Source organism: Lepidochelys olivacea (genome assembly GCF_965140295.1).
Source record: "Lepidochelys olivacea isolate rLepOli2 genome assembly, chromosome: 1".
In the NCBI taxonomy this organism is placed as follows: domain Eukaryota; kingdom Metazoa; phylum Chordata; order Testudines; family Cheloniidae; genus Lepidochelys; species Lepidochelys olivacea.
In genome coordinates, this window is record NC_140411.1 from 188339112 (window position 1) to 188411200 (window position 72089).

At 45.8% G+C, this 72089-nt stretch overlaps 1 protein-coding gene across 1 annotated transcript; it reads right to left on the bottom strand.

Annotated features, from left to right (window-relative positions):
• Positions 1-37225: 37225 nt before the first annotated feature.
• Positions 37226-56212, bottom strand: CD2 (CD2 molecule; the record flags this gene model as incomplete). Its single annotated transcript, XM_084617308.1, has 6 exons — positions 37226-37434; positions 39742-39861; positions 42168-42245; positions 46646-46900; positions 51803-52111; positions 56152-56212. 6 exons carry the CDS (start codon positions 56210-56212, stop codon positions 37226-37228), a joined length of 1032 nt encoding a protein of 343 aa, XP_084473434.1.
• Positions 56213-72089: the final 15877 nt, after the last annotated feature.

The window sequence follows — 72089 nt, forward strand, 5'->3', positions numbered from 1 at the left end:
TTCTGTGAGCAGATTGGGGAGTCAAAGCCAGTTCACCTACATGTGTGTGAATAAAACAGATCCCAATCACCAGTGAAGTCCATGGGCAGACATTAGTCACAAGAACATTCATGACTACTTTGTTCTATTTGCCCAGCTCAAGTAAGGATGGGCACAACCTTGTTTTCAACCAGATTTGTCTCTGACCCTCCAGGATGTGCTCTTATCTCAGCCCATATTTATTAACCGCTGACATCAGGAATAGTGAACTGGAGAAAAATGAGGCTCCAGAAAACTTCTGTGAGAAAGCAAGCAAGCTTTTCCCTCATGCTCACTCACTCGCCTCTCTCCCAGCCATGGCAGCCTGAAGGCTAAGTACATAATCAATAGTAAACACAAGGAGGACAACATGCCACACTGGACAGCACAGCTGGAGTCCAATAAAATCTCAGGCATTTTGGTGGGGAGCAGAGTCTGCCAGTCTCCCAGCAGGGAGTGGAGCCAGCTACCATGCCCCCTAAAAAACAAACCTTGGGAGCAGGAGGTGGAAAGAGTGAGGAAGGAAAGAGAACCCCGGGGCTCCCCATTGCCATACCAAGAGCGTCCACCTGAGTGGACTGCTTTCCAAAGTCAGGGGGAGATGACAATCCAGAGCCTCCCCCAAAAAGATGGAAGGGGAGGGGTCGAACTAGGGAAAAAGTCCATCAAATAAACAACAAATACAGCTCCCATTGAGGGCAACAGCAACAGAAAAAAAATATTCCTTCAGATAAAGATAGTCCCTTCGCTTGCACACACCACCATCTCAGCCACGAATCTTACCTTTGTTGGAATCCTTTATTGCTACTGCTCAGGGAGTCACTCAATATTTGTGATAGAGTGGGTGTGTCTGTCATGGGAAACATAGGTGTACACTGGTTTTCCACTGTGAGTCAGAGAAAGGCTACAGACAACTACACATGCAGGGTATGGCAGGGCCAGGGAAACAGCCCATTATCACCAGAATAGAACTGATCTCACATGCCTGCTGCTGTAGCTGCGAAAAGCACAGGGCTCCATTCACAAGCAAAGACGCAAACACGTGTCAGTCTGTCGCTGTGGTCCAGTGACAGACAATCCCCGACAGGAACAGGCCACTTAAGTCAGAAATAGGAACCCTTACACAAATCTGATAGGAGCCCTTGGAGGCTGCTGCATTGTTATGGACAGATGAAAACATGTCTCTCTGGGGCTTGTTGAAGCTGATACAGAGTGAAAAACATCATGCAAATTACAACCTGTTTCTGCAAGGAGTAATAGCATTTCCTTTTTACTACTTGTGACGGGTTCGGTCACAGAGACCCCCTTGGGACTGTCACCTGATGTGCAGAGACTACCTCTGAGCCCATTTTCCCTGCCAGTTTGGGCCTTCGGAACCATGCCCTGTTGAGTCAGACACGCTAGCCTGCTGCGACACAGACCCAGGGTCTGACCCATGCCCCAAAAGCTACAGATTTAACTGAAAATGGCTTAGCAAGTGCTCCTGTCTCTAGCACCCAGACATCCACCTCCCAATGGGATCCAAACCCCAAATAAATCTGTTTTACTGTGTATAAAGCTTATACAGGGTAAACTCAAATTGTCCGCCCCCTATAACACTGATAGAGAGATATACACAGCTGTTTGCTCCCCCAGGTATTACTTACTTACTCTGGGTTAATTAATAAGCAAAAGTGATTTTATTAAATATAAAAAGTAGGATTTAAGTGGTTCCAGGTAATAACAGACAGAACAAAGTAAGTTACCAAACAAAATAAAACAAAACACGCAAGTCTAAGCCTAATACAGTAGGAAACTGAATACAGGTAAATCTCACCCTCAGAGATGTCCCAATAAGCTTCTCTCACAGACTAGACTCCTTGCTACTCTGGGCCCAATCCTTTTCAGATCAACATTGTGGCTTATGGTCTGGGTCCAGTAACCACTGACACTCCCGTAGTTACAGACCTTTGTTCCAGTTTCTTTCAGGCATCTCTTTGGGGTGGAGAGGCCATCTCTTGAGCCAGAAGAAGACAAAATGGAGAGGCTTCCAGGGCCTTTTATATTCTCTCTCTTGTGGGTGGAAACCCTTTTGTTTTTCTGTGCAAAGTCACAGCAACAAGATGGAGTTTTTAGCCACCTGGGCAAGTCACATGTCCATGAATGAGTCAGCTTTTTACAAGCTGACGCCATTGTTTACATGTTAGTTTGAATGTTCCCAGCTCAGATGTGGATTGGCATCTCCCAAAGTCCATTGTCAGTTAAATGTTTCTTGATTGGGCACTTACTGAGAATAGTTCTTTCTCAAGAAGCTGTCCAAATGCTTCACTGAGGCTACTTAGGCCATGTCTACACTACGAAAGTACTCCGATTTTACAGAAGTCGATTTTTGGGAACAGATTGTATAAAGCCGAGTGCATGCATCCATGCTAAGCACATTAATTCAGCGGTGTGTCCACAGTACCGTGGCAAGCGTCGACATTCCGAGTGGTGCACTGTGGGTAGCTATCCCACAGTTCCCGCAGTCCCTGCTGCCCATTGGAATTCTGGGCTGAGCTCCCAATGCCTGATGGGGCCAAAAATTTGTCGCGGATGGTTATGGGTAAATGTCATCAGTCAACCCTCCCTCCCTCCGTGAAAGGAACAGCAGACAATCATCTTATGCCCTTTTCCCTGGATTGCCCAAGCAGATGCCATAGCACAGCAAGCATGGAGCCCGTTCAGCTCACCGCAGCAGTTATGACCATTGTAAACACCTCGCGCATTATCGTGCAGTTAATGCAGAACCAGCACCTGAAAAACCAGGCAAGGAGGCAACACAAGCTCGGTGATGAGGACATGAACACAGATTTGTCTAAAACCGCAGTCCTCAGAATTTGGAGATCATGGTGTTACTGGGGCAGGCTCATGCCGTGGAACGCCGATTCTGGGCACGGGAAACAAGCACAGAGTGGTTGGACCGCATAGTGTTGCGGGTTTGGGATGATTCCCTGTGTCTCCGAAATTTTCGCATGCGTAAGGGCACTTTCATGGATCTTTGTGACTTGCTTTCCCCTGCCCTGAAGCGCAAGAATACCAAGATGAGAGCAGCCCTCACAGTTCACAAGCGAGTAATAGCCCTGCAGAAGCTTGCAATGCCAGACAGCTACCGGTCAGTCGGGAATCAATTTGGAGTGGGCAAATCTACTGTGGGGGTTGCTGTGATTCAAGTAGCCAACGCAATCATTGAGCTGCTGCTATCAAAGGTAGTGAGTCTGGGAAATGTGCAAGTTATAGTGGATGGCTTTGCTGCAATGGGATTCCCTAACTGTGGTGGGGCTATAGACAGAACACATATCCCTATCTTGGGACCGGACCACCAGGGCAGCCAGTACATAAACCGCAAGGGGTACTTTTCAATGTTGCTGCAAGCACTGGTCAATCACAAGGGGCGTTTCACCAACATCAACATGGGTTGACAGGGAAAGGTTCATGACTCTCACGTCTTCAGGAACTCTGGTCTGTTCCAACGGCTGCAGGAAGGGATTTACTTCCCAGACCAGAAAATAACTGTTGGGGATATTGAAATGCCTATAGTTATCCTTGGGGACCCAGCCTACCCCTTAATGCCCTGGCTCATGAAGCCGTACACAGGAACCCTGGACAGTAGTAAGGAGCTGTTCAACTACAGGCTGAGCAAGTGCAGAATGGTGGTAGAGTGTGCATTTGGACGTTTAAAGGGTCGCTGGCGCAGTTTACTGACTCACTCAGACCTCAGTGAAACCCATATTCCCATTGTTATTGCTGCTTGCTGCGTGCTCCACAATCTCTGTGAGAGTAAGGGGGAGATGTTTATGATGGGGTGGGAGGTTGGGGCAAATCGCCTGGCCGCTGAATACACGCAGCCAGACACCAGCGCGGTTAGAAGAGCACAGCAGGAAGTGCTGCGCATCAGAGAAGCTTTGAAAACCAGTTTCATGACTGGCCGGAGTACTGTGTGACACTTCTGTTTGTTTCTCCTTGATTAAAACCTGCTCCCTTGGTTGCCTCTAAATTCCCTGTAAGCCACTCACCCTCCCCCTTTGATCACAACTTGCTTGCAAAGGAAATAAAGTCACTATCATTTAAAAAACATGTATTCTTTATTAATTGGTTATAAAAATAGGGAGATAACTCACAAGGTAGCCTGGGTGGGGTGTGGGAGGAGGGTAGGAGGGAAGGAAAAGGCCACTTCAAAACTTGTTGAATGACAGCCTTCTGTTGCTTGGGCTGTCCACTGGGGTGGAGTGGTTGGGTGTCTGGAGCCTCCGCCCCCGCGTTCTTGGGCATCTGGGTTAGGAGACTATGGAACTTGGGGAGGAGGGAGGGCAGTTAAACAGGGGCTGCAGCAGCAGTCTGTGATCCTGCTGTAGTTCATGAACCTTCACCAGATGCCAGAGCATGTCCATTTGATCCCGCAGTCGCCCCAGCATTGCCTCATGCCTCCTCTGATCTTCCTGCTGCCACCTCTCCTAACGTTCATTGGCCACTTTCCTGTACATTTCATCACGCGTGCGTTTTATTCGCCGCCTTATCTGAGATAGCCTTTGGGACGGAGGAGGGAGGCTTGAAACATTTGCAGCTGCAGGAGGAAAAAAAGGGAGTGAAGTATTTTAAAAGATACATTTTACAGAACAATGGCTATACTCTTTCACGGTGAACAACACTATTCACATTACATAGCACATGTGATTTCAGTACAAGGTCGTATTTTGCATCTTATATTGAGTGCCTGTGGCTTTGGTGCAGTGCCGGGCAACAGACTTCGGCTTGCAGGCGGCCACGGTAAACCATAGTCTTTCGGCTTCTGCAACCTTCATAACAGCAGCGCCCTCCTCTCCCATACCAAGCAAAGCATGTTGAGTTGGCCATTTATTGCTGCAGTTTTCATGTTAATGTGCAGCAGCAGAAACCAAACTAAACCCCCTACCCATCCAATTCTCTGGGATGATCACTTTACCCCTCCCCCCACCGCGTGGCTGGTATCAGGGAAGATCACTGCTAGCGAAACGCAAACAGCTCAGCACCAAAGCCCCCCCCTCACTGTTTGGCTAACTGAGGGGAGGATTTCTTTTCAGCTACAGGCAAACAGCCCAGTAGGAATGGCCACCTCTGAATGTCCCCTTAATTAAATTCCAGTATTTCAACCAGGTTACTATGAACGATATCACTCTCCTGAGGATAACACAGAGAGATAAAGAACGGATATTGCTTGAATGCCAGCAAACACTGGGACCATACGCTGCCAGACTTTGTCATGCAATGATACCAGATTACTTGCTACTAGCATGGCGTGGTAAAGTGTCCTACCATGGAGGACGGAATAAGGCTGCTTTCCCCAGAAACCTTCCACAAAGGCTTTTAGAGTACCTCCTGGAGAGCTTCATGGAGATGTCCCTGAGGATTTTCACTCCATCCCCAGACACGTTAACAGACTTTTCCAGTAGCTGTACTGGCCACGAATGCATCCCAAGTCCTCAGGGATATTTAATCATTAAAAAAATGCTTGCTTTTATAACATGTATTATATTTAAAAAGGCACACTCACCAGAGGTCCCTTCTCCGGCTTCGTTGCATTGGGAAGGTATTTCAGTCAGGGTGATAAAAAGATCCTGGCTGTCGGGGAGAATGGTGTGCTGTGTGCTCTTTTCAAGCTTGTCCTCCTCCTCATCTTCCCCGTCCTCAAAATCCTCAGGCATGGCGGAGAGTTCCCCATCATCGGAGTCCACGGACAGGGGTGGGGTAGTGGTGGTGGCTCCCCCTAGAATTGCATGCAGCTCAGTGTAGAAGTGGCATGTCTGGGGCTCTGTCCCGGAGCATCTGTTTGATTCTTTGGTTTTCCGGTACGCTTGTCTGAGCTCCTTAAGTTTCAAGCGGCACTGTGTTGCGTCCCTGCTGTAGCCTCTGTCCCTGATGGCCTGAAGATTTTTTGAAATGTTTTGGCATTTCGTCTTTTGGAACGTAGTTCTGATAGCATGGATTTCTCTCCCCATACAGCGATCAGATCCAGTACCTCCCGTTTGGTCCATGCTGGAGCTCTTTTTCAATTCTGGAACTGCATGGTCACCTGTGCTGATTAGCTCTGCATGGTCACCTTTGCTGATGAGCTCGCCTGGCCAAACAGGAAATGAGATTCAAAAGTTCCCAGGGCTTTTCCTGTACACCTGGCCAGTGCATCCGAGTTCAGAGTGCTGTTCAGAGCGGTCACAATGGTGCACTGTGGGATAGCTCCCAGAGGCCAATACCTTCAAATTGCTTCCACACAAACCCTAATTTGAAACGGTGATGTCAATTTCAGCGCTAATCCCCTCATTGGGGAGGAGTACAGAAATCAGTTTTAAGAGCCCTTTATGTTGGAAAAAATGGCTTAGTTGTGTGGATGGGTGCAGGGTTAATTCGACTTAACACTGCTAAATCCGACAAACTCGTAGTATAGACCAGGCCTTAGAATCAAACACACTGAGATACAAGTACATAGCCAATATTCATAACTTCAAATACAAAAATGATACACACATACAGACAGCATAATCATAACCAGCAAATTACAACCTTTCTATAGACACCTTACTTGACCTCCTTTGTACAAGCTTTGGTGCAACTATAGGACCTTGGTTGCAACAATGATCTATTCGGTCACAGTTCATGTCAATAAAGTCACACTACTGTTACTGAAAAGGCAGATTTACTAGATATATGAAATTAAAGATCCATTACCCTCCTATAGCACCTTCCATCTGAGGTTCTTAGAGCACTTGACAAATGTTAACGAATTAAGCCTTACAACCCCAGTGCAAGGTAAATAAGTATTATACCCATTTTACAGACAGGGAAACTGAGGCAGTGTGCGAGTAAGTTATTTGCTCAAGATTACACATTCACTGTCATGAACCTCTGCATTTCCTGGTTCTGGCCTGAGCTGAGGCAGAAGTGCTGACATGCCATCCAATGTTTGTTCTCATGATACTTCCAGGCCAGCCAGAAGCAGGCAACACAGGGAACTCTCTCAAGGAGCTTATATGTAAATGTGGGAGGTCTGATAAATGAGCTGAATCAAAACAATTGAACATTGAGGCTTGGGCCAGCACTAATTCTAGGCCAGAAATATTCACTTCTGGTGGACACTGTGGCATGGACAAGAAAAACCTCCTTCAGAAGGACATGGCATGATACTGTACTGATTCTGGTGAGAAATAAGACCCTCTTTAAGGAAGCAGAGTTCCAAGTAATGTAGATCCTCTCTCTTCCCTCCCTCTATCTGCTTACAAAATGGGGGGGGCGGAGGGTGTGGGGGGAAGGAAAGATCAGAAAGCAAGCAAAAAGACATAGGAAGAAGCCAGCAGCAAGGGAAAGGCCACCGCCCAATCCAGGCTGCTGGATGTCCCTCCGGAGCCTCTCTCCAACTACTTCAGCTTGTCTCTGCGTGTATGCACATTCCATGTAAGCTACATCAGCAACTTCATGATAACGATTTACATTCCTCTAGTCTCTTTTGTTTGGAAGGATCATAAAGCACTTCACAAACTTTATGTAACAGTCACTTCAACTTCTACTCAAATGTAGCCACCTCTGAGGAGGAAAGGGGCAGTTATTTACCAGTGCAGAGCATCACTGAGTAACTACTTTGGACAGGAAGCGAAGAGTACTGTAGCCAGTTGACAGGGGAATTGAGGGAGACAGAATATAAGTACCTGTGATGGAAGTGGGAGATGATGCTTGGATTAACACTGTTACTCTTAAGAGAAGTGGCATAGGAATTTTAAAGATCACAGGGTAGTCAGAGTCTGGTGTGAAATCCTGGACTCTCTGATGTCAATGGAAAAACTCCCATTGTCTTTAATGAGACCTGGATTTCACCCCAGGCTTCGCTCCTCATGCATAACATGATCTCTCCTACAACAGTGCCCCTCTCATGTCATCCTGGTATGTTCATTCTGTATGGATTCAGAGGAGTCAGCTTAGCCTGGTTTATCCTTAAGAAGCTGTGTCCTGATGGTGTCTGAGCAGCAGCCACATTAACATGATTGGCCACCCAGAAATCCATAGACACACCAAATGGAGGCTTCCATTTCACTTTGAGATGAGGACCCACGAGGTGCTGTATCTCTCTGCACTTAGTCTCAGCCTGGAAGCCAAGGTTGTGGTAGGACAGGGAAGGTCGTTAGATGAAAGTTTAGATCTCCCCAAGAAAAACCCTACCTTTGTAATGGATTTTTAAAACTGAATCTCCTCCAGGATTAATGGAGTGATGAGGGAGAGTTTTTCCCCCCTAGGCCAACATACTGGAAACAGTGTGAATGACTGCCCTTGTTTTCAAAGAGGTCTCAAAAATCTGCTTCCAAAGCAAGGATAAGACTAAAGAGTAACTTAGTATGATGGTCCAACACGTGTTTAGGAATTTAAATACATCCACCCCACTGCTCTTGGGGAGGTTTCAAGGAACTCTCCTCTAGGAGTTCTATGTGTTTGTCTCAGTGTTACTGAGACCAATCCTGAAAATATGGCCAAATGCCATTTACCTTCATCCAGTTTGACTCATTCATCTTTGCAGCCTTGGAACAGGTTAACGTGCTACAGCTCTCACTCATCTTGCGCCTCCATCATCTGTGTTAACCCCCTCTCCTCTCTATACAGTCCTGTCCTGACTCACAGGAAGCAAATCACCAGGTCCTGAAGTGATTGCAGAGAACTTGTCAGTAAGGGAGAGAGGGCTGCATCAGTTCTCCATGAATGTGATCATACTTAATTTATGCACAGAGCTCTCTAGTTACGTTAGCCTCAGTGACTGAGGATTTGAGTCATTACTCTACTATATGTGAGATGCTTTCAGCTATTATCTTTGGTTTGGCTGGAAATCCGTTGGAAGAAGTGAATGGAGCACTGGGATGAAGGGGACTGGAGATGCCCCTCTCAAACAGGAACAGATGAGAAAGCTCATTACAAATAAAGTTATTCGCTAAATGCTAGCTATAAAACTTAAACGTGGGCCTATTCTGACCTAACACAAAGCAGTACACAGGTACGAATGCCTTTATGGGACACTACAGTTAGGGTGAAGAGGTCATCTGGGGATGAGGGAGTAATCCTGACTTGAATAACGCAGGGCAAAGAACCTCACTGTTATGAACCGGGGTATAGACCATCTGGCCCAGTGGTCAGAGCAGGCGGCCAGGCTGGGGAACAAAGCTGAGGGTCAGCACCAGAATAAATTGCAGATTACTAGAGCCAGGTGCCAGAGCTTGTGCAGAAACCTCAGTCAGGCACTTCCCGTAACTCAGGAAGCAACCAGCTCAGAGAAACGTCTCATGCCATTGCTCGATACCAGTGCCTGCCTAGCACAGAAAGAGCAGGTGAGTTAAGAGTAATTAGCTCAGTAGCAGTTGGGCTCAGGGAACAGAGGGCAAGCAAGCCTGACCATTAATCCTTAGAGCACTGAGAAGTGACTGCTCAGCCTTAGCTTTCAAGGCCCTAACCCTTCCCCGCACCTAGCTCCCTTACCCTTAAAAGCCCTCACCCCAATATCATCCCTATGCTGCCATTCCTCTCCCACTTTCTACTCCCTGCCCCACTGCTTTCACCGACACATGATGCTAGCCAAATCACATACACACCCCCAGCACTGCCTTCCCACCGAATGGTCACAAGAACAGCTGGCAACAGGGAGGCACATCACACAGGCAGAGGGTTTCCAACAGGAGAAAGATGAGCCATGCTAGGAATCAACGCAGGGAAGAATTCTGCCCTGCCCTAACTTCCCACTGCTGGAAATCTTTGCTGATCCTAGCAGGCCTCTGCAGAACTCTTACATGCAATCTATTGGCAGGTGTCGTTCACTGTAATTTGCTGCACCCCCACACAGCAACACCTCATGCAAATAGGGGGTAGGGAGGAAAGAAACTTACATGACATCACACTCAATCCGTCATGCCTTAGTAACGCACAGTCTACTGCTAGTGTGTCATTAAACGCAGACCCAGAATGCTCAGGCAGGCCTGGGCAAGCTGGCGGTAGTAATGCAGCCACCCAGTGTTTGTAAGGGAGAGTTTGCTAGAGCTTTTCAGGAAATTCCAATAGTTCCTCATAGGTTTTTCATCGCAAACTGTCAAAAAGAGGCAAAATATTTTTCTTGGCCAAACAAACTGTTCTGAAAAGAATTCTGATTCAGAAATGTCCAAAGGAAAAGGTTCAACATTTTCCAAACAAAAACAGTCTGGGTGGATTTCCACCCCCTCCAGCTAAAAATTGGAAATTTTCATTGAATGTATTTTCTTGCAAGAAAAAAAATAAGGGAGTGGAGGAGGGAGTTCAGCTGAAAAGCTTTTTTGGTCAAAAACATTCAGCCAGCTCTGTTGTTCATGAAGAATCAGTTGTGATTAACAACCTGAATGAGAGGGAGGGGCAAGGAACAGGGAAGTAGGGAGAAAAAAATAGAACAGGTCAAAGAACAGAGCATAGCCACAAAGGCTTGTCTGCTCAGGAGAAGGTGTGTGTGCATGCTATAGGTACAGGGCATGTGCACCTGTAGGAGAAGTGCTGTGTGTACAGGGTTCATGGTGTAATTTATGCTAGAGCAGTGGGGGAGTAGGGAGGGAGAAAAGGTGCACGAGCATGGGGAAAGTGTTAATGGGTGTATTTATGGTGTACAGGCAGGCGAGTGTGGTTTATGTAGTGTATTATACATATGGTGCAAGGGCAGCTGTATACAAGATGGAAGTGTGCCTGTGAGATGCATGTGTGCATACTGGGCAATGGAAAGGTGTGTTTGCCTGTATGGAGGGAGATGTATGCACGCATTAACTGTGGATGCATGGGGAAGTGCCTAGGGGAGTGTGTGTTGGTCCATGCGTGCATGTAGGGGAGAGTGCATGGGCACACAGCAGTATGGGGACAAGGGCATGAGGCAGTGCATATAAACGTGAGTGGTACGTGCATGAGGCGTACAGGTGAGTGCATGAATTAAGGAAAGAAACAAGGGAGGTTCAAGTATGGGGGAAGTGCATTGTGTGACAGTTGTATGTATGTGTATGTTGAGTGGCTGCCTCTATGCTATGAATGTCACTAGTGGTAGTGGACAAAGCCCCACAATTTCAGAGTCTGAATTAGATTTGAAATTGCACTATGTGAGCTTCCTGTGCCTGCTAGTTTAGCTTTGAAAGCTCATGTGCACAGCCTCTTCCCCAGCATTGTAGCTCTTTCAGGTCCAGTCTGGGCCAGAACTCAGGAGTAAACGCAAGCTTTTCCAAACAGGTCATCAATTCTGTTTGAACGCAAGTCTAGGAAGCCTGAGGTGGTGCCTAGCAGAGGCGGCCAAAACCAGGGCTACTGGTGGATTGAAAATACTGGCCAGCTGGAGCTGTGCTTTTGTGAAACCAGAAGCTGTTTGAATCCAGATCCCGTGTTATTCAAATTGCAGGGAGCATTTCAGCTAAACGGTTTTTGATTGGGGCCATATCTAGCTCTGCTCACAATTGCCACCAGCCATGGTTGTTTCGGCTGCACTGGGGTGTTTTTATACCAGGTGTATATTTGTAGATGAAATGTTAGTCCCTGCAGGTATAAGTGCACGTGTGTTTAGACAGTATGTGTGTGAGTCTCCCAGTTGTGCACGTGGGATAAAAGTGAGTGGAGAGGACAAGGAGAGCTGCATGTATATGTCTGATGGAAGGAGATGAGAGAGTGTAAAACGGGGGGTTTTAGCGGCACAGTAAGTACACGTCAGTATTTTCCTTTTCAAAAGTGTCAAAGCAGTTCATTCCCAGGCTAGACAGAAACTGCTCAGAATTTGACTCCAGGCTGCTCAATGGCCCATGGTAGTTGTTTTCAGAAAGAACAGTTGTTACACGCCCTCTTCTGGCCTCATGGCTGCACCACTTCTGAGAGCAAGCCTCCCAGCCCCCAGCCACAGACAGACTCATGGTAGCAGGGCTTGTGCTGGGGCAGTGGTTCTCAACCGGGGTACGTGTACCGCTGAGGGTACTCAGAGGTCTTCCGGGGCTACATCAACTCATCTAGATATTTGCCTAGTTTTACAACAAAGCTACATGAAAAGCACTAGCGAAGTTGGTACAAACTAAAATTTCATACAATGACTTGTTTATACTGCTCTATATACTGTACACTGAAATGTAAGTACAATATTTATATTCCAAGTGAGTTATCTTATAGTTAGATGGTAAAAATGAGAAAGTAAACAATTTTTCAGTAATAGTCACTCTGACACTTTTGTATTTTTGTCTGATTTTGTAAGCAAGTAGTTTTTAAGTGAGGTGTAACTTGGGAGTACGCAAGACAAATCAGGCTCCTGAAAGGGGCACAGTCATCTGGAAAGGTTGAGAGCCACTGTGCTAGGGCACTAAAAATATCTGTATAGACATAGGGGCTCGGGCTAGTTCTCAGACTCTGAAGCCTGGGGGTGGGGGAAGCCCAAGCACCATCTTGAGCCGCAACAGCAACGCCCTGTCTACACAGCTATTTATAGTGCTCTAGCTTGAGGCCCACCAACACAAGCCTGTGGACTGGGCGGAGGGGCTTGCTTCCAGAGGCAGTGTAGACGCACCGAAGGAAGTTTAATCTTCAGGCTGCTTTAAACTTCACAAGAGCAGCTATGGAAAGGGAACACCACATGTTGCCTTCTGCCCGTAAACAGGCCTGGGATGACAGGGCTGCTGCCACTAGTTATACAGCGCTATAAGGAACACCAGACCCCAGTGCCTGCAACACCTTCACCTCACTGTTTCTTTCTTGGCTCTGTGCTAGCCAAGTTGCCTGGCTTTTTTAACCCCACCCTCCAGGTTTCCACTGCAGCATGGTACTTGGAGCATAACCAAAAAGCTCTCCCCAAGGCAGCTGGGATGTAGACTTCCCCTGGGCACAATTGGGCCACATATTGTGCATATGGGCATTCAGTACTGGCAATTTCATTCTGCCTCAGCTCACAGCTAGCCTTCATAGCTCCCCCCCTCATCCTCTGGTGGGTGTTGACTGAGTCCCTTCTTGGAGCACTGCTTTGTGAGCACCCTTGTGCTCGAGGGGAGAGACTAGCACAGCTGCTTTATCTGAGTCAGGTCCGGGTCACTCGCCTGCTCATGGTGCACCTTCCATATGTGCTGCCGAAAAGGATGCAAGCTGAGACTCTTGAGGGTGTGCATTTCCTCTTTGGCACCAGCTTTTGGGTAGGGACTTTAAATTTAGGAAGCAGAGAAGAGGACAAGGAGGGATTTTGAATTCCCCCTTTCCTGTCCCATTTTTAACAGGAGTCTAACACAGAAGTGCTGTTAAGAAACTTGAGTTTATTACCTGTCCCCACCCACATGATCTAGGTCAGGGTGACAAATTACAAAACCCCCCGTCACATGAACGGGCTGCATCCACTATCTATTGGCCAATGTTTCACCCACAACGCTTGACCGCAATTTGCGGCTCCATTGCCCTCTGCTGCTGCACCTAACACTGGATAAGTGTATTAGCTCAACATTTTTGCTCAAACAACGGGCAGTGAAATAGTTAATTTTGGCACATTGCTCCAGAGTTAACATCCTACTGAGATTATGCCGTTTTCCCTTCTCAGAGCTATTGAGTTTAGGCTCTCTGCAGACATCACTCTTTCTGTTACTTCATTCAGGGTCTAAAGGTTCTTGTCAAAACTGTGAGAGTCTAGAAACCGGTTCTTTTTTGAAAGATAAGCTTAGATTCTGGAGCAAGCTTTCAAAGAGCAATTGCATTGCTGTGATACTTGCTCTGTACACAAAGCCTTGGCTAGGGGGCATTCTTCAGGGCTTTGTCCATTCTAATTGTGAGTGTTCTAGGGGATGAGGACCTAGTAGATTGCATGGTCAAGGAAGGTCCCGTTCCTAATCCCATCACTCCTAGGGTAGTATGGGGGGGAATATGAGAAGGTTTTTTCTCCCTCCTGTTATATCCTGCCTGACCCACACACCCACTCAGCACACAGATTGGGTGCCTCACACAGGGGTTTCTCCCGGTCAGCTGTAGATCATTGATTATTTCAGTTTGAAGGACCTACAGCCTGTCTCCAGCATCTGCTGCTGCCTCCCCAAGAGGGGTTGGTATCATTGGCTGGCACCATAGGCTGGCATAGGTGCGGGAACTACGTATGCAGGGGGGGTGCCACCCGCCCCGTGCCCCTGCACCCCCAGCTCTGGCGTGGGGTGGACAGGAGTAAGGGGGCTGGCTTTCAGCACCCCCACTATTAAAAATGTTCCAGCGCCACTGTAGGCTGGCCTGGCTATAGGGATGAATGAGCCTTCTTCACACAACCAAGAACAAAAGGAGAAAGTTAAGTGGGGGTCTGTGACCCAGGGACCCCTGGGGGACAACTGGCAGAGGACACAAGGGGATGCACAGGGTTTTACAGGGATGCCCTGGGTCTGGTATCTACATAACAGTTCTCCAGAGTAGCGTGTGAGGTCTCCACCAAGAACCAGTAGCCCATTGGTCATCGTAATCATTGCAAGAAGTTTGTATGGGCTATAGTTTAAGAGATATGCATAGTGGAAAACATTAGGTTCCAAAACTATTGAAGGCAAAGCGAGCCTCAGGGCTAAGTCAATCAGCATACAAAACAATGGGCATCCATGGATACAGGCTATGTTTACAGTCTGGGCCAGGTGCAGGCCTAAGGATGATTTACAAAGACAAAAGAACCCCAAGATACCCCAGGAGGTCCCCTAGCCAGAACTGAAACTGTAGTCTGTACCTGCATTAAAAGAGGTGGGGGTAAAAAGGAGGGGCCGAGATTTTATCCTTCACTGAGGAGGCGTGCTATGGGTGTGTCACATCTTATGAAAGAGGAATCACAGACAGCCTGGCCATAACGCGCTGGTGAGCAATACTCTACAACAGTGGTGCGCAAACTTTTCCAGTCATGCCCATGACTTGTAATCAAACTGTTTTTCACACCATTTGTTTCCATTACATCTACTTGCTTGAATCTCTATGCTTTGTCAGATAAACGTATACTTGATTTCACTATAGACATTTCTAAGTGCTGTGTGTAAAGTGGAGCGGTGATCTGTGGGGGAACTGGTAAGCTGGAGTGTACTACTTCTTTGGAAGCAGCAAATCTGTGAATACTGTGAGTGTCCAGTGGACCAGGGGCTGGGCACTCCAGGAAGATGCTGGGAGGGCTTGGGGCTCGGAATGGGCCTATTGCGAACCTGGAGCGTGACAGTGGGGTCTGTTCAGGCTGAGAGGGGAGTGCTTGTGGTTGCTCATGCTCAGTGGAACTGGGGAGTTGATCCCCGGGCTGGCAGCCACAGACAAGGCTTCCTCATGCTAAGGGCTGGTGGTAGTGAGGTGCCTCACAGCCCCGTGTACCCTGGGAAGTGTCACAAAGTCCTTTAAGGACCAGAGATTTGCTCTTAAACCACAGACAAAGGTCAGCCTCTGATCCAGGCCCTGGACATCTACACAATAAAGGACAGTGGAATAGAGAGTTCAAAGTTTAAGCAAGCCAGTCAATCTCCCAAGTCAGAGAATCTCTGCAGCCTTAAACAGTACAAATATAGTTACATCAAAACATTGCATTTAATCAGTTCAGTCTACTTGCCAGGGTTTGAGTTTCATAGTCTGTTTCCCCTGCAGGAGCTAATGGCATTAGTGCCTAAGGAAAAACACTTTCTGACACTCCCTGTGCTACTTTAGGATTGAGAGGCAGCATATCTAGTGGTCGGAGGTAGGGACTGGATTTCAGGACTTTTGGGTTCTATTCCCAGCTCCACTTCTGACTTGCCATGCAACCTTGGACCAAATTCACAACTGCTCTTTCTCCATCTGTAAGATGGGGACGACGATACTGACCTACCCTAAAAGGGAGGTGGAGAGGATCAATTGATGGGGGTTTGCAAGGTGCTGTGCAAGAGCAAAGTAACTGCTACAGGAGTTCAGACGCCCGAACCCAGATTCTGGCAGGTGAGTGAAAGAAACTGATGGTCAAATAGCAATTTAAAATGCTGAGTCCAATGTTCTAAAGTAGCTTCTAGCTTTGTAACTATACATTTTTACACCTGCAAAACCTGAATTTGAGCAATTATAGAACTAAATTATGCCTGCAAATCATGTAGGTGAGTTATCTGCTACCTTACCTGTGTGTTCATTTCCTTTTTTTGTGCAAGCAAAAATAGCTTTTGCAGTCAAAAAAAAAGTGTAGGTTCTCGGGACTGCATTTGCTAGTTAATCTGATTTGGCCATTTGTAAATTTGGCTCAGAATATGCTAGTCTTAAATAGTTTATAAAGTGGTATTTACAACAGCTATTCCATCCCCTCTCCTAAGAAAGGGCTCATCATTCAGAGACCCCGAATGATGAGGATGAGAGCTGTAACCAGTTTATAAATAAATCTGAGGGAATAGAAGCAAATGAGAAAAAACAAAAGATCCTGCAATGTGCTAGTTATGAATGAAAAGGGACATCTCTTGCATTTGTTTTGTTCCACTAGATGGCAGCATGAACATTCTTCTGCACCAGTGAATGAGCAGCAGAAAGGTGAAACATGATGTGATTGGAGTGCAAGTCCCTAATTAGTCACAGTGAGCTCAGAACTATGCAATACCATCATGTAGAAAATACAGTTGTTGCCAGCAAGGTCTTGGCACTGTTAAATGAACTATTTGGTCAAACTCTTACTACGGAAGACCCCATAAATAGTCCAGAGCATGGCGGTATCAAATGGCCCTTAGACTAAGTGTCCCGGGACAGAGACCACACTGGGCCTGGAACCCTGCTAACAGTGTTTAAACAAGGCTGTAGAGAGACTGGTTCAGATTACAATCACAGCTTGGTGAGGGCTCAAAAGCTTACCCAGGCAGAAGGATAATCAATGATCAGCTAAGGCACTGAACAGCACCAGGCAGAACAGTTGCTTGTTAATTGCGTTCCAGTCTTAATTCTTAGTTCCTTCTGCAGTTCACCACGGCTGTTCACAAAAGCATGGTAGCAGCTTTCTAGAGGACAGTGCTGCTTGAACGGTGAGTAGAGCCAGCCTTAGAGGTTAGCAACCAAGCTACCAAAAACTAGGGGCTATTTCTATAGCTAAGTGTCTCCAGTGGGGACCATTATAAGGGCAAGCAGTACATTAGGGCTCCCGCTCTAGGGGATGTTTGACCAAAGACCAGCCCTGAAGGTGGCTGCTGACTAATATCAAGTCTTATTGTGCCTGCCAGCAGATTATCAGGCACTAAAGTAGAGATATCCCATTAGCCAGATCCCAGTTGTGGCACAGTTATTGGCTACCAATCTGTAAGCTAAGAGTCTCCTTCCAGGGCACACTGGCATTGGAATGGCATAGCTTTCTATTGCCCTTCATATAACTACATACCTGGCAGCAGGGAATGAGAAGCTTTGAGGTGGGAGAAGATGCAGAACAGTCAGCAAGGAGCTCTGGGCAAGGAGAAGGCATTGAAGCAGACCTCATTATGGATGTTTAAGTCCCATCCAGACCATGTCCATCGTTCAGCCAATAAAGGATTTTTGTCTACAGTGCATTCTCCAGTGCTCTGCTCAGCCTAGTTTTTAAAGTCCCAAGTGAAAGGGTCACTTCCAGTTCTCTCAATTGCATCCCAGCCCGCTTGGTTATACCAAACCGCCTTGTGCCAGTCAACAATCCCCCTCTCGCATTTACACCCTTGCAGACAGTTCTCTTGTCCTCCCTTAGTTCCTTCTTACCCAAGTGAGACCTATGTAGCTCTGTAAATGGTTCCTCTTGAATCAATTCCTTTAGAAACTTCCTAGGTTTTGTAGGACAAACAAGTCTTACAACTATTTCACATCTAGATGTATGTCAGGGTCAGTATGGACAGCTGCAATGCTCCTCAGTCACACTAATGCAGCAGTCATATGAAGCTAAAACTAGAACATCTGAGGGAAAAAGCAGCCCTATCATTCCTGTCTGCCCACTTCTGGGGGAGATACTCAGGGAGAGAGGACATGCACTGGAAATTCTCTCATTCTCTATTTTAAAGAGACAAACATCCTTTCTGTACAGTCGATTAATGCACCCTCCAGTCCCCCAGTCCTTTGTTATTCTTCTGAATTGAATCTTGTCCTCTTTCTGGAAATGAGGTTTCCAAAATTAAACAATGGTTCCTAATGGGATCTCACCAAAGTAACAGAGCAGGATAATCACCTCCCCACTTTGATATGCTCTCTCAGCATATACAGCCCAAAAAAACCTACATTCGTTTTTCCCTGCAAGTGGCTCTTTTAAAGACAAAGATAAATACTCTTCCAGCTTTCTACCTCTCCCCATCTTTGGCCATCAAGCCCCATACATTTCTTTCCACATAAACCTATATCAAGGGTATCTTTAACACATACATCTCCATCCACAGCTAGGTGTCATTTTTTGATCCTACCCCATACCTGCCTGACTGCTTCTTCTCAGAGATGCTCTCCTCCTCACACATACATCCAACACCCTCTCCCCTCTGTAATAATATGTTCACTTGAAATATATTATCCAGCCACTCCATGTCTGTGTGCAGCATGAAGTTCCAGGCAAGATTCAGTCTCTAGTAAACAGAGACACAAAGCTGAAACTTGAGCTGTGGGGAAGCCTGTATTTTTACTGTTTACCATTGTGCTTGCATAATAAACACCTGCAGTTAAAGACGGGATGGGGGCGTCATGACATGTGGAATCACCTCAAACATGAGGCATTTGGTTTTCACTCAACGTACATCTGATGGTTGCCTCTTAAAGATCCTTTCACCCCCATCCTCCATGCAAAGGCTGTTTCCCTCCTTGTGCTTTTACATTTTTTTTTTTTTTTTTTACTTTGTCCTACTTAATTCCTCTGCTTTTGGTGGTACCTTTCACATTGAGCTCTTCCCCTCTCAAAAGGAAAGAGCACTGAATTGTAAACTCAGCAAAAAAGGAGTTAATAAAAATACCTTCCCCATAGTAGGAATCAACTCCCGTCTATCTGTCACATACCATTGCCTGGTCATCCAACCTCTCCCTCAGAGAGAACAGTACTGAGCACTAGTATCTCCAGTGGGGCCTACATGGTTACCCGAATAACAATGCTGAGCATTGCTGTCATGCTAACATCCCTGATAGTGGATACACCCATCTCTTAGTTCTTAATCACTGTGCCCGTTACTAGTAGTATTGAAATAGCACCTAGAGCTTCAGCCAAGAGGAGGGCTCCATTCTGCATACTAAGATACACTAAAAAGATATACTGGAATTGGAAAAGGTTCAGAAAAGGGCAACAAGATGATTAGGGGTATGGAACAGCTTCCATATGAGGAGAGATTAATAAGACTGGGACTTTGTAGTTTGGAAAAGAGATGACAAAGGGGAGATATGCATGAGGTCTATAAAATCATGACTGGTGTAGAGAAAGTAGATAAGGAAGTGTTATTTACTACTTCTCATAACACAAGAGCTAGTGGTCACCAAATGAAATTAATAGGCAGCAGGTTTAAAACAAATAAAAGGAAGTATTTCTTCACACAACACACAGTCAACCTGTGGAACTCCTTGCCAGAGGATGTTGTGAAGGCCAAGACCATAACGGGATTCAAAAAAGAACCAGATAAATTCATGGCAGATAGGTCCAACAATGGCTGTTAGCCAGGATGGGCAGGGATGGTTTCCCTAGGAACACATGTTTAGGAATTTAAATACATCCACCCCACTGCTCTTGGGGAGGTTTCAAGGAACTCTCCTCTAGGAGTTCTATGTGTTTGTCTCGGTGTTACTGAGACCAATCCTGAAAATATGGCCAAATGCCATTTACCTTCATCCAGTTTGACTCATTCATCTTTGCAGCCTTGGAACAGGTTAACGTGCTACAGCTCTCACTCATCTTGCGCCTCCATCATCTGTGTTAACCCCCTCTCCTCTCTACACAGTCCTGTCGTGACTCACAGGAAGCAAATCACCAGGTCCTGAAGTGATTGCAGAGAACTTGTCAGTAAGGGAGAGAGGGCTGCATCAGTTCTCCATGAACGTGATCATACTTAATTTATGCACAGAGCTCTCTAGTTACGTTAGCCTCAGTGACTGAGGATTTGAGTCATTACTCTACTATATGTGAGATGCTTTCAGCTATTATCTTTGGTTTGGCTGGAAATCCGTTGGAAGAAGTGAATGGAGCACTGGGATGAAGGGGACTGGAGATGCCCCACTCAAACAGGAACAGATGAGAAAGCTCATTACAAATAAAGTTATTCTCTAAATGCTAGCTATAAAACTTAAACGTGGGCCTATTCTGACCTAACACAAAGCAGTACACAGGTACGAATGCCTTTATGGGACACTGCAGTTAGGGTGAAGAGGTCATCTGGGGATGAGGGAGTAATCCTGACTTGAATAACACAGGGCAAAGAACCTCACTGTTATGAACCGGGGTATAGACCATCTGGCCCAGTGGTCAGAGCAGGCGGCCAGGCTGGGGAACAAAAGCTGAGGGTCAGCACCAGAATAAACTGCAGATTACTAGAGCCAGGTGCCAGAGCTTGTGCAGAAACCTCAGTCAGGCACTTCCCGTAACTCAGGAAGCAACCAGCTCAGAGAAACGTCTCATGCCATTGCTCGATGCCAGTGCCTGCCTAGCACAGAAAGAGCAGGTGAGTTAAGAGTAATTAGCTCAGTAGCAGTTGGGCTCAGGGAACAGAGGGCAAGCAAGCCTGACCATTAATCCTTAGAGCACTGAGAAGTGACTGCTCAGCCTTAACTTTCAAGGCCCTAACCCTTCCCCGCACCTAGCTCCCTTACCCTTAAAAGCCCTCACCCCAATATCACCCCTATGCTGCCATTCCTCTCCCACTTTCTACTCCCTGCCCCACTGCTTTCACCGACACATGATGCTAGCCAAATCACATACACACCCCCAGTACTGCCTTCCCACCGAATGGTCACAAAAACAGCTGGCAACAGGGAGGCACATCACACAGGCAGAGGGTTTCCAACAGGAGAAAGACGAGCCATGCTAGGAATAAGAATTCTGCCCTGCCCTAACTTCCCACTGCTGGAAATCTTTGCTGATCCTAGCAGGCCTCTGCAGAACTCTTACATGCAATCTATTGGCAGGTGTCGTTCACTGTAATTTGCTGCACCCCCACACAGCAACACCTCATGCAAATAGGGGGTAGGGAGGAAAGAAACTTACATGACATCACACTCAATCCGTCATGCCTTAGTAACGCACAGTCTACTGCTAGTGTGTCATTAAACGCAGACCCAGAATGCTCAGGCAGGCCTGGGCAAGCTGGCGGTAGTAATGCAGCCACCCAGTGTTTGTAAGGGAGAGTTTGCTAGAGCTTTTCAGGAAATTCCAATAGTTCCTCATAGGTTTTTCATCGCAAACTGTCAAAAAGAGGCAAAATATTTTTCTTGGCCAAACAAACTGTTCTGAAAAAAATTCTGATTCAGAAACGTCCAAAGGAAAAAGGTTCAGCATTTTCCAAACAAAAACAGTCTGGGTGGATTTCCACCCCCTCCAGCTAAAAATTGGAAATTTTCATTGAATGTATTTTCTTGCAAGAAAAGAAGTAAGGGAGTGGAGGAGGGAGTTCAGCTGAAAAGCTTTTTTGGTCAAAAACATTCAGCCAGCTCTGTTGTTCATGAAGAATCAGTTGTGATTAACAACCTGAATGAGAGGGAGGGGCAAGGAACAGGGAAGTAGGGAGAAAAAAATAGAACAGGTCAAAGAACAGAGCATAGCCACAAAGGCTTGTCTGCTCAGGAGAAGGTGTGTGTGCATGCTATAGGTACAGGGCATGTGCACCTGTAGGAGAAGTGCTGTGTGTACAGGGTGCATGGTGTAATTTATGCTAGAGCAGTGGGGGAGTAGGGAGGGAGAAAAGGTGCACGAGCATGGGGAAAGTGTTAATGGGTGTATTTATGGTGTACAGGCAGGCGAGCGTGGTTTATGTAGTGTATTATACATATGGTGCAAGGGCAGCTGTATACAAGATGGAAGTGTGCCTGTGAGATGCATGTGTGCATACTGGGCAATGGAAAGGTGTGTTTGCCTGTATGGAGGGAGATGTATGCACGCATTAACTGTGGATGCATGGGGAAGTGCCTAGGGGAGTGCGTGTTGGTCCATGCGTGCATGTAGGGGAGAGTGCATGGGCACACAGCAGTATGGGGACAAGGGCATGAGGCAGTGCATATAAACGTGAGTGGTACGTGCATGAGGCGTACAGGTGAGTGCATGAATTAAGGAAAGAAACAAGGGAGGTTCAAGTATGGGGGAAGTGCATTGTGTGACAGTTGTATGTATGTGTATGTTGAGGGGCTGCCTCTATGCTATGAATGTCACTAGTGGTAGTGGACAAAGCCCCACAATTTCAGAGTCTGAATTAGATTTGAAATTGCACTATGTGAGCTTCCTGTGCCTGCTAGTTTAGCTTTGAAAGCTCATGTGCACAGTCTCTTCCCCAGCATTGTAGCTCTTTCAGGTCCAGTCTGGGCCAGAACTCAGGAGTAAACGCAAGCTTTTCCAAACAGGTCATCAATTCTGTTTGAACGCAAGTCTAGGAAGCCTGAGGTGGTGCCTAGCAGAGGCGGCCAAAACCAGGGCTACTGGTGGATTGAAAATACTGGCCAGCTGGAGCTGTGCTTCTGTGAAACCAGAAGCTGTTTGAATCCAGATCCCGTGTTATTCAAATTGCAGGGAGCATTTCAGCTAAACGGTTTTTGATTGGGGCCATATCTAGCTCTGCTCACAATTGCCACCAGCCATGGTTGTTTCGGCTGTACTGGGGTGTTTTTATACCAGGTGTAAAGCTGGGAATGAGCAACAGGGGATGGATCACTTGATGATTACCTGTTCTGTTCATTCCCTCTGGGGCATCTGGCATTGGCCACTGTCCGGAGGCAGGATACTGGGCTAGATGGATCTTTGGTCTGACCCAGTAGGGCTATTCTTATGTTCCTCCACTGAAGAACTTCCCAGCTAAACAAACAGAAGTGTTAGAGGGAGAAAAAGAGAACCACATGTGGTGAAGGGACTTAGAGCAAGGCACAGAGCTCAGGTCTCCAGACCCAAAATCTATTGCTCTATCTACTAGACCAAAGTGTGGCAGAGCTAAGATTTCATCCAGTACAGAGTACAGCAGTCTAGCTTTCCTGATGTCTAAAGCTTGCTCCTGAATGAGAGCAAGTTGGCTGAAGTTCATTCCAGAGTCAATCCTGATGAGTTGGATGGACACATGAAGGAGTCAACAGCAGACATCTTTCTAAGGAGTTCATTCATGTTAGTGTTGTTTGTCATATAGGCGTCCTTTTAGTTTCTCTTTGGAAAACTCAGCTAGTTAAAAGTGCAGTTATCTGCTTCATAAATAACAATACCTCTCACATGGAGCAGGTGGCTGCTCCATGGACAGAACAGCCCTGACTTCCTGACTACCCTGTAGATGGTCATAGCTTCGTGTTTGTTTATTATACAACCAGTGCATTGAGTCAAATCATGTATAGTTTGGCTTTAATTGCCTTTCTCCTGAAACTTGCTATCAGGCAAGAAGACCAGCTAGGACAATCTTTCTGACAGTCCTGTAAGCACATCCCTACTTCCCCCTCACTAACAGAGGCACCAACCCTCTTGGGTAATAAATACCTCAGGTGCTTCTTTTAGATTAAGGCTCTTAACAGAACAGACTAAATCATAGACCCACCTTGGCTGTTAGGCACACTTCTTCTTTTACATTCTAACAGCAGCAAGGTTAGCTATGTCATCTGATAGCAGATACCCTCCCTTTCTAAACTGGAGCTAGCCCCTAGGGCCGCTGAGCAGCCTAGATCATGCCTAGCAATTGGCAGGTTAACAAGGCCCACCTGCCAAACAAACCCTGTTGTTTAGCCCCTGCTGCTCCTGGATTAAGGGAGACAGCTGTAATGGGGTTTGTTTTACAGATGGGGTATTGTTGATCCAGAAGGTTTCCTCCTCTAAATCCCAGAAAGTGAGTTCAGCCCATCACTAGTATCCAGATGTGAACTCTGGGGACTGAGAAAGGGCATCGTACTGTTTGCAGGACCCTCAGCTCTGGAGTTCCTGTCCACCATTAGTCAGACAGGGCCCAAGTTTGTTATCTTTCCAGGCACATTGCAAGCCCTATCTGTCTCAAAGCTTTATGCTGCTACCCAAAACCATAGTTTCTGAGGGCCAGATCCTCAAAGGGTTTAGGTGCCTGACTCCCATTGACTTAAATGGGAGTTAGATGCCTGCCTGCCTTCCACTTATAAGTGTAAGCAGAGTCAGGATGAGCTCCACCCTGACATCTGGTGGTGAGTTGTGGCAAGTTGTGGAAAAGAACTTCAGGGGCTGATCTCATTTGCATAGGCACACCCACCCCACCTAGCATGAGCCCATAGCTGCCCAAATGGTCACTTTGGCTGCTGTGGGATCCCCAGTTTCTCAGTTATTGGGGCAGGAAAAATAAATTGTTATTATCCTGATTATGTGAATCAAGGACAGTGGAACTGCACTTGGCCTTTTGTTATGATGGAGGGACTCGCCATCAACTAAGTAGCACTTGCTAGGCAAGGGACATGGGTTCCAAAACTCAGTGAATTGAAAGAGGCTGGGGACAAGTGTTAGTATCTGGTGGTATGGACTCTGCAGTGAGAGCCCTGCATGTTAATTGCGGTTTCTCCATTGTGGAATGTCAGAGCTAATTTTGATTTTATGAGGAGTCTAGTTACAGGTTGCTGAGCTGGATTCACTTTGGGCTGAAGGTGTATTGGCACTGGGGCTCTGCTATTACAAGCTAAAATTACAAAAGAGCTGCCATTACTGAGTGTTGTGTTAAGTAGTGGGGGAGCCTGAAGATATATTGTGGAGCAGCTTGTGGGATGGCTGGTGGAGTGGAGCAGTTTGCAGGATGGCTGAAGCAGCTTGGGGAGGAAGGCTGGCAGAGCAGAGTGATTCATGGAAAGTCTGGTGGAGCAGAGCCCTGTGGAGAGATGGGGCAATTGGCTTTGGACCACCTAAGATGCCCCTTAACCCTCCACCCAGGTTGGGAGGTAAAACTCTGCAGATAAATTTTCAAACTCTGGGGCTGCACTGACCAGGGGCAGAGACTTTTGGGTTGTTGGACTTTTGGGACTTTGGGTGACTTTTGGGTTGCTGGACTCAAGAACCAAAGGGAAAGGACATGGCCCAATTTGCTTGGGATGGGTTTTTGCTCATGGGTTGTGTTATGAATCCTGTTGGTGGTGTTCCCCCAACATAATGACACATTGTTTCTCTCTGTTATTAAAAGGCTTTTGCTACACTCAGACTCAGTGCTTGTGAGAGGGGAAGTATTACCTCTTAGAGGCGTCCAGAGGGGGTGGTACATATCTGTCCCAGATCACTAGGTGGGGGCTCGAGCCGGTTTTGCGTTGTGTTATTGGAATGGAACCCCTAGATACTGAACCCGGCCCTTGTTGCTGCCAACTCTGACGGGCAGAAGGGTTACATAAGCAATAGCAAAGGCACTAGTGGATTTCACGGAGTCTCTGGCACGTCTCCCTTTTTGGGGTCAAAACTGTGCTTAGGGTAGGTTTTGGGGAGGGGCTTTGGGGAGGAGTTGGGAGGGGATTCGGAATAGATGTGGAAGGTCGTGTTGTCAGCATCACATATGGTGGAAAGGCTCTCTCAAAGTGGAAGGTTTTGTAATGATGGTCAGGCTCTGGGTTCACCTGATCTCCTCTGGCAGTTTGTGCCATAGCTAGAGCCCCTTGACTGAGAATGCTCTGTCCCCAGCTCTCACCAGCTTCAGTCAGGGCTTTGTGATCTGCGCTGCCCCAGAGGAGTGCAGCTGTTAAGTGGTTCATAGATTGAAATACAGGCTTTGATATAGCTGGGAACTGATCCATTAATTGCTTTGAAGATTAGGACCAAAGCCTTAAACTGGCATCAGAAACTGCCTGGGAGTCAGTGGAGAGACGTAAACACTGGCCTGGTATGCTCACAGCAGCCTGAGCCATGGAGAAGATGAACAAATGCATTCTGTACCAGCTGGAGCCTGTGCATTTTCTCTGGGTTTTCTTTGAGGGAATGGTTACAATAAGAGCACCCTCTTTTGTAGGAATTTTCACTGTATTCACTTTTTGCCAGATTGTTTATTTTTTCATTGATGATGCTTAAAAACTGATTCAAGTAATCCAGCTTATGCAACTCTGATAAATCACGCAATCAACTATACTACGGTTAGAGAATGTGCCTTTGCAGTTTGGTTCCACTGCCAGTACCAACCTACTCATTGGCAAAGGAGAGAGCAGTGTCCAGAAGTTATGCATTCTTCATTCCTCTTCCTCTTTTTCATTTCAAGCTCCATTTGGACATGGTGCTATTGATCTAAGCAACACCTAGCAGTACAGAGGGTATAGAACCAAATCGAATCAGGTGACTAACCAAATCACACTTTGAGAACAAAATAAAGCTACATTTCATTACGCTCATCACTCCAGACTGCTGGGAAACAAAGACAGGAAGCAAGTCTACTGAAGGACACGCAGGTGTTGTGGTGTGTCACTAGCAACTTGTCATGTGGTTGATTGGTTGGCAAGTGCCCACCAGATGTTTACATGAGCTAGTTTCCATGGGAAGGCCAGAAGCAGTTGTATCACATGTTATGATCTTTAGTAGCAGTGCACAATGTGAACAGATGTCTTTTAGTTCAAGTTCCATAGTATTTCATTCAAAAGCCTCCCCAAACCACTAAAGGGCTTGGGAGCCCCAAATACTTGGGACCTTGGTGGACTGGCCCCACTGTGCACCCAATTCCTATTCTATTTGTGTTCTACCAGGAAAGTTTGGGAGTAGAAAAGCACCATCTGCTCCAATAGGGTTCAGCATCTCAATCTTTGCCCCAGTTGCTAGAGAATCTTCTCCATAGTATCCATCCTATCCCCTGACAAGGCCCACAGCTCTCACTGGGCTTTCTCGCTGAACTGGCCAGTCCAAATCCCAAACTTCTGTCACTTGTGGGGGCTGTTCAGATCAACCCTGGTCCCAAGCATCTCTTGAAGCATGTCTTTCAGCCTGTGTCTGCTTTTTGGGAATACAGGACCACAGTCTATTTCAGATTGAAATATATTTTAAATATAATATATTAAATTAAAAATTTAAAATTTAAATATAAATAAAAATATTTTAAAGCCAGCTAGGCTGGTACCCTGGTTCTGGCAGTGGTCTATGCATGGTGCTTCCAGAGAAAGTTTAAAAAATCCCCATAATGCACCTAGCAGTTGTACAATGTTGTACATAGAGGGAGGGGAGAATTCCCTCCTGAGTCTTTCACATGTCCTAAAGCATTCCTTTCTGTCTGTAGTTACCGATCAGAGATGGGATAAGACAGAAAGTTCATATCCATATCCAAATTTTTCTTAATTTTAGGGTGCTCCTGAGGATCCAGGCTTCATCCCATTGTAGCATTAAGGACTGTTTGAAAAGTGTGGATCCAGATCTGAAAGTTCCCAAATTTCAGGGGTGTTTTCAAAGGGGTTTTGCCTCAGGCCCATCTGTACTCTAGTTATTACATTATGGTCATCACATTATCCAGCCCTTTACTTGCTCTTAATGATAGCATTTGAATCTCTAATCTACTCCAGCCTTTTGGAGAAGACCAGAAAGTAAAAGCTAGAACTAGAAATAGGCAGCTCGGTGTTGGGGTCTCCACCCCCATACAAGGTAGAGCAGATTAAATTAGGATAATTAATTTAATGGACTTCACCTGGGGAAGAGCCAGAGCTTGAAGGCCTGGTTGAAAGTAGAGCCCAGCTGGGGAGAAACAGGAGGGGCTGGTATGAAGCCAGGAAGTTGGCAGCAGAAAGGGGCTGTAGTCAGTCCTTAGGAGTAGGAAGTGTGTTTGGGGCTATGAAGTTCAGTTGTCTTGAAGGAGGGAGTTTGAGCTGATGAACTCAGAGAATGGGGTGCTGGAAGCTGTAGGAAGGAGTCCAGGGAAAGCAACCTGCAGTTGCCAGTTATAGGGTCCCAGGATTGGAACCTGGAGTAGTGGGAGGGCCTGGGTTCCCCTGTCAGCTGCTGGGAAAGCAGCACTGGATCTGGGCTTGGACTGGAAGGCTGACTGGAAATGACAAATTGGCAACTGATCCAGTAGGACTTTGATACCCCGTAAGGGGGAAAACACACAGAGACTTGGCCAGAAGGTCAAGTCATGAAAATACAGAACCGTGTGTTGCTGAGTGAGTGTGTAAGAGAGAGAGAGAGCGAGCATGAGCGATGGTAGGGCATGCAGTGAGCAGCAGATGCCCGGGGCATTGGACCGAAGTAGAGCCAATCCTCAGATGTGGCCCAAGGAGGTACCCTAGCAGTCAGTGGGCTCTGTGACAAGCTCTGATATGAAAGCTGGGAACATCTCCCCTCTGTAGCTCTGTAGGTTGAGAGGCGTGTGGAAAACAGAACCTACAAAAACTGCTGCCTGGAGGTTTTCTTATCTCTTCCTGCCATCTTGAACAACAATGCATTTCAGATAAAGGCAAGAAAGGCTGAGGCCTTAACAACAGCACCCAGAACCAGAGATGCAAAAGCAAAACCAGAGATGATAGGCTTGGTACAGCTGATGAATGAGCAGACAGAAACCCTGAGTTAACCACTTTCCTGACCCAGTTTCTCACTCCCCTGAACCCTCTTGGCAATTTGAACCTCATATTCAAACCGTTGGTTTATCAGTGATTCATGTGACAGGGGAAGTGAGAACAGGCCTGCAGAGCTGTGAGGTGCTAAGAGCCTTTAGCCACACAGATCACACTTAATGCTAACAAGGGCTCAGTATTGGTTGATGAAAGAGAACTTGAAAGAAAAGAGAAGGGCTGAGATGGTGAGAGAAGTGGGCTGGGCTAGGCTGGGCTGGGAGGTGCACACATATACCACAGGAGTGTGTAGAAAGGAAGAAACTAGGCAGAGGAGACACAAAAAGCTTCTAAGACATTAGAGCAGATCCTCAGCTGATGTAATTCATTTGTAGTTCTCCACTGAAGTCAATAGAGCCATACCGACTTTCATCAGCTAGCCCTTTATTTTCAATGCATTCAGGGGCTAAGATGATTGTCTATTGTGGGTACTTATCTGGGCCCCATTACCACAGTATCTGAGCACCTCATAATCTTGAAGGTATTTACCTTCACAGCACCCATGTGAGGTAGGGCAGTGCTGTTATCAGTGCATGTTACACAGGTGGAGCTGAAGTCTAGAGCGACTAAGGGACTTGCCCAGGGTCCCACAGGAAGTCTGTAGCAGAGCAGATAATTGAACCCAAATTCCACACAGCCCAGACTAGTGCCCTAATCACTGGCCTGTCCTTCCTCTGTACAAAAATACACACCCCTCCTCTCAGCTTCAATACCCTTAGGTATGGCTGACTGCATCTTTGACAAAAGCTGATACTGTGGCATCTACGTTCAACAAAGGGATGGGGTGTGGATTTTCTAAAGCACCTAGGTGGGCACTGTCAGTAGGACTTGTGCTTTAGAAATCCCCACCCATGATCGGATTTGTTTGTGTAGGGCCCTGGGGCCTGAGGCCCTGGTTTCAGTCCTGGTGTTCACTTAGGTGGAGGGAAGGGATGTTCCTACCCTAGAGGCATGATTAAAACAACGTTAGACAGAGTTTTGTTTGAAGGGAAAGTTAAAATGGGAAGTGTAGCTCCAAAGAGGACCACTGGGGGTGCTTTTCAGTGTCATTCTCTGACAGTCCTGCAGTGCCGCTCTGGCAAGCAAGAGAGTGGGTGGGAACAGAAAAGGTGACCCAGGAATTAAAAAGAGACCATGAGACATGGGGACTAGTGTGGGGAGATCGGGACATTTTTCCATATGATAGGAGGACTTCCCCCCTTTGGACAAACTGTTGGACAGTCAGTGAACCTCACTCCAAAGGATGTTCAGGGTAAATTGAAGTTCAGAGGAGCTGTGCACCGAAAAGGGGAGGCCCGTCCAAAGGAGTTAAGGAGGCACCAGGGAGAGTAACTGTTTCAGTCTTACTGCACACTGAAGCTCTGCTCAGCTTCTCAAGTGAGTGTTTCTGGGCCTGCACATTCCTCTCAGCGGTCCCTTCTGTTCAGAGTGTAACACTTGCAGGGATGGCTTCGCAGAGCTCTCCCACTGTGCTCTAGTAACCCCTTGTGGCACTGAGTGCGGTAGGATACAGGGCTCCAGCGTCGAACCTGAGGAGAGGTAGTGCCTAGTGCTTTGCCTCTCCTTATTTCCTTCTTCTTGTTCCTTCTCACTCAAGGATTCTGGCTGGAGACCAAGGGAGCCATAACTCCCTGCAGTAGTGCCTTACGGTAATCTGCTTGGGAGAGCTTTTCTAAGCTATTCTTCCTCATTTCTCTCCTGTTGCAAGTCTGATAACCACTCCTCCCCCGTAAGGACGAGGTCTTGGAGGATATTCTGGTGCCTGCATTTGGATTTTTGAGTTTTCTTTGATCCAGGTATTTGGTTCTTGGTCTTTGCCCTACTGAGGGAATCAGTGGCAGATGGTCAGGGTCTTCTCTGCCTCTTGGCTTTATTTTTTTTCACAGCTACTGCCTCTCACCGAGAGGAGTCTTCAGGCCAGACCAAGGAGAATTCAGAGGGGGACAGGAGTGGCTAAGAGCTCGTGGCTGCTGACTACTTCCTGACTCTTTTCGACAGAATTCTGGCAAGGCCAACTTCTTTGGTGTGCTGGATGAGCTGGGACAATGGCACTCAGAGTCAGACTGGGGCACCTTGATCCCAGCTGTCCTCTGGATGCTCTGAGGGTAAATTTGCCTTCTTTTCAAGCACTCTGCCTAGAGAATTCAGAGACCCCAATGAGGAAGTGGGGACCAGTCATGGGTACTTGGCCCAGCTAAGGGGATCCCATGGGAACATTGAGGGTCATGCATACCTAGTTTGCTGGACTACAGGGATAGGCTGCAACGGTAAAGGAAGAAATCCCATCTTAGCTGTTCCTGCTGGCCTGTATAAGTGGGCTGAACCCAAGGGAAGTCTGGGAAGGTGGCCCTAAGGGGGAAAAATAGGTTTCAGAACACCACGCCAGTTACATTCTACCCCACGGATGCATTTGATTGCTTGCTCCTTCCTTAGATAATTGCTAAATACAGTACGTCACAAAAGAAATCTCTCTGAACTTATGTCAGCACTGTAGTCAGAGGTGGGACTGCACCATATAGACGCACTCATGTTAGCTTTGAACTAACTCACTCAACTAACAACAGTGAAGCTGCTGCAGCACGGGCTATCTATTCAAGTACCTACTAGGCATCCTGTGTGGGCTTGTACAGCTCGTGCTGCCGTGGCTTCACTACAATGGTTAGCTAGCTGGGGTATGTCTACACGTGCTGCAGTTATACACTTCCAATTGCAGTGTAGACATAACCTAAGAGATGTAACAAATCATTTAAGTGTGACAGTGATGAGAAAGTGACACAGTGAAAATGCCCCTTTCTTACTCAGCATATGTGCTCCCTGCAGTCACATTGGCTGACTTTACTGACCCAAAACAAGAAACTTCACACAGCCCTAGAGTCTATGCAGCTTGGGCTTTGAGATGGAGTACTCTCTGCCTCCCACACCATCAGGAGAATCCCCAGGGTGATTCTCACTGCTGACTCTTTGCTAGTGCTTGTAGCATCCAAGGCAGGCGGGGCACCACTTGGTGGTGTGGATGCCAGAGCGAGATTGCACTTCTGGCAGTTAGAAGTATTTTTTATGCCACTGTGAGTTCACTGAGGTCAGTGGAGTTACAGTGACATACAATTGGTGTCGCTGAGTGGAGAATCAGACCCATTCTTTTTTGACTTGCAAAGTGAGGCCGTGGAATCCAGAACCACTAGATGGAAATACACCAGGTCACTTCACAGAGTCACTTGCCTGTCTGTAGCCACAGTTTGATGGTTTTCAAGCCATTTGACTATTCAGTTCATGTGGCACGATGCATTTCAGCTGCAGATGCTGCGAGTGTGTGAGGTTCTTCAACATCTGGCCCAAAGAGGTGTAGGTGGAAGGGTAACGCCCACAACAAGGCATGCAGCAGTTCCTGCTCTCAGCGAGAAAGCCCAGCTTCCCTCTGGAAAGTGACTCTACTAGGCAGATTCCTCAATGATACAACATGAATTAGGTGACGGAGTTCACTGGCTCATCCATGGTGAAACCTACAACTTCAACAAACAAATGACTCATTGATAGAGAAGCATGTCTTGTTGCCCCCTAAAGACACTGCAGCAAAAGTGGAACCAAGAAAGGCCCCAGGGACTTTACTCAGATGCGAGGACTTTTTCTTCTCTTTGGCTGGCTTTCAGCCATAACAATAACTCAGATCTGAAATAGCCTTTGCATTTTGAAAGCTAAAGTTCCTCAGGCATTTTGAGGGGTTCATTTCAAACTGCTCAGTTAATTTTTAAAACACGAGTAACACTCAATGTAGAGCTCAGGAATATTCAGATACCCAGGAGTGAACAGAGAGATTTAAGATGAGTCCTGAAAGAACAATCTCCTGTCTGCTCTTCATAGACGTTATAGATGCCAAAGCACTTTTCATAAGAGTGGGATTTGCCCTGATCACCTTGACCAGAATTTCCCCTCCCACTATTGCCACGCAATGTGCTGTAGGACAGTAGCTTTCTGTTCTCCAACCTAGAGATGTCTGCATTTCAATGCTGTCTTATATCTCTAGAACCAAATCCTGCACTCCTTGCTTAGCCCTTACTTGGGCACAAATCCCATTGGAGTCAACTGGAGTTTCACCTTAGTCCAGAGGCCAGCGGGCTGGAGCCCATAGCAAGTGTGAGGCTTTGGAATGAAAGGCACTATAGCAGAAACCTGTTAAACTCTTTGAACATCTTCAGTAGATTGCATTGAGGGACAGAGGAGCCCTTTATCCTCCCCTCCATTGACTTCACTCTCTCCCTGTCCAGTGCATTGGGCCTTATTCAGCCTTGCACTACAGCGCCTTTGCAGGTGACGTATCACACTCCGATGCTGGCACCAGGGTAGTGATGGCCCCCCTGTTTGCCCCCATTTTTAGTGCTCTGTGTCATGAAGCTGTATGGATTTTCCTTTCAGCAAGGAGTGTCAGGCCAGGGCTGTTTCTAGGCATGGGGCGAGATGACTTGACATGCAGCAATTTACAGGAAACCTCGGGTACGCATGCAGCCTGTGGTTCTGTGCTTCCTGCCAAGTGTGAGCTGTTCGCAGGTCTCTGCCTTTGCCGCTGGTGACAGGCAGCGCTCGGAGGCTGGGGTGAGAACAGAGGGCTAGCAGACTGCTGGTTTAGAAAAAACAACTGCATCAGAACTTGTGAACTTAATTGGGAAACGTACTTCACCCAGAGGTTGAACACGCTGCCCCAACCCTCGGCAGCTCAGGAGAAGACACTGCAATCAAGCCCAGATCTCCCACGTGGCAGCATGAAGCACTCACTGCTGCTAGGATAGTTGGCCAAACCCAGCAGCACTCCTAGCTCCCGTACAAAGAGACCAGGACTGGGCATCAGACTTAGCTCTCCTGCATGGCCAAGCACTGAGAGCCACAGGGGTGGTTTTGCTTGCACACTTAGCATCATGCAACCCAGGGAGCGAGAGAGTCAGATTGGACTTGAAGCAGGCTCTTCCTCATGGTTGAGCACAGCACACACAGGGCACTTCTATGGCATTCCCAGGTCCCATCTTCCCAGGCAGTAAGTATATTAGTGGGGTCTCCCCCCATGGCAGTGGACAGCCGTCACCAGGCACTGGAGCCATATCAAACCTCACCTTGCAATTATCTTTGTTTTCTGTCAATTGCCCTGAGAGAGAAGTGACAGGAGAGGGGATATTGAGGGATAACATGCTGTCATAAATATAAAGGGAAGGGTAACCACCTTTCTGTATACAGTGCTATAAAATCCCTCCTGGCCAGAGGCAAAACCCTTTCACCTGTAAAGGGTTAAGAAGCTAAGATAACCTCGCTGGCACCTGACCCAAAATGACCAATGAGGGGACAAGATACTTTCAAATCTGGAGGGCGGGGAACAAAGGGTTGGTCTGTCTGCATTAGATTTCCTTTTGTTTAATGGCTGGTAAAATAAGCTGTGCTGGAGGGAAGGTATATTCCTGTTTTTGTGTCTTTTTGTAACTTAAGGTTTTCCCTAGAGGGATTCTCTATGTTTTGAATCTGATTTACCATCCTGATTTTACAGAGGTGATTCTTTAACCTTTTCTTTAATTAAAATTCTTCTTTTAAGAACTTGATTGATTTTTCATTGTTCTTAAGATCCAAGGGTTTGGGTCTGTGTTCACCTGTACAAATAGGTGATGATCCTTATCAAGCCTTCCCCAGGAAAGGGGGTATAGGGCTTGCGGGATATTTTGGGGGAAGACATCTCCAAGTGGGCTCTTTCCCTGTTCTTTGTTTAAAACGCTTGGTGGTGGCAGCATACGGTTCAAGGACAAGGCAAAGTTTGTACCTTGGGAAAGTTTTAAACCTAAGCTGGTAAGAATAAGCTTAGGGGTCTTTCATGCAGGTCCCCACGTCTGTACCCTAGAGTTCAGAATGGGGAAGGAACCTTGAGACATGCTCATAAAGCAAATGCTACAGCTACTTGTCATTTTGACCCCAAAATTGCACTAGGCATCAGGGATGGGCACACAGTCTCCCACCCCCGTCACTGATTCTGGAGATGTGGGATGGGCACAGAATGAACCCTTCCCCCACCTTGTAGCCCAGTTCTCCCCATGCAAGAGCTCCCCACGCTGATGTCACAGGATAAATGGCGATCAAGAATGAACGCAACATGGACCTTTCACTTACACTGGTGAACAGGAATAGGTATAGCTAAACCTCTTGAGCTCCAGGACAGGAACAGCATGCCCCCTCAGGACACAGGCTGGGCCCACAATGGGGAGCTGGGTTGGGCACAAGAGTATCCCACGCTGTCCCTGCTCGCCGTGGATACTCAAGGGAGCATAGAGTTGAGCGTGACAGTGTCATTCTGTGCTGTGGCCACTGGTGATCACACATCTTCTTTTGTCACCTATTGACAAGTAAGTGAAATCCAGGTAGCCAAACACCAGGAGCAGCACAAGCTAAAGCCCCATCATCCACTCTCTAATCTTTATTTATGCTGCTATCTCATATACAAAATGGAGTACAAGCCATTTTAAAAAAATAAACATTAAAATAGTCAAACCATTAGCACACACTGCATAAAGCTGGGCCAGGTGTTCGAGCCATACAGGCCAGCTTCTGAGGACAAAGCAAAGTACAACAACTGGTCCCTTGGCGGGACATGCAGGGCCCTCCTTCCCCACATGTCTCTTCCCTGCACCTGGCAGGCTATAAATGGGCAGAGAAATAAGGATACACCTTTTAACGCCACGGAAATACATTGGAGACGCAGAACCTGAAAGAACTACCCTACATTCATCTACCTTATGTGGCACAAGTGTCAGGCTCCAGCCAATGTGCTACTGAGAATGGCTCTCACTTCTCCGTCCCTGCCCCATGCTCCGTGTGCCGTCACTAACACCAGAGGGGTGGCTTTAGCCAGCCAGACAATACAGTGAATAAAATAGAAACATGGGGCCTCTGCTGACCCAGCTGATCTACCTGCGAATCAGAGAAATCATGAGACTCGCCAAAGGTTAGAGGCACAGACAACTCATGCCTCCTGACGCTGGGGGGGCCGCAATCTAAAGGGGAGGACACATGACAGCCCCACATGTCTCCTCTGCCCAGCGACCCCCCAGCCCCGGCCCTGTGCCCAGCCTGCAGCCGCCATGCTCTCCCTGCCCCACCAGAGTTAGCTGGGGTGGGGCTCTGTCCTTCTCCTGCTGCACCTCCTCCCAGGCACATTTGGCCACTCTCCCTGGGGAGCGGGATGGAGCCACTTCGCAGGTCACCGCTTTGTGTGGCAGCTGCCGGAGAGAGAGCGCCCAGCTGGAGAGATGGTGTCAGTGGCGACAGCCCGCTCCCCGGCTGCCAGGGACAGGGGCCGAGCATGCCGGGGGTCAGACACTTCAGAAGGACAAAGCCCTCTCCCTCCTCCCAGCAATCCAAGCAGAAATCTGCGTGCCCCCCCCACGTGCATTACCTACGAATAAGCAAGAATGTCTTTCCCACTACACCCTGTCTCCCAGAGACACGGGGTGCTGACTGCAGTCCAGACGAGCATGTCCTCCTTTGTCAAAGCAAGAGGTCTTCATGGTTATGTGTAAATACCCCGGTTATACACCTCGCAGTTACTGGAACTGCTGGGTCCCCTGACCTGCGTCAATACAAGGCTATTTGCTTTCAGAATGCTGACGCAGGTCATGTGACTGGGGCACTCCTGTGGGTCAGATGGATTACGTGGCATCAGACCTAAACTAACTCCTTCACAGAAATGGAGCAAATGAGGCCTCCTAAATCCCTCAGTGTGGACGGGCTGTGGGAGAGGAGCAGAAGACACCACTGCAGCATTTCCAGATTTTCCTGAAGGCAAGTAATATCGTAGAAAAAGAGAGAGGGTGAATTCTTCCTCTCAGGTACGTGTGACTGGCTCCAGGTGACACACCAACTATAGTAGCTGAGCAGGCCTCTTTTGAGAGCACAAAGTGGCCATGGGATGAGAGAGTCAACAAGGTTCAGAGAAAGTAGTTATTAATTAGACTACTTGGCTTTGGTTGGTAGTATGTATTACTGTGCTACAGGAACCTCACACACCAATGGATACTGGCTCCTGTCATGTGACAAGCATATCTGCCTTGGGAACCCTGAACCAGGTCATGTCATGGCCAAGAAATAAAGTTGCAGTTTCTTGCCAGCACTCCAGTATGTCAGACAATTAACACACCTGTTTTCCTCTCCATATGATCAAACGACTGGCTGCAGCAACTAGAGGGGTGTTTGGGTGGGAGTTCAGGTATAGGAAGAGAGACGTGATGAAAGTCATCTCAATAGAGTCTTAGGGCCTTCCAAAAAAAAAATAATAATAATTTGACCAGAAGATGGCAAGGAGAGGTACAACTAAATGAAGCAAAAAGGAAGCAGATTTCAGGACTAAATGTCCCACATTAGCATGGAGTTACTTGAAGAAAATGGCCAAGGTTAATGACCTGTGATCACCTCGCGTCTCCATCGTTGAGCCTTTTCCTTAGCCATTAAGTATAGACAGTGATCTCCCACAATGAAAGCAGCCAGTCTGGGGGATTGCTGGCTATTTGCAAGGTTATTTTTGTGGTAGGTCCCACCAGACCAGGTAATGGGACAGGGTCTGTTCCTCCAGGACAAATGCTTACGGTCGCTCTTTCATATGGGTTGGAGACTTCTGCTGAGTGCGTGGCCTGGGCCGGGGGGGCCCTGCCTGGTACTGAGTTTGAGACTGTGGAGGTAGTCTCTGCTGCTGGCGTGGCTGCTTCTGGGGAGCATGAACTGGAGGTTGAGGAAGCTCCCGATATTTCGATTCATCGCCCACTTGTCGAGTTTTCATCGGTGTCTCCTCATCTGCAATTAGAAAACCGTCAAGTAATTCGTTAATGCTTCAGCATGAGTCACGTCACCAGTACAAACAAACAAAAGATAACCCATGCTGGTTACAGAAGGAGTCTGCAGGGTAGCCTGCGCCTGTCTTAGTTAAAGAAGCTGCTGAGATCTTCCCTGGGCCCTGTTCCTCTAATGGGTCAAAGCTTTTCTCTGCGCTGGGGGTTAGTGTTAGCAGAGGTATCACGCAGAAGCTTGTGCCTTTTTATTTCCAAAATATCCAGATAACTAAAACAGAAGGGCAATAAGAAAAAAATTAGTCAAAAAGGAATGTGGCATTGTTATTTATGGTGAACAGCTACTACCAAGGGAAGGAGGCTTGGACGCTGGCAAACTATGCAAGCATTTGACTGCTTAAGTGGTCTGGTTTTGGGGACCCTGTTTATTTCAATGAAATAATAAAACCTGGATTTGCCATCTACTCCCAGACTACCTCTATGGCCTGTCTGTTGGCTTGTAGGGGTCATGGTTCTCAGAGGGTATTTCAGTCAGTTCCATCCCCTCCTATCTCAGTGAGCCTGCTCTTCTGGACAGCTACAACAGCTTACCAGCAAGCAGGAAATATACCAAGGAGACAGAACTCCTCTCTCTTCCTTGGAGGTGATCCCCTTGAAGACAGGGTTGAGACACATTAGTAGGGGGCAGCATAAAAAAAGTTTACCCTGCCGCTGTCTGTGCTGTAATTGTTCTGCAGGTAAATAGAGGACTCCACACACAACAGCAATCAATCTTGTACCTTTTACCCATACAAAATGTACTTCACATAGATGAAGTAGACTAATGGTCTTTGGCCACTTTATTACCATTTTTGAAAGGCCAGTGACCATGTATGGTTTGATTTAGGGACTGAGTGACCCACTGGCTCAGATACTGAACTGACCCTAAACTTCTATTGAACCATTCCAAAGTACCTGGTTACTTTGATGGTAACTAACACAGAGTTAAATGCACCTTAACACTCAGTGAGGACAGGGACAAATCAGTTTGAACATTGTGTCAATGGACCATGGGTAAATCTTTGGTTCCAGTAAGATTACCCATGACCAGCTGGCAAGATGTTAAACACAACAGTCCCTGTCTACACTAACTGCTAAGGTACAAAGTTAATGAAACATGGTAACTGAGACAAACTGTTTGCCAGAAGCTGGAAGTGGGCGACAGGAGATGGATCACTTGATGACTGCCTATTCTGTTCATTCCCTCTCAAGCACCTGGCATTGGCCACTGTCGGAAGACAGGATACTGAGGTAGATACACCATTGGTCTGACCCAGTATGGCCGTTCTTATGTTCATGACTCCTCAAGGACATGTTCTAACATGTCTTAGTTTTCTAGTGAAGACAAGGAGGTCTGGAGTTTGGGTTTGGTTCAGACGAGCAACCAAAAGTTCAGTTGCTGAACTGTCCAAACCTCTTGGGTCTGCAAAGTCAGACTGGATATATTCCAAGGCTATTGGGAGATTTATGGTCCTCCCTGTTGCTGGTCAAGCCAATCACACCATGAAAACATCTCATGAGCATGTAGGACCTAGTTAAACCCTGTTCATCCTAATTATGTGATTTACCTGTAATTATGATTTCATTGTCAATTATTTATAGCCAGTACTTCTGTTGTATTCTTGAATTGGATTTCTCTCATTACATACCTTTTCTTCTTTTTCTGTGACCACCAAAACTAAAACTCAGTCTAAATTTTCAAAAATGATTAGTGATTTTTACATACTTCTATGTTTAGATGCCCAAGTTGAGACACTTTAACAGGGCCTGATTTTTAGAGGATGAATAAATAATAACAAAACCTCTCTCTTATGCTCTGTACTTTCTGAAAATCTGGTCTCTTTACAGTGTCTCAGGCTGCACAGCCAAAAAAAATGGAGGCACCCCAAATCACTCTCTAGGCATGCCTACATTTCACATGCAATTAGTGATGTTGGTTGCCTTTACATATATATAAAAGTTAATGAGAAAGTGTGTTGGTGAGATTCTCAAGCTTATATCTAGATCAAGGATGTTCAAATAATCATGGATGCTTCTCTGAGACAAGCTTTTGGAGGGTCTGTTCTCCCCTCACTGGTAAATAATAGTCTTTGAAAATAGCACTGTCTTGTTAAAAACAACCATCAGAAACCAAGATTAAAACTGGCAATTGAAGTGTAGAATTTCAGTGTGACAAAACTCAGTACTTTCTCTCTCACTATCTCTGAGCAGTTTGTGGAAAGAACTAGGAGATTTTAAGTGGTCATACAGCAACATGAAAATTTCAAGTGCTTACCCTGTTCTTCATATCTTTCTGCTCTCTTCTTCCTGATACAGTAAATCAGCAGAGCCAAAAAGATGACAAAGACAACTGCACCTCCTGCAATGCTCCCAATGAGAACAATGTCCAGCATCCCTAGCTCAGAGAGAAGAAGGAGATATCACAGGGAGAGAAGAAAATGCCAAGGCAAAGTTTGGAATTTGGTCCCAGTGACCTAGAGGATGTACACATGTGAAGCTTATGACATGGATAACAATGATGATATGAAAACCTTGTAGTTTTATAGCGTCTTTCATCCCAGCATCTCAAAGCATTTTCACAAACAATAAATTAAGACTCATAACACCCCTCTGAGATAATGTTAAGTATTATTATCCCCATTTTACAGAGGGGGAAATTGAGGCACAAACAAGGTTAAACCACTAGCTTATGGTCACAGAAAACTTGGCGAGAAACAGAATTCTTTCATGGAACATAGTTAAGAAATGTGTGTATGATGTGCTTTGTTTGATGAGAGTTCTAAGGAAAGTTTGAGGCAGAATTCACAGGAGTGCCAAGGACTTTTACCTAAGAAACAGTAGGTGTCATCTTGCTCCTAGTGATGGTCAAACCTCAAAAGTCTTGTTCTAGATTGACACACAAAGATCTGAATGCCCTTCTGGTCTTTTAAGGACTTTCAAAATGCTTTGACTGGGCGAAAGTAGTGCTCAGAGTCTGACAAAAAACAGACTTTTTCAGGAGCTGGAAATACTGTGAGAAAAGCTCGTCTTGTGGTATTTCAGAGCTTGCTCTTCCTTGGCTGGAACTCAAAACGAGTGCTACACAATAATTAACAATAGTGAAGAGGGGGCTGAAAGGGGCTAAATTCAACACAAGTATAAAGTTGCTCGTTGGGGTAAGTTGGCCACAAATGAGTGTGAAGTACAGTAATATGCACCGATTTTTGTCCTCAGTGGGTGTGCAAATGAGTGCCATTTACATACTGAGCATCAAAACCTGACTCAGTCCTTCCTTGGGCAGAACTTCCATTGAAGTCGACTATGGTTGTATCTGCATAAGGACTTCAGAACTTGTGTCCAGTGGACAAAAAAAAAGTGGGTAGCAGGAAAGGCAACCAAGAGGAGGGTGTAAAACACACAGTCCTCTTCTACCCCTTCAGTGTGTCATTTAGACTTGCTTTGCACCCCCACTGAATACCAAACCAGTGCACATTACAAACCTTTACCACTTACAGCCTGTGTGTGTTGGAGATTTTCGCACCTATACTGATGCGCAAATCCCGAATGTAGAGTAGCTCCCAAATAGAGCGGGTCTGAAATTTTTTTTTCTTCTCACTGAAAATTATGACTTTTCAAAAAATCTATAAATGGAAATATTTTGGCTGACAAGTGAACTAGTTGGGTTCAGAAATGGCACCTCGGAGCCCCATGGGAATTCTAGTTCAGGTGTTTTATGCCTCAATGCTCCTCGGTAGGCTGGGCTCCCAGGTTAAACTGCATCCCCAGAGATGCACCACAGTCTCGCTCCACCCCCAGGTTAGGGAAGGGGATCAGGCTGGAGAATCCCCCCTTGAGCAGCTGTACAGTTGGTCTATTGCCTGGGGAAGAGGATTCCTCCTTACTGGCCCCAGCCTCCTTGGCCATATAGTCAAGATAGATACTTGGCATAGAATTTTCAGAAAGGGAGGTTCAAGTCTGTAAACATACAAAAATGTGTGCACACGTTTATGTTTGCATACACCTCTCCCAAATGTGTGCGCATACAGGGCACTGGATCATATAACAAATAGATATCAGAAAGCCCCATTTAAACTTGCAAATCCAAAGTTTTGCTCACAAAATGGGGTGATTGGGTTATGTGAAAGTGTGCACATGTGTGTGAAAAAAGGTGTACATACTTTGAGTTTTATGTCATGAAATCTGTCTTTAATTATCCCAGGGCTTCCCCTTCTCCTCCTGTAAAATGGATGTAATAATACTTACTTACTTACTTCAGGCTGGTGTGCTGCAAGGCTTAATTTCTTAGTGTCTGTGAAGTGGTTTGTGATCTTCCAAAAAAATATACCCTATACAATTATCATCATCATTATCAATATTATTTGAGTTGCAAAGTGGCACCTGTAAGTAGCCAAATTAAAACAAGAGATTCAAGTAATAATAATACTGAACTCTTATACATTGCTTTTCATCCATAGATCTCAGTATCATTATCCCCATTTTACTGATGGGAAAACTGAGTCACAGGGAGGGGAAGTGACTTGCCCAGGGCCCCCTAGCAGGCCAGTGGCAGAGCTGGGAATAGATCACAAGTCTACAGAGTCCTAGTCCAGTGCACTGTCAAGTAGGCCACACTGCCTCCCATGGCTGGGAAGAAGGATTAACTGAGACCTAAACTGAGGACAGCTGATCCTTCCCCACACCCACATCCCCCGTGTTTCTAACCTGCATAGGAAGAAACTGGTGGTGTGGTTTTTGGACTTTCTTGTGATATGATACCTGTGCTACATATTTCTTCAAGACCTGTGTGATAAATGCTTTTGTTAGCTGTTGATGCTACGGAAAAAAATAACACAGACTTAGTACCCCAAAATACCCAGCCCCTGATATCTGACAGATGGAGTTCAGCAGCCAAGTCACAACGAAGAACACCGAGGGCCAGATCCTCAGCTGATGTAAATCAACATTGCTCCACTGAAGTCAATGAAACTACATAATGACACTGACCTCCTTTGTAAAGTGCTGTGAGATCTATGGATGAAAAGCCCTATACAAGTGCTAGGCATTAATTATTATGTCAATTTACACCCAGTGAGGACTGGCCCTGAGTGATGGGAGAATGAACTTCATGCAGTAAGCTCCAAGTATTTAATATACACAGATGAATGCGACAGTAAGAAACAGCAGCTCTACACTGCCTTGTGGTCTCCCACCCCATGCCTGCGTGTCAATTTAACAGGGTTATCCCTGGCTACCTTGAGAACTGCTTCTTGAGTCTTATATCTGCACTCACACTCCTCTGGCTGTTTCAGGCTGCCATCACGCTGTCCGAGATGGTGGTACAGCTAGGAGTGGCTCCACCTCCAGATCACTGAGGAGGGGCAGGGGCTGGTCAGTGCAGTGCACATCTCCAGCCAGTTGCCCCTGGCTCTGTGCCAGAGGGTGTGCCATCTCGGGCAGCTGGAAGTACTTGGCCTCCCACTGCAGGTGGCTGCACTCAGGAAAGTGCTGGGGCAGCAGCAGGTCCTGCATATAGTCCAGGACGTAGCAGGAGAGGAAACCATTGCAGTTGTGGAAGAAGTAGCCTTGGCTGTCCTCAGGCAGCTTGCCCAGCTGCTGCTGAGAGAACATGCGCCAGAGTAGTGAGTCTTGTACCGACACCGCAGTTCAGTGCCACGTCTTACATACGTCTCCCCGCCAACGTTCAGCTCCCACTCTCCAGGAAGGTGGATGAGCCTTGACCTGCTGTGGCAGTACCCCTGCCCCGGTTCCTGCTGACAGCAACACTCCCCCCCGGTTCAGTAACCTCCCAGCGCTGGCCGCCAGGGCCATCCCAGAGTGAGCCCACTGTGACTGGGGAGAAGCCACCTCCTGCCCTTTCTCCCACAAGTGCCTGGGAGCAGCCTCCTCTCACCGCTTCCGTCGCTCCAGGAGCTGGCAGAGGGTCCACCTCTCATGCTCAGATCGGGCTGGGCCTGGTGCTAAATGGGTGGGCCAACATGGCCCTGCCACTGGTCTGAAGGGGGCAGACAATCACTCTTTCACTGCAGTGAGCTCCACACTGTAGGATCCTTTCCTCTCCCCCTTTGAAAGCTGACTGGTTTTATTTATTTGCAGGCTTTCAGTGGCACTTCTCACTGCAGCGTCCAGGGTAAACGGGGGCGTGACCCTGAAAAGTCTGGGGACCACTGATCTAAATTATAAACTCACTGAGGTATAGTCAATGGGCCAAACTCTCTGCTTGGGTAACTTCGCTGAAGCCAAATGAGTTAATTCTGTAGAGAATTTGACTCCGTATCTTCAACCGTATACCATACAGCATGTAGTGCAGAGTCACTGGTCAACAGATATTAAATAGTGATGATTTAACCTTTGGGATCTCTAATTTAGAATATATGATTTTTTTGTACTAGCGGTAAATGCCCAGTTCTGTTGCTGTGATTCTGGCAAAACTACAGAGGTAAAGCCTGCAGCACTGTTCCCATTGTGAAAAGGATGTAGGTTTCTACCACCTGATTGTCAATTTTACTGATGTTACTGTTAAACTGCTTGGTGTCTGAAGGTGCCAGATGCCCAGATTAACAGGTCAAAGGGAACACGTGAGAGTTAATTGTATAAATGGAGATCCATAGACTATAAAGCCAGAAGGGACCATTGTGATCATCTAGTCTGACTTCCTGAATAACACAGGCCACAGGACTTCACCATAGGTGGGAAGCCATCAAAGCTGTTCAGATATTACTTTTAAAAGACTAAAAATAACACATAGGTAATGAAATTGAGTTTTTAATTTTTCTATTGACGCTTTAGATTATTAAAAGTGAAAGGGTTTTGGAGATCCGATTAATTTTTCCATTTGTTGACTTCTTGCCTTTTGCCCAAGTTGGACAATTAAAGAAAAGACTGGTCAGCTTCAGGGGTGTGTGTCCCTGTCTGCACACTAGCCGAATGCGGCTGGGCTTGGCCTACCCAGCACTGCAGGGCACTGTCTCAGTTCAAACAAACCAACAAAATTTCCAGTTACTTTTTTTCCCCCTAAAGTTGTTGGATCATATTAAAGAAGTTCTGTATTAAAATCACAAATGAGTTTGATTCCCCAGAGTTTAAATTCCAGGGTATTACTAATTAAGAGGTCTCTTGGTTTTTGGTACTGTTTCTCTCCCTCTATGTGTGACACTTGCAAGCTGCTAACTGTGTTAGTACATTCTAAGACAGAGTCTGTTCTCAAAGCAATTCACAGAGAGAGACTCAAAGCAATACTCTAACAACAGAAACAGCACCCAGAGACTCCCCACCCTTTTGTTGTATTAACAATTGTGATTAAAATAGAGATAGAGGATGTATGTGGATGGATGCTTGGTGTGGATAATAACTGAATGATCAGGGAGGTGCCAGCCTAAGAATCCAGTGTCCATCGGCAGAAGGCGGCGTCAAGTGGAAATAACCCCCAGAGGACCCCCGGAGGGCAGATTGGAATCCACCCAACAGCTTCAAGAATGGGAGAACCAAAGAGCAAGATAACATCTGGCAGCACGGAGCCGTCAGGAATGTGCCATCTGCTTATTGATTCAGCAACAGCATGATGAAGCAATTCCCATAGACTGGCATAGGAAGAAACTCCTATAAAAATGGACTCGAGAAAGTGAGAAATTTGGGGTCTGATTCTGCAAACCAACTTCCAGGAGCATCAGATGAGCATCTGACAAGGCCCTGCTCCCTCCTCATGTCCAGGCCACCTGGACAATGGCTTGGCATGAGCAACTCTAAGGCTGGTAACTATGATAACAACCTTGCAGAACCTGTGTGTGTGTGTGTGTGTGTGTGTGTGTGTGTGTGTGTGTGAGAGAGAGAATGAATGAATGAATGGTGTGAATAAATATGAGACTGAATGGAATGTTACAGCTATAACTAACTGCTTACTATGATTCTTTCTGTATTCACAATAAATGTGGTATTTTGCCTTTCCCCCTTTAATAAGATCTTGCTGGTTTTTATTTTATTGGTATAACAAAGTTTCATGAAAATGTTTCTATGAAGAGCAAGTTTTGTAAACCCTTTTCCCTTTAGGAAAATCTAGACCTGGGGCCTAACCTACTTGATTGCCCATTTAAGCCATCTAAAACGTGGCTAATTTCCCAAAAGCTCACTGCAAAGGAAGCCCATGCTTTATATGCACATGTTAAATAGCACCATCAGGACATCCAGCTTTTCTGTCAAAAGAATCCAGCCACCAGTGTGGCACCACTGACTTCGTAGATACAAGGGTGGAAAAGATCAAGACTTCCTTGCATCTAATTCTCCTGTCACTTGGGGCTCGTCTACAGCTGAAACACTACAGCGGCACAGCTGCAGCACTGCAGTAGCGTTTCAGCGTGGACGTTACCTATGCTGACGGGAAAAGTTCTCCCATCGGCATGGGTAGCTAGGTTGATGGAAGAATTCTTCCGTCACCCTAGCACTGTCTAGAGTGAGGGTTAAATCCTCTGAGCGATGTTGCTGAGGCAGCCTAACTTTTAAAAAACGAGATTGACCTAAACATGTTGCTCGGGTTCAGGAAATATGTTGTGCCTTGAGCACCGCAGTTAAGTCGACCTAAGCCCCAGTGTAGACGCGTCTATGTCGATGGAAGAATTCTTTTGTCAACCTCACTGCTGCCTCTCAGAGAGGTGGATTAACTACAGTGATGGAAAAACTCTTCGGTCACTGTAGGAAACATCTACCCTACATTGCCCTACAAAGTTGTAGGCATAGCCTTCCACTGGTGTAAATCAAGAGCAATCCCATTGATGTCAATGAAGCCACATGGGCGTACAGTGGAAATATGGATTAAGAGAGAGGAGACTCAGGCCCATTCTTGGGAAATGTAGGGTGTTAACGGATGTCCTGACCCATTTTCAACTTGGGTAATTTTCTTCTACCCAACTAAAATGACCCCTGACATTGTAATGATCTGGGCAGTGCAATGGATACTGTTGGTGCTGTAGAAATAATAAAGAACAACCGCTGGGGGGAGGGGGGGAGAAAGGGTTTTGTTTTTTGCTTCCTGCTGCATAGCACTGCATAACACCTACTGCATGTCAATTCCCTCGGTTATTTTATTGGGCTGATCCTGGTTTTAGATTCAGCACCCTGGAGACAGCTGTATGTTTGTAACTGTTTGTGGGCAGTGATTAGGAGACCTTTTTGCAATATAGACTTTGTACCTGAACATTTGATTTCCTGATCAGCCGTTTTCTTGCTAACGTGATTTTTTACTTCACATTGGAACTTTGCAGTTCTGCTTTTGGAGCTGTATTCAATCTTCCATATGCCATTTGCATCTATGTGCGGTTTTAAATTCAGTGTTTTGTTATTTCGAATCAAATGAAAAAGAGCTTTGTTTCTCTGATTCACCTCACATGTCACCTTTACGGAATTTTCTGAACATATCCATTTGATTTCTGGTTTAGAGACAATTTCTGAAAGAGAATAGAAGAGGCAATCAGACTGTGAAGATTTCTAATTTTAAAAAGTTCATTATTAGAACAGGCAAGATCCACAGAATGATACAAAGGAACTGGAGGGATTTTAGAGGCATAAGCAGAACATAACAAAATTATTTTGTGAAAGGATGCGGGGCAAATTAATCTGAAACACAGATATTCAGTGAGAGAGAAAGTGGGAAAGTAGCAATGCCTGAAAAAATAAAGGGGAGAGCGAACAGCAAATTAGACCTGACGGGGGATACGATGTGGCAACAACAAAGAAAAGTCCAGCACAACACTGGCCTGCATACTTGTTTTTTTATAAAAAGTTTAACACCTTTATGACTCATTGTCACTTTCCTCTCTGTTCCCTCCTTTCAGATCTATAGAGTGTTTCTTCTTGAGATAACATTTCATTGTTTATTTACAGAGAGAGAATCCCAGTCCATTTGTCCTGTTCAGTTTGGAAACACAATGGGCCAGATCACTCTGGCTCAGACTATGTTTACACTGCACACCTTACAAGGGCGGCCGCTGCAATCATGCTGTTGTAAGGTGCGTTGTGTAGCCACTCTTTATGGCCAGGAGAGAGTTCTCCTGGCGACAAAATAAAACCTCCCCCAGTGAGAGGTGGTAGCTTCCGAGCAGCTCCAGCTGAAGCAGCACTGTCCACACCAGGGCTTTTTGTTGTTAAAACGTTTGCCATTCATGGGGGGGGGGGGATTTCACACCCTTGAGCCACAAAAGTTTTAGCTTTAATGCCAGTATCGACATAGCCACATTAGACTGAGGCTCAGGAGCCACAGATGGCTCTTTAATGTGTCTCCTGCGGCTCTTTGCAGTGCATGGTAGTAAAACACTGTGTGGTTTAACTATTAACCAATCAAGATGCTTTTATTGTGTTATTAACCAGTTAAGTTATCAACTTGCACTACCGTATTTGCTGTGAGAATAAAACATTATATATATATGTATATGATGGGAAATATTGAGAGTATGTGTGTGTGTGTACACACACACACACACATACACACTCAATATTTCCCATCATACTGTTTGAATATGAATAGTACTACAGTAAATGAAACAATGAATTTACACTACCGTGGCTCTTTTGGGTAATGTTGATGGCTAATTTGGCTCCTGAACCACTGAGGTCTGAATATCACTGCTCTAGTTCATGGAGAACCCCCTCAGGCATGGCCGAAGGGAGGAGCAAACTACCAGTTTCCCCCTGCAAAATTTTTGCTTCATCATCCCGTCTGGTAGGAGGAGTTAGGGGATCCTGCAGACTTGGGAGACTGCAAACTCTCCCAGCGACTTTGCTCTCAGGGGTCCATGGATACTGGAACTCTATTCCATCCATACAGAGCCTGGAGTCAACTTGCAGGCTCCACCTCCCTCTCTGTTTCCAGCCACCCCAGCTAGTGCCCAGAGTTGGCTCTAGCTGAGGTGGCTGCTCATTAGCAACCAGGGAGAGGACCCAGAGCTGTAGCTATAGTACCTTGCTCAAAGATGTAACACCTCCCACCTAGATCTGTGTGCGGAAAACTGAACTCAGAGCAGGGGGAAGAGCCAAGGAGAGCAAACCAACAACTGCTGCTCTATCTCCACCCACAAATACCTCAGATGCTACACAGGCTCTCAGACACCAAGGTGGTTGGTTGGCACATAGGGAGACCACAGTACTTCCTCTCTTCCATACAGGAGGCCATCAGTCCAATATAAGCAAACACACATTGCAGTTAATATGGGAGAGAAGCTATGCTATGAAGGGAAGAGTTGGCACACGAGGTATGGGGCAAGGGGGGAAGATTAAAAAGATGAAGGCTTTACATCATAGAGCAAAGAGACAATAGTCTCCTTCTATGCAGCTCTGGCATGACTGCATCTGCAACTTTGCATTCAGCATTGGGCACCAGAAAGACTGGAAAAGCTAGGTCAGTAAAAATAAATAAATAAATAAAATACATCCCTTTCTGCCATAGCTATGATGGTATAAGTGGATAGCCCAGGTCTCCATCACGTTGCTTAATGCACTGCTGGAACGTGTTCAGATACGACAGTGATGAGCGCAGTATAAGAACACAGACTGGACTAGAAAGCGTCTTAGCACTACAGAGGCAATGGAACTATGAATAAGCTGGTTTCTGTTTCCCATTATGCACAGTGAATTGGTTCTGGAGCTCCCCTTGCGGAATCTCTAGTACTGGCAATGGTACACGAGCCAGAAAGAGCTCACCCTGACTCTGAGTTCAGGTTGAAGTTGCAGGCACATCAGTTGCAAGGGGGGTGGGGGATGGAGGAGAAGCCACTTTTTACTTTTCCACTGAGCAAATTCAATCAGTCATTGCAAAAAGCCTGGAAACCCTCAATGCTAATTTACAGTCAGTCAGTCATTTTTCAGAGTACTGCACTTCAATTATAACACTAACTACTGAGCAAACGCTGTAATCCATCTATTGAATACAGTGTATGGCCCTTGTCTTGCTAACACTTAAGCAATTGCTCAGGGCTGGATAAACAATATTCAGAGATTTTAGGACCAGAGGGGACCATAGTGATCATCTAATCTGACCTGTATAACACAGGCCATAGAATTTCACCCAGTAATTTCCGCATCAAGCCAATAAGTTCTGTTTGAGCGAGCATGAGCATATATTTCAGAAAGACATCCAGTCTTGAAACATTCTAGACACTATGGACAGATTCCTAGGCTCCTGATTCCTAGCTTCACAGGATGATGCCAGAAGCTAAGCTTTTACTTTTAAAAATAATTATGCTAGCTATCTGACCATAATGGCCATCATATCACTGCACCTCACATCGCTAATGGATTTTATCCTCCCAACACTCTTAAGAGCTACATCCCCATTTCACAGTTGGGAAACTGAGGCACAGGGTAGATTAAGTCACTTGACCAAGGTTACAAAGGAAGCCAGTGGCTGAGCTAGAAATTCTACCCCAATCCAATGCCTTAACCAGTAAACCTTGAAAAACATGACCCAAGTATAACGGAGATACTGATGCCTCCCTGAGTCAACAGGCAGCCTGTAATAATATCTCAGCAAGTGTTGATTTGAGAGTGGTCACCCCTTCGGGGCTTTGCTAGGGCAGTGGCAGCAGGTGTCCACGCACAATCTGAGAGGGTGGACCTCCCCACCAGCCCAGCAGATAGCTCTTGCGTAGCCAGTTGTCTCTGTGTGGCAAGGCCGCAAGTTGGGAAAGTGGCCACAGGGGGCCACACTTGTGGGAGGGCCGAGGGTGCCAGACTTCCTTAATTAGCTTTTGACTTTAGCCACAGAACACTTTGGGGCTACTCCCAAGAGCAAAGTGATGCATGTGCTTAAGTCTTAAGTTGCAGGATCATGGCCTCTTTTTGCAATTATAATATCCTAACAAGTATTCATACACAAGAACGTCTAGCAGGAGAGTTTGTCATTCATGATGTCAAAGACGTCTGAGTTGTCACGGGTCACCTCCATCTAAATAGCAATTATCAGATAAAGGAAAACTTTTAACACATTAAAGATATCTGCATTTTTTCCCTTCAGCTTATAAGTCAAGTTAGTAGAAAATCAGGAATGAACGTCATAGTAATTTTTTTAAATTCTGCTCACGCTTCTTTTCTTTAAAATTTTTTAAATGTCATCAAAATCTTGACATCCAGAAGATTCCAATCAGCTGTAATAATTGGTCAATACACAAGAAAAAAAATTTCAAACATTTCCCTTTTTTTTTTAAAATTCAAAATGTTGTCAGAATTTCTAAATACAAAAAAATTCAAACCCGCCCTGCTTATAAGGGATGGAACAGGTGAATAGTAAACAGGAGACCCAGTTAATTACAAATAAATAGGGGGCCAGTTACTGAATCGTTTACTAATGGTCAGGCTTCCGATGCAGCAGTTCAACATTAAGGCAGGATGTAAACATGCAAGCAAGCTGGTAGGCTCAAAAGCAAGGCGTGAGAGCAAAGTACTGTAGAAGGAAAATCTTCATGTTACAGAATTTTGTGAAAGATCTCAGGCATTTTTCAGCAGCCTCCTGTTTTAGGAGACTGCCTAAGTCTTCCAAATGTACAGAACACAGTTCTGCTCCACATCCCACTGGTCAAACAACCCAGAGGTATCAGTCCCTTGAATGGCTGCTTAAGAAAGGTTTCACCATCTGTTGTGAAATCAGGGCTTGAACTGGGCAGTAGCACGCGTACCAGCACTCTCCTGAGCGGTCTTTTTGGGCTCCAAAATGTGTTCTCCTCCATAAGACACACAAGCTTAAGGAGCCTAGCGGAGTCCATGGGTATATTTGAACCCCAGTTAGGGGAGCCGAGCCCAGCAGAGCATGCAAACAGTTCAAACATCTCCACAATCCATCATGAGTGGCATCTCAATTTGATGTCTCAAGTGGGTTATTAATTTGTGGGAGGAGCTTGGAAGGGTCCTACCACCATTCCCCCCCGCCGCCCCAAGTTAGACCCCGGCCTTCCATCCCTCCCAAATGTATATATAAACACCTGGATTCCTGGATATTTTAAGTAGCAAAACAAAGGCCCAGTATGACCTGAGCTAACTTCTTCCGTTGTTCATAGATACCGGTGCAGGTCTGTTTGCCTGACAGAGTTCGTGGCTGATGTGAAAGAGAAGAAATCAGACAGCAGAGGGACTGAATAGAGGGAAAGAAGGGAACAGGGAGACTCACCTGGCAAGAGAGGAAAAGGAGGAACCCACCCAGGAACAGAGAAAGGGAATAGAAGCAGAAGAGCTAGCCCTTCAGTGAAAAGGAGCCCACGCAGCAAAATTAGAGACCACAAGGAAACAGGATGAAGACCCATTCAGCAGAAGGAGAGACTGGGACTCATCCAGCTATGGTGGGAAGGATGTGGAAGGTGACTCACCCTCAAAGCTCAGATTTAAGTTCTTCTCCATTTGCAGCTGTCCCTCGTCATCGTACACTCTCACTGTGTAATTTCCCCTGTCCTCTTCCACCAGGCGGTCTATTTGCAGGGTTCCATCATCCAGGGACATCATATACTTTCCCTTTTCGTTTTCCTTTTCCCTGGAATATTTCACTGTAGAATTTTTGATCTTCGCAAGGAATAATGCATTTTTGAGCCATGTTATTTCATGTTGCTTTTCCACTTTGAAGTCAGGAACGTTCAAGAAAACAGAACCACCCAGAACACCGTACACTTCGTTTGCAGAACCTTCAAACAGGGGAAGAACAATACAGCCCGATTAGTGTCTGTCCAAAGCGTCTATGGATGAGAGTTAACAGTAGACACTGCAGCATTAAATAACTTGGTCACAAAGTTAAACGCCCCACTTTTCCCTTATTTCCCAAACCACTCCTCATTGATAAGGGTGGGCATTTATATAGCTGCTTTCATCTCAGGCCCTCAAAGCAGCTCCCAAACATTATTTAGTTAAGCATCCCAAACCCCATTTTAATTCTGAACATAGTGAAGTTAAGGGCCAAATTTTCAGAAGTGCCCTTAGGGGTGCCTTGGTTTTGGAGGTGGTCATTTTAAGACCCCTTGGGCCTGGTTTTCAAAGGCACTGAGCACTTGCCGCGCCAAGTCAATAAGGCTTGTGAGCATGCACTTCCTCTGCAAATCAGGCTGTATTGTATGTGCCTCAAGATGGCACCCACAACAGAGGCAGCCAGAATTACTAAAAACACTTCTGACGACTCAAACCCATGGCCAAAATTTTCAAGTGACCAGTGATTTTGAGTGCCTCAATTTAAACTTGGGACAGGTTAAAGACCAGCTGCTCAGCGATTTCTGAAAAATCAGCCTCCTTTAATGGGTCTTAAGTTGAACACTGAAAATCCTTAGTCACTGTTCAAAATCTTGGCCTAAGCAACTTGCCTGAGGTCACACAGTGAGTGACAGAGGTGGGAGTAAGACCCAGAGGTCCTGCCTCCCGCAAGGCTGTGACTACAGGATACACTCCCTCCCTCCCAGAGCTCTATTTCATGGGTACGATCACCTGATAAACATGGACCCAAGGGCAGGTTTTTCCCTCTTTTCAGGTCACCTTTGTGCAAAACGGATAACACCCAGTTCACAAGGGTGCTACTGCAAGTGGTTGTTCAGCACTTGAAGATGTGAGGTGTCACATAAGGGCTAAATATTGGTATTACTAAGAAAGATAAAGGCTGTTTAGCCTTATTCATGTTGTTACGTATAAAGAAGCATTCATCTTCCCATGGTATGTTCTGTCACAAGAACGCATGCCCATTTATCTCAAACTGAATCTAAATCTAAAAATCACAGCCTGGGCATACTGAATAGTGCAGTAATAGCCGATTGGGTTTTTAGAGCACAGATTTTGCCTGAAGGTGACTTCAGATGAGAAGCTGATGCCACACAAACATTTGTGTAGATCCTTAGTCCGTACTGCAGAAGCAAGTTGATAAATAATATTGAAACTATCAGACGGGTTAAATACATGCTTGTAAGTTTCAAATAAAATAAATTCATTAACAGCAAAACTTTCATTCATAACCAGGGATTATTCAATCTTCCATTTGCTAAATTAATTCCCCTCTAATCTACAAGATAAAGCTATAGTGGTGGGCAGGGTGAGCTACGTTGAATTATTTTTGCACCGTGTGAGTTCTTTTCCCTATAGAGAGAAACTACCGGTAGGTTTATAAATCTTTTATTATAATATATAATCCTTTATTATAAAGTTTTCATTAGATCTAGGATATGATAAAATACATCACAGCGAGGAAAACGGAAAACTAATTGCTGCTTTACATAATAGTAATATTGGAGTCAAATAAAAAAAATTAGACTATCATGCTTGTGCAACAAAATAATTATTCGAGAAATCTGAGAGGAACGGCCCATTAGAGCCTGTGAGAGGATGAAGAGTTTCATGCAATGCATCCGCCAGCCCAAAGGGAAGCTATTACTGAGCTATCAAGTTTCTTAAAAAGCATTCAGCATTTCTAATGGAACATTCTGAAATCACTCACTCTTGGAAGTGTCACTATTTTAATAATATTCATTCTCCCAATAAGTGTTAACAGGAGCACCAAAGCCCTTTGTAAAACCTGCAGAATTTTTGACAAAGAAAAAAAAATGTAATACAAATACTTGCTACTCCTCAGAATTACTCCAAGATATTTAGAGTTATTACTACTCATTATTATTTGTATTGCATATTCTATCATTTATATTTTGCAGGGGTAGATGGCAGAAAAGTTGATCAAAATCCTGAGGAAGGAAAGCTCAATAGTATTCCAGTTGACAGACAATCCTGTTAGGTCTTTAAAAGTTTGCTTGGCCTCCCGAATCAGTGGAACAGAAGTCTGAGCACTCCAAACAAACAACACTAAGTCCTCTGTATAGACAATGGAACATAATTTGTCGATAGTGCCGAGTGAAATACTCTGCAAAGGCCAGAGCGATCAGAATCTAGCAACAAACTGCTCCATTGCCGTCACAAAGAGGATGGGATGATTCATGAGCAGTATAGTACTGTACCCACCAGAGAAAAGAAGTATTCACTTGTAAAGTTCCAAACGTTTTGAACAAATAGAGTCGTTCAAGGAAATCGAGAGTCTGTTTTAAGCCCATAGCAAGAATGTATTCCTTATTTATCTAGTCCTTGTACCTAGAAAACATTAAACCACCATCATAAATGATCTACTGTTGGATTTATTCCTGTCATTCATGAAGGCTGCTTGTGTACCGAGTCCACTACTACTTGTTCTAATCTATAAGCCAAAATGGCAACTACATTTTGAGATCAACGTTTTTAAAAATAATTGCTATAACTATAATAATACCAATATATATGTACCCACTGTAATTTACAACCTAGACCAACCCCGCCCTACCATAGGATAGGGTGATAAATACAAACATTCTGTTAATATTCCTGTGCAAAAAATTCTTGCACTGTCAACAGTTCTGTTTCCCTTTGATACTAGAAAAGAGCAATGGGTCTACATGATGCACAGTGAAGTCTCTCTTGAACAGAGTTACGAAAAAAATGCAGCAGCTTCACGGAGGGCAGTAGGAAAAACTCCATGCTGACCCTTACCTATATTAATACGTGTCAGATAAAGGATTGTTAACTTGAAGCGAGTAGTATAAATATTATAATAGCAAGCTCTGGTCATGGGATCCCCCGGGCTGAAAGCTAAATAAAATAACAATAGCCAAGAGATCTTGCAGCACTTTGCAAAGGAAGGTAGATATCATTGTCTCCATTTTACCAATGGGAAAAGTGAGGCCATGTGCTTAACATTGAGGGCTTGAGCCTACAAGTTGCTGAGCACTCTGCCCCCAACAGCAAAGCATTTGAGTACATGCTTCAATCTAAGCACGTGAATAATTCTTTTGAAGTCAGTGGGGCTAATCGCATGCTTAAAGTGAAGCATGTATTTAAGCGCTTTGCCTGGACTGGGGACAGAGTGCTGACAACTTTTCAGGATCAAGCCCTGAGAGTTTTAAGGTGAAATCCTGGCTCTATTAAAGTAAGTGGCCAAGGATCGGGGCCAGGATTTTACCCTAAAGGTCCCATTGCCAGTTCCCCAAATATCTGATCTTCGCAGCTTCATACGAGCTAGCTACAGTTCAGAGGGCTGTGTAACACTCTTTAAATGATTTATTTGCACTGCACTTGCTGTGGCAATAGCGATAATTCTCGTAGAGACAAGGAGCCAAATTCATCTGTGATTTTAGTAGAGTTAAACCAGGGAAGAATGTGGCCCATGATATTTAAGTAAGATCCAAGCATTTTTATCAGACCATCCATCTTGCCCCAAGCTTCACTATTTAGCTTTAAGCAGAAGATGTGTGGCAGAGATGGGATCAGTCACTTTTAATTGTGCTTACACATTTCTATATTAAAAGCACTATCAAAGGAATAATCTAAAACATACTGATAATAACTTGCTCCTCAACTATAACTGAGTCAGGGGAGAGGCTTAAAATGTGCCGTGTGGACAAGACCACCCCAGATTCTCCTAACTGGGTGAAACCCTGGGACAATGCAGTTATAGGTCCCATCCACCCTGAAAATTATAGCCGTATTGGAACTGGATCCCTGAGTCAATTTAATTGTGGCACAGATGGGCCTAATTCAGCACCCTGTTAAGATATCCATCACCCTTGTCTGGGTACAAGGAATGGGTGTTAAAACTGAGGTAGATTGTTAAATACTTTAAGTGCAATTTTAAGCAAAGTCAGCCTGAAAGAGCAAAAAGCCAGTGCAAACTCACCTTTTACACAGGAGAATAAAACCACCAGGCACTTGGCTAGAAAAATCCCCCTAAAGTCCATTTTCCAAATCGTATCTCCAAACTGTCCCTGCGTGAAGAAAGCTCCTGGCCAGTGAGATGAAGTTCTACTTCTAATCAGCAGCCTTTTGGTGCGTCAGCACAGCCCTGGCACCTCTTGTCCCCTCCTCCTCCTCTTGCTCATCAAAACTTTTCCATTTCTGTCACACACACGAGCAGAGTGGAACTAGTTCTCGGTCCATTATTTCAACCAGGGTTGAGGAACAACTTGCAGGGATTAGGAAAGTGCAAGCCTCAAATTCCAGAATTTCCCCCCAATTTTGTCCCAACTTGAGAACAGAACCTGAGTCACAAGTTTCTTTGATGTTCAGCTAAGGACCTTGACCTCTACCTTCATGTCCCAGAAGAAGGGATGTGGGGAAGTCTTACTATTCTCCTGCTGCAACATTTAACCTGCCTTCGGAGGTCTTGTTGGGTGAGAAAGAAAGAAGACCCAGCAACCAGCTATCACCCTCCAGGGTCTTCAGGGACTAGTCAGCAGGTTTAAGAAGTAGCTGAGGTCTGCTGAGAGGAGGTGTGTTATGTAGATAGCATAAACACCTCCTTTGAAAAGCTTTAGACTAGCTTCACAGAAACATTTGAACTTTGAATATTTGAACTGAAACTGAACTCCAGGCTTAGTGAGGTTCACCCATAATTAGCAGTACTGTGCAAACACACAGGTGTTTCAAAACCCTCTTGAGCATTTAGGAAGGAGTCTGCTGTGAAAGACACAAGGAGCCCTGTGGAGCGTGGGAAGAGTGCAGTGCCTCATTCTCCCCCAGGATTTGGTCTTGGGGGCTGCTGTGTTGAAAAGAGGGGGTCTGGGGCCAACAAGGGATATGATGTTAAGAAAGCTCCTTATCCCTGTTACAGCATTAAACAGTTAAGTGTGGTGTGGGGTTTAGTGTCAAGTTGTTATTGGCTTATTCCCTTTGCAACAGCCACCATTACAAATCTTTGTAAATCTTTATTGAAGGCACACAAAAAGAAGGAAAAATCCATTAAAGTATTTCAAATGTAAAGTATGAGGGCAGGTCTACACTTGAAACGCTGCTTTGGCGCAGCTGCACTGATGCAACTGTGCCACGTTAGCAAAGACGCTCTACGCTTATGGGGGAGAGCCCATCCCTCGGCGTAGTTAATCCACCTCCGCGAGAGGCGGTAGCTATGTTGGGGGGAGAAGCTCTGCCACGGACACAACGCTGTCCGCACCAGCACTTAGTCAGCATAACTTCGTTGCTCAGGAGTGGGGATTTTTCATACCCTTGAGCGATGTATTTATACCAAAGTAATGCCGTAGTGTAGACCTGGCCTTATGTGAGGCTTTCGTTTTAACAATATCCCTTATTCCTTTTCCCTGTAACTGTACCTAGTTTTTATAAGGAAACCCCCCTTTCTGACAGGCTTTTAGATGGTGTTAACGATGGTGACAATGTCCTTTTGGGGAAAGGAGGAAAAGTTAGTCAAAATGGGCTGGAGGCTGCTGGAATCTGATCCTCTTTCCTTCAAAACAAAACCAGACTAACACACACACAAAAGGGGAAAGAAAAGAACAGAAAATATAGAAAGTGCGGCTTCTGTCTCAGGTGTTGACTTTCCCTTACAACATGGCTACTGGAGAAAAATGGCACAGCAGAGAGTCTCATCAGCTACTCAGGACCTGGTAGACTTTTATCAGTGTCAGGCAGTTTAAAGCTTTCCCTTTAGCCACCTTTATGCTTACAGGCTCACAGCAGTATTGCAAAGGGTGGAGCTGTCTTGGCTGATTAAGATAAGCAGTGTTATTAGACAGATGCAAAAGGGAGAGAGGAAAGAGAAGTGTGTGGGGGCGGGGGGAAGAAGGAAAAAGGACACATGTGGGAGGGAGTATGACAGCAGGAACCAAAGTCTCATATTCCAGGTAGTGTTTGGGATTTAGATGAAGCTGGTGGGTAAGGTCTGGGGCCTTTTTCTGCAGCCATATTAGGAGAGCAGCAGCCATGAGCTAAGAAGCAGAGAGTCGCATTCCCACATCCCATCTAAATTATATTAAAACAATGTAATATTGGGCTGTTAAGAAGGCGATCCTGTCCTAATAGCACCCAGCATCACCAGATAAAGAAACAGATCTTAAGACATTTAAAGAAAACTTTGTCTGACAGCATTCTGTCTGGCAAGGAATCACTTAGTTATGGGTGTGAAATCTCTACTTCTTTATTGTTTTGCCTTTATGGTCCCTACTTCTCTATTGTTTGTCTGTGTCATTTCTGTCTGGTTCTTTGATAGTTATGTAACAAACAGAAACAAATTTTGCAAGGTGTAAATCAGCTAAGGTGGTGGGGTATGATTGGGTGAAGAATTGTTTTGTAATACTTTAGTAAAATGATTGGTTAAGGTACAGGTAAACAGGACTCCAGTTTCACTATATAAACTAGACTCCCAAAGGAAGTTCTTTGGAACCAACTCCAGGACACAGCCCAAGATCAGAACTGCAAGACCTTAGCACCCTGCCAACTATATCATGAGAAGCTGGATTCCATGGACGACCTGATCCTGACTGGCCAGTGGGAAAAGTTTGTCTGCCTTATTGGGAGCGGTGAGCATTGTATGCTTAGTGTTTGCATTCTGTTTTGGTGATTGTTAATAAATAGAGGTTAAGGATATTACTGTGTAAGGCTCTTTCACTGGTAAAAAGACCCCACAAACCCACAGAACGTAAGATTTACCGTGAGCCCACAGAAGGGTAAAGGTGGGTGCCGTAGAGTGTGCAGGTAACAGTGGAGGTGACGATGTCATGTGGTTCCTGCTTTCTGGCCTAGTCTGGTCAGAGCCTGACCAGAGCAGGGAGAGGAAGACCCAACAGTGTCACAGTAGACAAAGACCCAACAGGGTCCCAGGTGACAATGTGGCTGGCAGACATGATGGTGAAGCTCATTCCTTCCAGTTCACCTGTCCCCCTTCTCCCCCCAAACAGACAACATCCAAGAGGGGAGGGCAACTGCACGCCATTAACATTACCAATCAAAACAATTATAAATATTTCCTGCCATTATTAGAATCCTTCAGCTTATTGTCATGCCTACCTATGACTTTACCAGGAGCCTTGGAGTCCCGTTAGGACAGCTCTTTTATCCTAAACAATCCAGTTTGGGCCAACTATTTCCCTTCAACTTTTGCTGACTTTCATAAACAATTTTACATAACAGGCCAAGTTAAACTTATGTTACCTTGGACAACTTAGAATACAGGCCTCTGCACAACAGGGCCCTGCTGGGTCTCAGAGCATCTCATCGTCTGGACATACCATCCACTAGAGAAACCACTTGCTGCTCCTGCAGCTCTAGCAGACAGGCTAGAGGGGGAAAAAACAAAACAAAACACCAAACACTGCAGAAATGCTGCCCTGGCCTAAACCAAGCAACACCTACATAGTTTAGGCCAGTGGTCCCCAAACTTTTGAGGGTCGCACACCCTGCTTACCCCTGTCCACGGCACCCCGGCCCCCCTGAGCTGAGGCCAGGAGTGGGGACATGGCTCAGGGGGAGGGAAGGGGATGTGGACAAAGGTAACGGGGCCAAGGCTGGGGCCAAGGCTGGGGGCGGGTCTGGGATTATGCTGCGGTTATGGGCTGCAGCTGGCCCCATGGGCAGATGTGGGTCCACTCCTGGCTTTGCCCCCAGCCTCAGCCCTGAACTGGGAACAGAGCCGTGGCCAGGTGCGTGCGGGGCTGGGAGTTGGGGATGTGGCAGGGGGCCGGAGTGGAGCAGAGCTGGGGGTGGGGAGGGGCTGGATGGCACTCCCTCCCCACCCCAATGGAGGCTCGTCAGGCCCTGCTGTGCCCCATGGATGGTCCTCCACACCCCCCAGGGGGGCAAGCCGGACACTTTGGGGACCTCTGTTTTAGGCCATGTGTTTGTGCTGGCTGCAAATACCAGCTGCACAACCGTCACCTGGGTCAAACCTCAGACTATCTGACAGAAGCACTTTTTTCTTGTTGTATTGTTGGTCTTTCTCATCCTCTACCTAAGTCCCAGTCTGAAGATCTCACAGTCACTCCCTTGGCTGTCAAGTGGATACTTAGAGGATGTCTATACTGCAATTGGAGGTGTAATTGTAGCACAGGTAGGCAAACCTGTCACACTGTCTAGAGTGGCTCATGACTGTGAGTGCCTACCCCAGGGCGGACTGTGGGGAAAAAACAAACTGGTGGTGTGTTCTATAATTAGAAGTTACCAACCCAGTAACAAATGTGAACTCCTGGATGACTATAACAGTCTTACCATGGAGTCACTGGCAGTCCCCTTAGGCTCTCCAGTCTATCTCGCCACCCAGGCAAGCTGGACTTAGTGTTAAATGGTCATCTACACCAAAGATCACAAGATATTCAGGTTACTTCCAGCTCCAAGAGCCAGTCATATATCTCAGATCAATTTGTATCTCAGATCTCACACTAGAGACAACTCCTGTAGCCAATCCTGTAATAAACTATCCTGTAATAAAAGCCAATCCTGTAATAAAGGTTTCTTACTTACTTATGTTTGTACATCTTACTACATTAGTATGTTTTGTTTTATTTGCATTATTATCTACTCGGTATTGTTAACTACGTCCCATTGACCATGAGGGTGGGAGTACTGGACGCAGGGACAGTAGTTTCTTGGAACTCAAAACTGACCTTGTTGCTGCTAGCTGTAGCACTGGTGAGAATCCAGGGGAGCTCTGACTCTGATAGTCAGGAAGCGTGACTTCAGTCTATAGTGCTACAGAGCTTAGCTGAAGGATCTGGTAGACAGGACAGTGAGTCCTGTGCAGGCTCGAGCAGTTGGCTCAGCCCTGCTGGCCCATTCTGGATGACCCAGTGGGTTTTGAATTGTTGGAGGACAGTGAGTCCTGCGGGCTTAGACCTGACGACCCGGTGGGCCTTTTGGTATTGGAAAAGACGGTGTCTTTTGGAAAGCTCATTCCGGATGACCTGGTGAGCTGTGATTAAGTAGGCGCCGGCTCTGATAGCTTGGTGGATGACTGAAGGAAAACAGACACCAGCCCAAGAGGTTGTGCACGTCCTGTGAGAGCTGGGAAGCTCTGAGCACACACCAATTCAGACAATTGGGTGCTGCTGATTGCTGACTCTGACAGTCAGTAGCAAGTGGGTCTCCCACTAAGGAACTTGGGCAGGCTGTGGTAGGTCAGACTGGTTTGAAAATGAGTAAGAAAACATACAGAGCAGCTGGTTGGACACCAAAGTTAAATAAAAATTCTTTTGAATATTGTGTAAATCATTCAGGAAATTTAAAAACCCATGGTCAAAAGGTTTATTTACCGGGGCAGATGTATATGACACTCTATGTAAAAAATGGGAAGAGTTTGTAGGAGCTAAGCCTAGCCTGAGCTGCAAGATGCGGAAGAGAGTGTTCATTTATGGTTTAGCAATAGCAGGCAACGAATTAAGCAAGCACTGTAGGGAGAAAGGGCAGGAAATCTCCCAATTAAAAGATCTCTTAGCAGGAAAAGATCTGGAAATGGAAAAGCTGGGTAGTAAAATGGATGGGTTCACAGCTCAGAATCTAACCTATGTGACTCAAATCAGTAAACTGGAGCTGCAACTTCAAGAGTTAAGTGCCCTCCTCAGCAAAAGGAAAGAGAGAACTAGGTGTTAGCAACGAAGAATGAAGAATTGCAAGCAGCCGTCCAAGAACTGGTGAAGGAGTTAAAGAGCAGCCAAGGCAGTCAAACCAGTCACACTACCTGTAATAGCAAAATTAATAGATTGCAAGAGAAGCTAAAACAAACTCAAGGGATGCTAGCAGCAATGAGTTTGGACCCATTGAGAGGATGGGAGTCTGAGACAGACTTGGAAGATACAGAAGAAGCAGGAGCAAGTGATCAAGGGTCCATAAAGGAAGAAGCAGTAAGGTGCCAGCCTTCAGCTTCCTTAAGAATAGCAGAAGCTGAAGAAATCAAGGAGAGGAGAGGACTTCCTATGGCGCCGATCACAACCACGGTTGTAAATTGTGGATCTTCTTGTCCAGCAGAGACTAGATACAAAATTAAGTTGTATACACCAGAACAGGCGAAAGCCCCAGGAAAGGCTCTGGGGCCATTAAATCATGAAACTGCCCTTGACTGGCTCTCCAAAGTCAGTACTTTACCTGGAATCAGCAAAGGCGATTCAGCTGCACTCTTAAGGGAGTGCATGAACAGGGATGAATATAGTGCCCTACCCGGGGACATCCAAATGGCTAATACAGAGAATGTCATGAAGATGTGTGAAAGAGTATACAAATTTTATTATTCCCACAGTAATATTATTGGGAATTTCTACTCAGAGAGACAGAAGATGGGCCAGCATCCAGAAAAATATTTGAATAGGGAAAAACTTCTATACTGGCTTGCAGGGGCTACAGCCTGTAATACCCCTGAATTTAAAGAGACTTTATTACAAGGGTTGCTACTTACCTTAAAAGGCAATCATCGGAGCAGTGGATCCTAACACCATTGTGCTGAAAGACCTAGAAGACAAGCTGTGGGAAGCTTTTGAGATCCAACGTGAAGCCTTCCCATCACACTGGCAAAAGAAAAAAGGATAGCTGGGGTCAAAGAGGGTAATAGAAAGTACAGAAAAGGAAAGAAGTTCAGCAGCAACAATCAGAAGAAAGCAGAAAGGACACATGGCTCTCACTCCAGCAAGCCAGAAAGAGGAATAAATAATCAGGATGCAACTGAGGCTAAGTCTTTTAGAGTCATGCTCTGGAGACAATTGCTTAGGTACGAGCCAAAAGACAAAATAGATGGATTACCAACCAAGGAGCTTCTTAAAAGATTAGCTAAATATTAAGATGGCAAGGTAAGAGCAAACACTCGTATGGAGCAGCGAGTAGACAATGGTCCTAACTTAATGTGACAGGGCCAGGCTCCCCTTCCTTCCCCAGCGGTGGCGCCAATATCCAGCGAACAGTGGGGAAGACCAGCAGTAAAAGCTACAATGAGGAGAGAGAGTTAGGTCAATTTCAGCAGAAGATGCTAATTGATATGGGTGCCATCATATCTATTATTTGCTCTAAAGCCGAGTCAAAGGTAAAACAATAGCCCATAAAATAAATTAATATCCTTGAGGGATTCAATGGAAAAGAGAGCCTTGTACCATTTCCAGAACCAATTACTTGCGCTATTGACAAGATTGCCACAAAAGCAATGTTTGGCCTACTGGATGGAAATGGAATATTGGGAGTTGATGTCCTATCCCAATTGAAACTTGTCGTGGATTTGCAAAATAGAAGACTAGTCCAAGACATAGCGAGTACAGGATCCTAAGCAATTCCAGCATCGCACAGGGTGACAGCTTTAAAGACATCTGAAAAGCTGATAATGCCAGAGTGGAGCCCAGAAGTAAAAGAGATTGCCAGGAAACATCTCAGTGGATTCGCGACCAACAAGCTGCACTGTGGCAAAATTGATAGAGATAATAATTGATGGCCCAGACCCTAAGCCACATCAGTACAGATACTTTTCTACTGTAGAAGAGAGATTAAAAGAGACTATTGAGGTGTTGGTAAACCAGGGAGTGCTTGTCAAGACCTCGAGCACATGCAATTCCCACATCTGGCTGGTCTTGAAGTTGTGAAGGCTAACGGTTGATTACCGCAAACTAAACAAAGTCACCCCTTGTTTAGCACCAGTGGTGGCGAAATTTAACAAGATCACGGCCACCATAGCCACAGGTGCAAAATGGTTCTCTGTTCTCAACCTGTCCAGCGTGTTTTTCTCTATTCCCCTCCACAGATCAGCATGGCATAAATTTGTGTTTATCTTTAACAACCGGCAGCACACCAGCAGCAGAGTGCCATAAGGTTCCATAACGCGCCCTCAATTTGTCACAGATGTGTGACAAAAATGTGGGGGACAGTGTGTGAAAAAGACAACGTTGTGAGTTATGTAGATGACATCTTAATTGCCACAACATCCAAGGAAAACAACTTGAAAATGCTGGATATAATTTTTGGCAAAATAAAAGATATGGGATTTTTATAAGTCTGACAAAGGCGCAGATGGCATTACAGAAAGTCATGTATCTAGGCACTGAATTAGGAGTACATGGAAGAAGACAGCAGGTCAAGCTAATATGTAAGCTCCCAGCATCCATCTCTGCTCTTAGTTTGTTTCTGGGACTTACTGGTTTTTCAAGAGAATTTGTGGAAATCTACGCAGAGATTGCACATCCTTTATACCAGCTTTTTAAAAAGGGACAAGAATGGGTGTGCTGCAAAGAGCAAAAGGAACCCTTCAACAAACTGAAGCAAGCACTCACCGAAGCTTGAGCTCTTGCCTACCCAAAACCAGACACCCTATTTCTATTACAACTGGCAACCACCTAAAGAGGCTTGGGTGCTGTTCTGCTCCAAGACACCGGATGCAGGTCTTAACCCATTGTCTATGGTTCAAAGGTGCTGTGTGACACTGAGAAACAGTACTCCACCTGTGTAAAGGACATCTTAGCCCTGACCTGGGCTTTGAACCATTGGGGTAACTGATAGGCATGTCTCCCATTGTTCTGAAGATGACTCTCACACCAGTAAAATACGTCATGTCAGGCCGCATAAATGAAGGGAGGGTATCCAACCCGAGACTGGCAGGGTGGACCCTCAGCTTACTGAACAAGAACATCGAAGTCAACAAAGCACCTCAGTTATCTATTGTTTCATACGCCCTATTGAATCAAGGAGAGGAGCATGAGTGCCCCCTGCCAAAGGAAGACCTGAAGCAAGTTAAGTCGCCCTTCCAAATATGTACCACTTATCAAGAAGCAAAGATAAAAGGACTAGATATTTGGGGAGTTGACGGAAGCTGCTTCTATAAGGATGGCAAGCCGTGTGCCAGATATGCAGCTTTGCAGATAAACACTCAGAGCATCCTGCAAGGTACCATAGTGCCTTATTCAGTGCAAGCTGCCGAGGTGATTGTGTTATTAGCAGTATTGGATGCAGCTGAACCTGAGGTTAATCTTTTCATCTGCTCCAGTTCAGATTGGGTGGTCCAAGCCCTAACTGGATGGATGCCCAGCCAATGGATTCCAGCCAATGGAAACCCTGTGGCATATTCAAAATCTGTTGCATGCATGGCAACTTGTGGAAACTCAAAAAGGTGACAGCCACTTGTGCAAAGTGAAGGCCCATAGAAAAGACCAGGCCAAAATTTCTAAATTGAATAATCAGGTCGATGGGCTTGCTAAGCAAGTAGCCCACATGGGCATGGAACATCTGTGGACTAAACCAGATCAGGAAGCATATAAAGTCCAACACAGAGATAAAGAAATAAAAAGCCAGCTAGACACTGTGGCCCTGCAAAAGCAAGACGAGGACCTACAAGACTTGTTACAAAAAGAAGAGCACCGTGGCTACAACATAATCAGAAACAAAGTTGTGCTCATAATGGCCTTAAAGAAGGACACCAGTCTGAGTGGTGCACACATGTCTGAGAAAAGAGTTGATTAGCCTCTCACATAACCAAGGACATTTCGGCTCTGAAAGAACTGCCAGTAGGCTGTTGTCAGTATGCTGGTGGCCAGGATTAGTAAAAGATGTGGAACATCATATTCAAAACTGCTTGGCTTGCGCAGAGAACAATTCCAACCATAAAGTTAATAAAGATCCAATGCTGCACCAAAAAGTAGCTGGACCGTGGTCGAGGCTCCAAATACATTATATCGGGCCACTCCCACGCACCAGGTGTGGAAATAAGGACTGCCTCGTGGTGGACTCATTTTCGAAATGGGTCGAAGCATATCCCACACGCAATAACACTGTGATAACCACCATAAAGACCCTATTGGAGCAGACCTTCACAAGATTTGGCCTATCCGAAACTATTGTCTTAGACCAAGGTCCATATTTTGTGGGCGAGACCATGACGCCTCTCTGCCAGGCCCTAAATAGTCATCAAAAGTTCCACATTGTGGGTCATCCCTAGAGCTCTGGTTTAGTTGAAGAAACAACCATGCCATAAAAACAGCTCTGTGGAAAATTGTAACCAATTCAGGGAAGAATTGAGACCAAAAATTACCGTTGGTGTTAATGGCGTTAAGTTCGACCATAGCCACTCATGGTTTTACAGCTCACGAGGTGTTGACGAATCACATGATGCATATCCCCAAACAGTGATGGCTAGGTGGAGTCCCTCCAGATAGCTACCAACCGAGAGTCCTCATGGACCAGTTTATGGAAAAGTTACTGAACAATATTATGACATTCAGAAGCAAGTGGCTGTACAACTGAAGTCCAATGCCAGATTCATGGATAAAAGACTAGGGGACACCCTTAAACCAATAGAATGGAATATAGGGGATAGATACCCATATAGGTTTTATTCTGACAAAGGGTATGTACTAAGTCCCCAGTGTGCGGGTCCTGTTACTATAACTAACAAAGCCAGTCCAACAGTCTATCAGGTGGAACTTAAGGGCAAAAAAGTGAAGGAGCCTCATATAGTTCCACTCCAGCCAACTGAAAACATGGAAGAGGTTTGTGACCTAAGGTAGCTATATGAAAACATAACCACATGTTTTCTTTGGTCTACTTCCTAGGAACCACAACACTTCAGTCGTGCCATATATTTAATACTTTGTTTGCTCCTGCTTGTAAACATACATAATACGTTATTAATTAAGGAAAAAGGGTATTGTTTTTGTTATACAAAGGGAAACCACAGTGGTAGTAGAAACCTCTCCTATTTCGTATGAGTTTGGACCCACCACATCTAGCAGTCATGGTTCCCATAATTGTTTATGCTTATGAAAAGGCACCTTATTGTTTCCTCCTTTCGCAAGAGGAAAAAGGCAATAGTTCTATGATGGCAATGGTGGAAACTAACAGTTCCCAATTAACAGCCTTGGATACAAAGTCAAAGCAGTCTACTTTTGTAAAAAAGTACAACCATAGTTGCAAATGGGAATTTAAGGACAAACTTCTGGAAGAGTATTCTAATGTACAAAGGATAAAAAGCTCATTACAGTGTGCATGTATAAAGTCTAATATTCCCTCTCATGTAAAGGTGTCAACAGTTCAAGTAGAAGTTAACATGAATTAGCAATTCCATGAAAGTACCTTGAGCATAAGAACGCATACTCCTTCCAACTCATATAATGCAAGTCTGAGTTGTTACAACAGTACAAAAGCCCATTGTAATTCCTTTGTCAACGCAAATAGTTTCTGTAAGCAAGAAAAAAAATGTAACATTTGTAACCAGCTGCTACAGCATTATTAAGGTGGAGGTGAATGTAAATGATGCCAGTGTATGGCCAGTAAATGGAGTAAACGGAGCCCAAGAAAAGGTCTGAGTAATGGTAGTACCAAGACCATATGTTAGTAATGTAGGACCGGTGGTAATGAAGGAGAATAGTAAAAGATTGCTCCCAATCAATCCTGTCTACTCTTTAAAAAGAATTACCATGCCTTTGCAAGTAACTCTCACTGACACTGAAGGAAAATGTGCACTTTATACTCAACCCTTAATAAAAGGATGGAACGCCTAGATGCAAAGTGTGTTACCCAAGGAGCCATCTAGAATTAAAAAGAATGTATTGGCCACTGTATTAGGAGGAGTAGGTACAGGTCTTGGTGTTATATACACCATTGATGCAAACATCTGGGCCAATAAAATTGATGCCATGGGACACGATATAGCCTCCTTAAGTCATCCATTAACCTCCTCGTTAAATCAAATGAGCACTCCAGAGTAGGACATTGCTAGAATCCTACCAATTTGGGAAACCATGCAAGAGCAGGACCTTCTTAAAATCATGGATTCCATAGACACTCTGCAGACAAATCTTTCATGGTCTCTTGCATGTATTCAGGCACAAACTTTGCTGTTAAACATAGCCAGTAACACGCTTAGAGATGGTTTTAGTCATGTTATTCCTATGGAATTAAAAGATACTTTTGGAAAATGCCACAAATAATTTTGAGAGCTCCCACCAAGCATATTGGAAAGTAGTTAATTTCTCAGAATCCTATAGATCAAATAATTAACACCTATATACTTACCATTATAAATGCGTGTGAGGAATTGCTCAAATTGCTCTGGGCCTCAACGTCAATGGTTCCGTGATAAGCCCCATCGACATCCCTAAATGGATTCACAAAGGTGACAAAGGATATAACAGTGTCAACTTAGATTCGTGCGCATGGGAAAAAGGCACTGGTTACTCCTGTACATCCGGAGTTATTGAAGGGTCCCATGTTTGTTTAGACTCCAGCCAAGGTAAATGCCATTATTGTCTACAGGCCAATGATAACAATGGCTCAAAAATTGTTTTAATTAATGCTAATTGTTTATGAATCCATAAATGGTGTACTGAATTTTTTGTAAATTTCTTTTACAAAATAGATCACAATCCCCACAGCAACTTATGTTCATGTTCTGTATATACTGTACAAGGATGTGATATTGACTTCTTACTACATAATGCAACCATGCAGAATATTCATTCACATTATGTATTATACCAACAAGTAGAGCCAGTAAATTTAGGAGTTACTATATCTGTGTTAAAGCCATTGGTGAGACACCCAGACCTAAAGAAGCACTTAAAGGAGTTAGAACACCAGAGCAAAGAGTGATGCTAACTGTTCACCACTCCTCGCAAAAAAATAGAAAAGATCTTAAAGAGAGTACAGCATGAACCATCTTTTGCACATTGGTGGGAAAGTTTATTCTTTAGTCCTACCAGTTATAAGGAAGTGTGGTGCATATTAATACATCCAGTTGCAGTAATATTCATTGTACAAATGGTCAGCGTGGTTGCTATTATAGCTACAATTCGTTGAGTGAGAAAGAAATTGGCTACCATCAGTAGGAGCCAAGGTTATGCCACCCATGTAAGCTTACTAATAAGAAATGTGGCAACATGATAGTTAAAAATCATCTAGTCACCAAAGAGGTTTCCTCATTTTGTTTTGCTTAAGTTGTTGTTTGGCCTCCGTCTTTGTCCCCTTCTTTATCACTCCGTTGGCACTCTTTTTGATGTTTGGTGGGAACTCGTGGCAGGAAATAGTCACATGACGTGAAATAGTCTGGGTAAAAAACTGATTAATTTTAGCTTTCTCCGGTTAACAAGAATGCAGCTGTACATGGCATTGAACAAGCAAATGAGCACCTACCCCTGGCGTAGAGGCATACTTAGTGAATCTCTTCCCTATGGGAGCCCAGGCTGTATTGTGTGGGGCCCTGCTAACACCACCCACATGCCCCATGAGATAGGACAGGATTGCGGTACTAGTTAACTAGAAGTTCTGTTACTGACAAGAACTGGAAACTGCATATGTCATTGGAACAGGCACCTGCAAAAACAAGCCTTCCCTGACACAATGGAAACAAAGCTATGTGGGCTTCTAACTTTCAGCTTCCTGGCAGAGGGTAAGTCGGGGAAGGGCCTTGCGGTACCTCCCTTATAAAACAATACTGTCGCATGCTGCAGGGATGGCCCCAAATACAGCACTTTACTATAGCGAGACTGCTGTATTTGGGGTTATTACTGCAGTATATTTAATATAAGGGCAGTTATCAGTATTTAGAAACCCTGAGACAGCTTGCAAAGACTGGGCTCGGTGCCAGGTGTTACAGGAAGGGAGATTGGGAGTCACTGAGGGGGAGGGCTCTAGAAGTTACCAGGTTGGAAGGGTCAGATGTTGTTGGAGCAGAGAGGACGTGTAACTGTTGATGGGGGGAGCACGACTGAAAGGTTCTGGGTGGGGGGGGAACATGACCATCCCAAACCACCTCACAGAGGGTTTCAAACTGTGGGGTGCACTCTTTGAGGGGGCACAGAGTAACATTTGGGAGGGTTGAGTGGTGACGCCAGGTGGCCTGGGCCAGTGATGCCAGGCGGCTCGGGCCAGCCCCATGGAGTGGGGCTTGGGGAGGGAGCACCACCTCCACCCTCTGACTCACCTCGGTGGGCTACCCAGTCTGTCTGGGTTGAGCGGGGGGGGGGGGGGGGCACAACTAAAAACTAACTCAAAAGGGCACCTTTTTGGTTTGGCTGCACCCCGCACCCCATCAGACAGGCTGGGTGGCCAACTGGGTTGAGTCAGGGGGTGGAGGCTCCCTGAGCCCTGCGACATTGCCACTCACCCCCCCAAATGTTCCTCTGCACCTTCCCTAGGGGGGGTGCACCCCATAGTTTGAAAACCTCTGAAGGTAGAAGCTGTTGCTAAATGGAAGGCAGGGCCACCCCTGCTGCAGCGTAAGGGGAGCGGTTTCCCCTGGGCAGAGCCCCTGCTTTTGAAGTGGAGAGCGGCCTCTGCCCTGGCAACAGACGGGGGCGTTCGCGATCTGCCAAGTAGGCAGTGGGAAGCACTGGGCCTTCACCAGCAAGGAAGGAGAAACAGCCCAATGGAGCAGGATTCAGGCCCGGCGGGGGGGAGAGAAGAGGGGCTCAGGCCACAGCCAGCCACCCTGTTGCTTCCTCCCCCCAACCCCGACGCTGCACAGACACAAGGCGAGTGCCGTCGCCAAAGAGAACCTTTGCCTCCTTGCTGCTGGGCATCCTGGCAAGAGGCAGCCTGAGGCCTTGCCATCCCCCTCTGCCCTGTGGGGCAGAGTCTGCTGTTGCTAAAGGAATGGCAGGAATCTAATGGGGGGGCCCCGTGACCCTGTGTGCACCACCCACGCGTCACCTCTGCATTGGAGTGAGAGTTCGGTCTCTTGCTAGGAGAAGTTCTGGGTGTTACAGGAGGGAGATTCTGGGAGTTATCTGAGGGGTGTGCTAGGTGTTCTTAGAAAGTGGGTGTCCGTTAGAAGGTGGGAGGGATTTGGATTACTAAACCGGAATGCATCTGGAGGCTGTGATACACCCTCACAAATTGTGTTTATCCTCCTGAGGCCCTCTGATTCCTTTAAAATTTATATGTAAAATGTTTCATATAGTTCCCTTCAAAGGTTTCCAGGGAGCAGAGTCTCTCTCAGCCCCCACCAGCACTGACTCCCTTGGGCAGGAGAGTGTTCTAACCTGGAGGAGAGACGGGAGGAGGGATCTGGAGTCAAAGGGCCAAATTCTCAGCTGGTTTAAATCAGACTAGCGCCACTGACTTAAGTGGCACTACACTGATTTACACCAGCTGGGGATCTGGCCCAGAAAGGGGGAAGGGCGGGCGGGCAGGGGGCGGGTAGCACGGTTATTTAACCAACCCTGGGAAGAAGATCAGGATTCTGTTTCAACTCTGGGCTATAGTTCAGGGCAATTCTGATTCTTTCCAAACTGGTTCACTGTCCCCTGCTTCCTGCCAGCACCTCTATCCCTCACCTAGCTGTTACAGAGAAAGCACCTCACAAATACAATAAACAACGTTTGGGCCAGCAGCAACCCAGACAGGAAACCAGCACAAGGCTAGAAAAAGCGCCGTCTTCCGGCAGCCACAGTGTGCTGCTGCAGCTGGCATCTTTATCGAGACTCCTGGGGAAGGTGGCTACAGATGGGTTTCTCTGATCTCTCATGAATCCACCTCGCAGCTAGAGACCTCAGGCGTCAGACACAGTCAGCCAGAGGTGTGTATAATGTAGCATTCGCAGAACTGACAAAGCTGGTGTCTCTCTGCAGCTGTTACCAGAAGCCATAAAGAACTGGGCTCTCGGGTCTACTTTTGTTACTCACTCTCTCCACGGCCCTTACGATCTCAGGGAACACCGTAACCATTCAATGCAGCTTTTTGATCAGTTCCCTTTTCCCACCAGTTATCTCTGCTTTTCCTGACCTGAAACCTTTCCTATTGTCCTTCTTCTCACTGCCCAGTCCCCTACTTTACTTCTCCTGGTCTTCTTTTATCTTAATCATCTCTCTGGCTCTGGTTCATCCTCTACTTCAGCATCCAGATCCTTCTCCTCCCTCCTTCTCTGACAAGCTTTGC